This window comes from Dryobates pubescens, chromosome 14 (genome assembly GCF_014839835.1).
Source record: "Dryobates pubescens isolate bDryPub1 chromosome 14, bDryPub1.pri, whole genome shotgun sequence".
Taxonomy (NCBI): domain Eukaryota; kingdom Metazoa; phylum Chordata; class Aves; order Piciformes; family Picidae; genus Dryobates; species Dryobates pubescens.
In genome coordinates, this window is record NC_071625.1 from 23,691,853 (window position 1) to 23,763,941 (window position 72,089).

General features: G+C 41.7%; 1 protein-coding gene across 1 annotated transcript; it reads right to left on the reverse strand.

The window, feature by feature from the left end:
• Window positions 1–9,246: 9,246 nt before the first annotated feature.
• Window positions 9,247–50,403, reverse strand: TRPA1 (transient receptor potential cation channel subfamily A member 1). Its single transcript, XM_054167395.1, has 27 exons — window positions 50,269–50,403; window positions 47,593–47,755; window positions 46,165–46,340; window positions 43,964–44,071; window positions 42,764–42,872; window positions 42,001–42,146; window positions 39,986–40,122; window positions 36,318–36,366; window positions 33,578–33,677; window positions 32,474–32,574; window positions 30,424–30,593; window positions 30,167–30,331; window positions 28,299–28,413; window positions 26,894–27,060; window positions 25,954–26,047; window positions 25,295–25,354; window positions 22,559–22,657; window positions 21,719–21,789; window positions 21,095–21,242; window positions 19,751–19,840; window positions 19,371–19,540; window positions 16,530–16,659; window positions 16,209–16,391; window positions 14,601–14,669; window positions 12,281–12,391; window positions 11,294–11,391; window positions 9,247–9,478 (listed from the first exon to the last, which is right to left on the reverse strand). The coding sequence occupies exons 1-27, from the start codon at window positions 50,386–50,388 to the stop codon at window positions 9,247–9,249; spliced, it is 3,381 nt and encodes a 1,126-aa protein (XP_054023370.1). The 5' UTR covers window positions 50,389–50,403.
• Window positions 50,404–72,089: the final 21,686 nt, after the last annotated feature.

Sequence of the window (72,089 nt, forward strand, 5' to 3'; positions counted from 1 at the left end):
GAAATCAGGATTAGAATCAGCAGCATGTGAGCAATTAACATGCCACAGCTCTGGGTTTGCTACCTGATGGTCCCTATCCATAATCTGCCATGTGGAGAGTCTGCTCTGTGGCGGTGGCAACTAACTCTCCAATTAGACAAAGCTATTTTGATAGGTGTGATGTCCTTTGAATTGCTCTGCACTCATTGCAGAAAGGATCACTTGTAGAAAAATTGAAACTTGTTGCAAATATAGATTAATGTTTATATTAATCTAGGGTAAATGAAACTATTTTCATACCTGAAGGGAGGTTGTAGCCAGGTGGGGGTCGGTCTCCTCTCCCAGGCAACCAGCACCAGAACAAGAGGACACAGTCTCAAGCTGCACCAGGGGAGGTTTAGGCTGGAGGTTAGGAAGAAGTTCTTCATAGAAAGAGTGATTGGCCATTGGAATGTGCTGTCCAGGAAGGTGGTGGAGTCACCATCACTGGAACTGTTTAGGAAGAGACTTGATGGGGTGCTTGGTTGATTAGGTTGATTAGCCGGTGTTGGATGATAGGCTGGATTTGATGATCTCAAAGGTCTCTTCCAACCTGGTTAATTCCATTCCATTCAATTCCATTCCATTCCATTCTAATTTTTGAGGCTGTCACCCTATGCTTCATATCTGCTGGACATCAATGATTTCTTCCCAGGAATGTGCAATTCATCCTAATAAAATTTTCTCTGGAAATGAAACTTAGATTCTAACGAGACTTCATAGATTCCACACATTTCACAACTTGAATGACAGAGTTTTGAGCTGGAATTGAACAAAGGACAAAACCCCTACAGCTCATTTTCTCTTTCACTTTTGCCAAAACAAAACTGCTTTTGAAATGTAATCCCATGAGCTTTGTCTAATGCAATTTATGTGGCACATATGATACCACTTCTGCCATTATTCTTCAGAGAATAGCCCCAAATCTAATAAACCAATTAATATATTTTCCCTGCTATTTGAATGCATTTTTTTCCCTCCTTAAATATTTTCTTTGAACTTCTGTTCATGATTTCTGTGCATTATGGTAACAAAGGAAGAATAATTAAATATTCCTAATAATAGTTGTTGTAGACATAGTTGATTGTAGTAGCTGTGTTCTCTGACCCAAAGAATCCTACCTAAGTTTCAGATGCATTCTGATGGGCAGTGGCACCCTTGCAGCATGGAGGCTGGCAAGGAGAATTGGCATTTTTATCAAAGCCACAGTGCAAGAAGTCTACTGATTGTCTGTGCAAGACCTCTTTATCTTCTAACTCCTTCTAGTTCCCCTCCTCTGCAAGGTCAGGCACTCAGAGGAGCAATTTATAGACTCACAGCTCATATTCTGGTTGCAGTTCCAGAACTGACACAAAATTAAATCAGTCTTGAGTGCAGTAGGATACAAAAATTACCTTCCCAGCTTACCCAGCCCTTCAAGACTTCCAATAAATTTTCCAGTGGCAGCATTCCAGTGCAGGTTGCTTATCCTTCCTGCATTACAAGAAGACCTTGAAATGGAAGCAAGGGTTTTCTTTGAAGTCATATTTCATAGCACAAAAAGACGTGCACAGAAGCAGCTGACTTAAGTGGTTTCCCCCTCTTGTTCAAAGCATTTTCTGAGAAGTTTTAAATGGGACTTTTTCAAAGTTAATCCCCAGAACTCCTAACTGCTGGGGACACACCATGTGTGAAAGCAGGACCTGTGTCAACAAAGGCTCCTCTTAAAAAAAGAGATAAAGGCAGAACTAGTTTAAAATTTGCTCTCAGAGACATTATTAGGCTCCACCTAAATTCATTCCTCTTCTGAGAATTATAGCACTTCTCCCTAAAGAAACAACTAAACTTAAGCAAATATGTTCACTTCAGCTCAGAGTTAGAACTGACTGAAGAGGAAATGCAGCCCTGGGCAAGCCTTAGTTATCACTGGTACATTTCCCTGGGCTTCAGCAGAGACATGCTGAAGCAGAAGTCTTCACTGCTAAAGCAACCTTTCCACTTAGACTTCATGCAGAGGCAGGAACAGCTCCACAGGCTGGCTTGGGTTGCTTACTGGCCCAAGTCCTGGTAAGGGGTCCCCATGCTCCTCTGGGTCTCTGAACTGTGCTTACCTGGGGAAGAAAAGGCTCTGCCAACAGACTTATTCCACTTCCCCAAGACCTTATGGAGGTGGAGGAATGGCAGGGTCAGTAGCCCTCATGGTCCAGAAGATGCCTCCACACTGACTATTGCTTGGGGACAATTCTATCTGGGCAAGGGAGCAGCTCCTAGCAGAAGCAGAGGTGCCTTCCTCTGCTGCCTCCAGTGAAGAGCAGGCAGCTGTCCTTGCCTGGATGACTGTGGTGATGCAGAAGCTTCTTAAAGCCTCTATAGAGGTCACCCTTCACTGCTGTGGTTTCTTTGGTGCCAGGCTCTCTGCTGTATGAACTACCTTAAGTACTGCACAGTGTACATGGGCACCAGCCCTGGCTTCTCCCAATCAGCATTTGGTCCCAATGCTGATCCAATGTTTGGCCCAGGGCCACCTCTGTTTTAGCTGGAGAGCCCTCGGAATTTGTCTGTGTGCAAGCGGGCTCCCATGTGAGTGAGCTGTGAAGACTTCATTTTGGTTTAGGCTGCCCAAAGTATTATTGGAAAACTCTGTAAGGCAGCTCAGGAGAGTGAAAATGATTTGCTTAGGATGAATGTAGCCACCAGTGCATTACTTCACATAATCTAAACAGAGTTTCAGGCACACTTCATACATCATTCCTGAAAGAGAGAGCCTGAGTTAATGCTTTCTGACAAATACTAGGTTTCTCAGGCAGCCCTGGTGCTGTCTTCCACGTTTCCTGACCCACTTTGATTAAATATATAAACAGCACAAGTAAAACACAGGTTGGATTTTGCTGTTGGAAATGCAAGATAAGGATAGGAAGGCTCATCAACGCCCCAGCCCTCACTGTGAGAGACACTAAGCCCTCAGGACGTCGGAGATTCCTTCTCAGTGTTGTAACGTGGCTAATGACTATGATTTATAGCAGCGTTTTAATAGCTGCCCAGGCTCTCTGACAAAGGCAGGAGAGGGGAGGGTGTCACACCTCTGGACGGCTGCCTGCAGGGAGAGGGAGAGGGGAGTGAGGCTGATGTCCAGCAGTGAGTGAGCACCATTAAGAGGGCAGCAAGGAAGGCACTAACAGCAAGGCCACTGATGGGCTCCTGACAGCAGCTTTGCTAGCACTGGCATTCTCCTCTGAATCTTTCATCAGTGTCAGGGGTGGGGTTAGAGCTGGTAATGAAGAGGGAATGCTCCATCTCCTTCATGTTGTCTCTGCTACAACAAGGTGTGTGACAAGAGAGCCTCTCAGTGCGACAGTATCTGTAGTGGATGATCGAGTGGGTTAAATTTGCCTTAAAAACACCCAAAGCCTCAAATGCATTTATTAATCAGCCCTAAGTGGGCCCACAGCCACATCTCTGGGCATGTGCACAAAAAGCTAATCAGAAGAAAACTAGACCACTGCTTTCCAAACCCAAAAAACCTCCCACATCCCTCAGTCTTAGATTCCCCTAAAGTCAGCCCTCACTGCTTGCCTTCCCAGAAAGGAGTATTACAGAACAGCTTGGATGTCAGCAAACAATGCACAAGACACACATCTTCCTCCATTACTAATCCAAAGGGCTGGGAGGTTAGCTGAGAGCTGGCAGGAGGAAGGAACCAGAGTTTTCTCTATCTGGTTCCCTTGATACACTCATGCCAAAACACTGGCTGCAGGAGCAAAAGCTTAGGGTGGCACGTTGGAGAGCTGGGCTCGTGCCCTGTCTTCAAGCCTTCACTCCTTTGTTTGAGCAAGAGAGTACAAACCAGACATTCCACCTTCCACAGGCTGTCTGGAGAGGTGAGCACAGAGGGTCCCTTCCAACCCTAACAATTCTGTGTCTATGACGGTGAGGTTGACTGGTCTGTAGTTTTCTGGGTCCTCCTTCATGTCCTTTTTGAAGATCCCATATTCACAGCCACAGAATCCACTTCAGTTGTTTCGATCCATATGAATTCCTGTGTGTGAATTGAAAACTTCATATGATGACCATTGAAGTAAACATACATGGATGTATCCCACAGGCCTGCTTCTAGAGGTTACTGAAATGGCTCAGTATCTTCACCTCAGCCTACGCAATCCCCTTCAAATATAACTATGACTTTATTCCAACTGATGTCAGTTGCATTAAGTTTCTTAAGCTCTGTATTTCTTGCACTTAGACTCTGTTAGGCGTTTCTATCACATGGCAATTAAGCAATCGTAGTCTGATTATTTCCATGGAAAGTTAAATAACTAATCCAATGTTGTAATATTAGCTAATTATGCAATAGAGTCATAGAATCATAGAATTGTTTTGGTTGGAAAGGACTTTGAAGTCTAACTATTATCCAACTCCACCAAGACTGGTGTTAAACTGTGTCCCTCAGCACCACATCTCTGCCTCTTTCAAACACCTCCAGGGATGAGGATTTGGCCAGCTCCACCTGGGCAGCCTGTGCCAGTGCTTGAGAACTCTTTCAGGAAAGAAATTTCTTCTAATATCCAACCTAAACTTCCCTTGGTGAAACTTGTGGCCACTTTCTCTTGTCCTATCACTTATTACTGCGGAGAAGAGACCAATGTCCACTTCTGTCTGTCTTTCCATATAAAAAGAATCAAAATTGGATTTTCTTTGCATAATATTTAACATACAGATGGTGTAACTGTTTCCTTTCCACTGTATTCCTGTAGCTGCTGAGATCTGCCTCCTCATGAAGCTGAAAGACCAGATTATAACTCTGCATCTTTGCCTTAAACTGCAGGAAACACCTTTATTAAACTTCTGTGTTTTCTCCCTGGAACTGCCCAGGTTTGGTCCTGTGCAGCCTGTTTAGTTTGGACACATGAAAGTCCTGCTCTGCAGGCACCCAAGGGTGGCTGAATTAACAGGTGCTCTCTGTACCCCAGCCTCCATAAACCTTTCTTCTACCCTTCATTTGTGTTGTCCTATTACCGAATCACAGAATCACGCAGGTTGGAAGAGACGTCCAAGATCATCAAGTCCAACCAGTCATCCAACCCTAACAAATAGAATAGAATAGAATAGAATAGAATAGAATAGAATAGAATAGAATAGAATAGAATAGAATAAACCAGGTTGGAAGAGACCTTTGAGATCATTGAGTCCAACCTATCATCCAACACTATCTAATCAACTAAACCCTGGCACCAAATGCCTCATCCAGCCTCTTCTTAAACACCTCCAGGGACGGTGACCCCACCACCTCCCTGGGCAGCCCATTCCAATGGCTGATCTATTTGACCACCTCTTTGTGTGTAAAGTCCCCAACAAATCATGAGTCATTGGCAATTTTTCCTGAAACCATTAGATGAGTTTAGCTTTCCAAGTGTTATTATGACAAACTATGGAGTTTGTCAGCACCATTTGTATTGCCAAAAGGACTTCTGCATGCTGTGATGTGTGCAGTGCCTTCTCAATCCTGAGCCAGTGGTGGATTGAGACCCAACTCTGAAGTTCCAACTGCTTGTTGGTGGAAGAACAGCTGCTAAGAATTTTGTCAGGCTGTGAACCTGCTATGGCTAACTCATATAAAATAAGATAAAATGACCCCAAATTTAAGTTCTTTACAATGAGAGTGGTGAAATACTGCAACAGGTTGTCCATAAAGGTGGTGGAGGCCCCATCCCTGAAGACATTCAAGGTCAGACTTGATGGAGCCCTAAGCAACCTGATCTAATTGGAGATGGCCCTGCTCACTGCAGGGGGAGTTGGACGAGATGACCTCCAAGGGTCCTGTCCAACCTGATACATTCTGTGATGCTGTGAAAATCACACTGCAAACTCTGCAGTGGTGTTAAGGACAGCTTTAGATTTGTACATGGGAAGTGTGGATGGTCATTCATATTTTCCACTGGAACAAAAGCTGAAAAATGAACAAAAGAAGCAAAGCTGGGGGTGTGGGAAGGAAAATGTTTCTCAGATTCTGAGTTAACTGCTCAGAAAAGCTGAGGGACTACAGTGTGTAAATGTCTGAGTCCTGTTTAAAGAGGCTCAAACTTTAAAACAATGACTGTGAACTGTTCTGCTTCTGCTGCAAACGCACTGCTGTTCCTCTTCACTTAAAACAGCTTCCAGAGTTGATGTCTGCTCCAGAGGAACAGCTGCAAGACTTCTGCTTCTGATGAATTAGAAGAGAGGAATGAAGACAGTCACTGTATAGGTGGTCCAAGGCAAATTATTACTAAGCTGGAGAAGCTCCATATTGTGTTTGCCAGCAGCTTTTTCACTCCAGGTACATTTAGGCCCAATTTACCTATGCAAAAATGTTATCCCTCACTGCCACCTAGTGTTAACGGTGCAGATTGTCAGGAATTCAAATTGCTTTTCTAGATTTAAGAATTAAAAAATAAATCTACATTTCCCAAGTTTTGCCTTATCCCAAGAAGCTGGACAAAGGGAGCTGCAAGAGCTCAGGAAATCCAAACAGCTTATCTAGAGGAAAAGATCTGAGTTCAGAGGCCATGCTGCAATGTCAGTGACCACAGATATCTTGAATTTTACTTTCTGGATCCTGACTCTGCTTACTCTGCTTCCCAGGTTTCACTGTGTCACACCAGGCCTGGCTCTGAAACCACAGAAGCCACAGTTGCTCTTCCTTCAACTGGCAGAGTAGATGCAGTGAGATTTGCAGCACACACTCTCCAGCTCCTTGTTGCCAAAAGAAAACTGGAGACACACTCACCCTCCATGCAATGCATTTCTTCCCACCTGGGTATGTACAGACCAGGTCTCCACAGCACAGTGAGAATATCATCCAGAGGTAGAGTTTAGGATGGGGCTTCTCTGAGACAACCAGAAGTATATCTGTGGATGTCATGTTATGGGCAAGATCCCAATGTCTGCCTGTCTCAGAGCCCCTGGGCTATTACTGGATCTATTTGCCTCTTTCCCAGTGCCTCAGTAAGGATTGCTGGTGATAAATGCACTGACTGGAAGTGATGGAGTTTGAGTTCACTAATCCTAGTAATGCCTGACACAGCTGGAGATGCAAATCTTTGCCCCAGCTCTAATGCATGATAGTAACAGCAGTTCAGCTGTGTACAGAATGCACAATTCTTACCAAGAAGTCATCCCTGGTTTAGGTGGCTGAAGAGGAGCACAGCCCCCTGACAGTTTTTGTCTACATTAAACGCAGTCTTTGCCCCACAGAAGGGTTCCCCATGTGTTTTTATTATACCCTAACTCTGGCTGGTTTTAGGTGACATTTAGCATGAGTTGGGTGGAAAGTTGAGTAGCACAGTCACCTCCATTTAGTAGTCCATCTGGCTCTTTATCATATGAGAGATGTAGACTTTAATATTAAAATTGCAGTTAATTAGGCAAAGGTCTTCACTCAAGCTGTGCAGTCTTCCAAATCTGTTTGGCAGCTGCATGTGCCGTGGTTTTAGCCTTGCTTTCACAAGACTCCCTCCTCCGGCCACTTGGCAGCCCAGTTTCATGGATCTGCATTCCCAGAGAGAACAGAAACACCTCTTGGTTGTCAGCATACCAACCTTGCTTCCATAGTGCACTAAATCAACCTGTACTCCTGTCCCACAGTAAGCTAGGCAGTTACCCCTCAGTGCATCCTGTCACACAGTGGTGCCCATGTTCATGCCCCCTAGTTGCTGTTTGAAGGCAGTGGCCACATGCTTATTTCCTGTCCCCAACTAAAGTTTTAACTGAATGATTCTGAATTACTGTAGATTCTGGGAGGCAAACCCAGAACAGAACAGACCTGAACCTCAGTTTCAACACCAAACATCTTCAGTTACAGCTGGCACAGATTTGAAGCTCTCAGTGAGTCTTGCAAGTGAAGAGAAACAAACTCAAAATGCTTCTTGAGCCTCTGCAGCTGCCACCTACCACTTCATAGTAAGCAACTGATCACCTTATTAAGTGCAGTAGAAGAGGCAGTGTTAGTAGGAGGTGACAACCTCCTTCCTTCTCTAATGACCTCCTTCTTTCTCTAAATTACCAGGCAAGGATTTAAAGTCTCAAAGCTGGGAGAAAGCAGGTGGGTGAGAAAGCAGGTGGGTGAGAAAGCAGGTGGGTGAGAAAGCAGGTGGGTGAGAAAGCATCTTCCCTGCTGAACAGCACATCCTCCCTGGCAGTTCTTAGACACAAGCCTCACTAGTTCTCAACACACTTCATGTGTTCTATGGAGACTGGACAAGTACTTTCCCCTGTGAATTACCTTCTGTTGGCCACCTGTGAAATGAACAGGGTTCATAATTGCTCTTTCTGTGAAGAAGTGACTGATGTTAAGCTCTGAAAGAAAACCTCTGGATTCCAGGGTAGACCACAGAGCACTACCACAGCCCAGAGTCATCATTAGTTTACTAGCACTGGTTTTGAAACCAAGGTGTTCAGGTACTTAAACACAATTAAATTCATGTTTATTTCCACATTTGATACATCACTCTATATTACATAATGCACTGAATATCCAGAAAACAAATAATAAAACCAAAGTGCAGATGAAAGCAGCAAGGTCAGTTGTAGGCTATCAGAATCACATTAGCAGTATACAGACAGCAGACTAACATTGAACATGGCAGTCAGTTGTTGCTGGATGCATGGTAGTACAAATGATCCCTCTGAGAGCTGCATAGAGTTAGCTACAAAAAAAACCCCAAACAAACAAACAAAGCCAGGCCCTTCCTTACATTACAATTTCATGATCATTTTATTTCTTCCCTTTAAGGCCTGATCCTGCAGTCCTTACTCAGCAAAACTTCCAACACAATCTGTCAGGTTAGTTTCTCACTTTTTTTCTCTTTAAGTTACATAAGCCCCACTTGCCTTCTCAAAACAGCTGAATACTAAATGATTAGAGTTTGAATTTCTATAACTCCAGAGACTCTAAACCTGTTTGCAACAGAAAAGAATGCCATTAAGTACAGAGCTAAGAGTATGAGGGCCAAATCCAGGAGCAGATCTCGGCAGAACCTCAAGAGAGCAAGGTTGGCATCTGTCGAGTTAGGCACTTTCCTGATCAGGCAGCCACTTTTAGGATCGCAGTTTTAGATCCTTGAATACTGATTTGAGCACTTTCATCCTGTTTTTCAGATCTGGCCATTTTCTATACTTGAGTACACAGTGTATCACATGAACATCATGCACAGACAGTAAGAGAAGTGACCCTCAGATAAACCAAAACGCTACCACAGCACACCGCAGCCATGTCTAGAAGAAGCTATTGTTCTTTTCTGTGCCTGGGTTAGGAACATTTGTTTTAACAGCTTTTAACACTGTATCCCATTTACTATTTTTGTGCTCCAGCTGCCTTTTCCTAAACTTGTGCTGAAATAGATCATTGCTGTCTTCATCCTCGGCCTCTGACACTATCTCCATCTTTTGGATAATCAGTTTAATGAGGTCATGTTGCTTTTCCAATAGGGTTGATATATCTTTGAGCCTGAAAGAAAAAAACAACAAAAACAACCAACAAAAGAAAGAAAAAAATATGCATACAGCAGTCTGTCATTTAATTTCAAATGACGTTTTGGTCATTAAAATTACAGATGCAAAAGCCTGACAGTCCTCAACTTGATCCTTCTGCTAATAAAGAATATTCTCTAGAACACATTCAGCTTTTCAAGCTGTGGTACTTCTCCACATTTCAGGACTCACAGAATCATACAATTTTGGTTGGAAAGGGCCTCTAAGAACATTGAGTCCAACTCTGCCAAGGGTGGTGCTAAACCATGTGCCACAGCACCACATCTCTGCCTCTCTGAAACACCTCCAGGGATGGGTATTCTCCATGGAGAGCCTGTAGCAGTGTTGGAGAACCCTTTCAGTGAAGAAGTTTCTTCTTATATCCAACCTAAACCTCCCCTGGCACAACTTCAGGCCATTTCCTCTCATCTTGTTACTAGAGAGAAGAGACCAACCCCACCTCGCTCCAGTTTCCTTTCAGGGAGCTGTAGAGAGCAATGAGGTCTCCCCTCAGCCTCCTCTTCTCCAGACTAAACAACCTCAGGTCCGTCAGCTGCTCCTCACCAGACCTATTCTCCAGACCCTTCACCAGATTTGCTGTCCTTCTCTGGACCCGCTCCAGCACGTCAGTATTTCTCTTAAGAAGAAACAGGATTAAAACCAGTTCCTGGTTCTTGGGACAAGTAACTCACTGTATACTTAATGTAAGAGCAACTTCTGAACAGTTCTCTCAGAAGTTTTTCCTATTGACTGAAGTAGTCTAGCAAGAAAAAAGGGCCAGATTTGCAAAAGCTAATCAGTATCCACAAATGTTTAGTGAACTTCACAACTACTTTAACAGCGTGGAAGTGATACTGATGAGGCACTTACTGGGGTTTTTTAAAGTGCTATCTGAAATGGAGTTGGTACAAATCAAGAGTTAACAGCACTCTGCTCAGTGATGTCTAAAGATAGCAAAAGGGGCAAGCTGGAGCAGAGGAGGTTCCTTGGGGACATAAGGAGGGTGTGAGGGTGACAAAACACTGGAGCAGGCTGCCCTGAGAGGTTGTGGAGTCTCCTTTTCTGGAGACATTCAAAACCTGCCTGGATGTGTTCCTGTGTGACCTGCCCTAGGTGATCCTGTGCTGGCAGCAGGGGGTGGGACTGGATGATCTCTAGAGGCTCCTTCCAACCCCTAAGGTTCTGTGATTCTGTATGAAAGATGTTAAATTCCATGTTTTGTCTACATATGGAAGGTATAGTCTCATCCCTTCGACTCCTGCCAAGCCCTTCATGCAGAACAATACTTAAACAGAATCTGAGAAGGGAGACAAAAAACTTAGTTGACAAAACTTAGTTTGTTGTTCAGGAAACAGATGATTTGTTCAAAGGAGAACCAGGACACCAATACATTTTTTGGGGGAAACAGTCTGAAGCACCTTTACCAGCAGACCAGTGGAAAGTCAGCTGGATTGCGTACTTCTGCAAAGTGATTGGAATGACATCAGTTGGGAATTAAAAACAATCCTTGAAAATCTTCATACACAAAGCTCTGATTCTGAAATGAAAAGGCATTTCCCCCAATACTTCAGTGTAATGAGCAAACAAGTCCATTCCTTTTCTCTGCCACGGGATAAAAATATTTCTCTACCACCCAAGTATTTTGAAGGTAAATACATTACAGAATACATTAAGTTCCCAGAGTGAGGGAACTTGCTTAAGAACAGTAGATACCTTGAATTTTACTTTTTAGGTACAGCATGGAGCTTTAGAACACTTCTAAAACCAGGAGTATATTTGTAACTAGGAATACCTGTATTTCTGCTTCAGAACTTCCAGTTCTAGCGTTGTGTCAGTGCCCTGTGCATCTGTGGTGGAGTCCTCACACCCAAAGCAGTACTGGAACACACTCTGAACAAAACATGGAACCAAAATGGAATCAGATTTTAAGAGACTGGCAACAGAAGTCCCAAATCTGTGAGTGGGCGCATTCTCCACACAGTGTTGAAGCTGAAAATAGTTTCTGTTACAAGGTTGTATTTTCAGACTCAGAGAATTGTTTCGGTTGGAAAAGGCCTCCACGATCAAACGTCAGCCTAAGGTCACCGTGGCCATTAAACCGTATCTCAAAATGCCATGGCCAGAGGTTTCTCGAACACCTCCAGGGATGCTGACTCCACCACCTCCCTGGGCAGCCTGTTCCAATGCCTGCCCACTCTTGCAGCAAAAAAATTTTTCCTAGTATCTGGTCTGAACCTGAAACTGGCACAATTTCAGGCCATTTCCTCTCATTCTATCACCTGACACTAGGGAGAAGAGACTAACCCCCCCTTGTCACTCCAGCCTTTCTTCAGGAAGTTGCAGAGAGCAATGAGGTCTCCCCTCAGCCTCCTCTCTTCCAGACTAAACAAATCCAGTTCCCCCAGCCACTCCTCACAGACCTGTTTTCCAGACCCTTTGCCAGCTTTGTTACCCTTCTCTGGACGCACTCCAGCACCAATTCATACATTAAATAACTTGGCTTGCAAAATTTGTTTCATCAGGAAATTCAGTCTACCAACAACAGCTTGAAATGAAAAGCAAACAAATAAAAGAAGAAATAGAAAATACACTAAGAAGTCAAACACTGGTTATATCTGAATAAGTTAGGCTGTACTCATACTGATTTATCATCTTTCCTGAAGATGGTCAGGGTAATGATTGAGCCTTATCAATGTGACGTTCCCAGTGGTCTTGGAAGTGCAAAACAAGTCAGTCACATTTTAATAAGAATTCTTTAGTCTAAGAGTCACTCTCTTACCATAAATCCACAGTATCTTGGCCTGTTGGGATACACAGTGATTGATTCCTGGTCCACCCGACTTAAAAACCAAAATGGTAGCTTCTTCTCTAAATTGGTGTGAAGATTAACCTAAACACAGTTTTGCATTTAGAACAGGAAATGCTCTGTTAAGGACACATTATAATGTGAACATAACCAAATAACCATCATGTCATTATATGCAAATCACTGTTGCTAGATGTCAAACCTCAGAGGGTATCTATGCTGTAAGCAATGGTGTAATGTTTGAACAGTCCATCCCAGACACTTTAGTGACATCTAGTCATAGCAGTATTGAGTATCTCAGCAGGATTAATTACTCCACATAGAGATGTACTCTTATAACTAAAATGACTCCAAAAGAGAGCTAGCTCTTGTCTAATGGATTGAATAGCTCCTTAGGATACTATGGGTTGCAGTATAGAATCACAGGGTAGAAATGTTCAAAAGAGAGGATACCTATGATAGCTATGGGGTTTAGGACCAAATAATGATGAGTCATCTTTCTGTCCTCAACTGTGTGATATCCTTTTACTAGATTATGAAGAGTCAGTATAGAATCATAGAATCAACAAGGTTGGAAAAGACCTCAAAGATCACCAGGTCCAAACTTATAGATTAGGATGTGAGTGGAGTCTCTGTGAGAAATGTTTTCCTTTGGGCAGAAAAAGATATCTCATATGAGTGTCTTCAGGGATACCACCTTGCCAGCTGTTTTCAAACTGCTGCAGAAATCCAGAGCATATGCACCTACAATAACCTATTGCAGCCAACCACAATCCTGACCAACACACAGAAGGTTACTGTCTGAAGTTGCAACACATCTTTACTGAGTGTTCTGTTGGCAAACACCCAAACAGGTGAAAAGCACTAACTGCTCCAAGAACTGTCCTTGAATCTCTGCTCTAGTCATTTGTACCTCTAGCAAAAGAAACATCTCTTGGGAGGAAATGTTCCTTCAAGTAAGCTTCTACTAAGCATGTACAACACACAATTTAAAGTTATATGACTACCAGAAAATATTTCTGAGCTATTCTTGTTCTTGGGTATTGTTTGTGCACACCTCTCTTTATGCTCAGCCACTAGGTAGGCTCTGAAACTTACTAGAAAAAGCAGAGCCATCAGGAAACATGGGCAAAGCCACCCCCTGCAGCAGTTTTATGAAGGGCCAGTTCTTCTCACAACACAGACTTTGAGCAGAATATCAAGGAAGCACATGGACAGGCAGTTCCTAAGAACCTATCAGTAAGAAGTAATTTTCATTCTTGGTTTAACAGATGCGTTTTTCCACCTGTGAAAGTCAAGCTTCATATACAGCTCACAACACAAAAACACCTTAGGTAAGCTGTGCGCCCAGCCTCTGCCCACTGCAGCAGGGAGTGGGGAGGAGTGAGAGAGCAGCTGCATGGTACTTAGTCACTGCCTGCAGTTAAACCATAGGCAATTTGCAAAGGCTACTTCGAACATATCTCAGGTGGTTATAGTTTCCTAAACTCCTCTGATTTCAACAGAAATTCTGTTAGAATAGAATAGAATAGAATAGAATAGAATAGAATAGAATAGAACAGAACAAACCAGGTTGGAAAAGACCTTTGAGATCATCGAGTCCAACCTATCATCCAACACCATCTAATCAACTAAACCATGGCACCAATCACTCCATCAAGTCTCTTCCTAAACACCTCCAGTGATGGTGAATCCACCACCTCCCTGGGCAGCACATTCCAATGGCAAATCATTCTTTCTATGAAGAACTTCTTTCTAACATCCAGCCTAAACCTCCCCTGGTGCAGCTTGAGACTGTGTCCTCTTGTTCTGGTATCTTAATACATTTTAAGGTAGCCAAAATCATTTAGAAATGTGATGTTCACTTCCTAAGGTATATCTGATACTGTATTTAGTATGTCCTCAGCACACAGACCAGCAGAAACCTTCACTGAATTTGATGTCCTTTTGGTTTCTGTGTACCTTAGCCTTTTCACTGCATCAATTCTCTCCTTAAAAGGCAGCTCTCCAATTTGAAACAGTGCCCCCACTCATTCTGAGATTCTCTTGCTAGAACAACTCACTGAACTGACTATTCAAAAGTACCTTAAAAGTGCATTTAATACATTTTCTTCACAATGACTCATGTGAGTGGAAATGGGATTCAAAATAGGATGCCCATGCTCACCAATTTGCTTTACAGAGGTGCTAAGATGTTGGTCTGGGATATTGATGAATCAGGTGATCACATAAATAGTGCACTAGCAATGCTATCCACTTCCAGGGGCTGATGCTTCTCTGGTTCGCCACTTACCTGCATCGCAATTCTTTTGAGCGCAGCGTATTTCTGTACTTCAGCTATGTCCCCAACAGCCAAACCAATCTAAGAACACCCAAGAAAGATTTAATTCGCTCATTTTCTGTGATTTCAGTTGTATTTCTTATTCACATTTACATCCAGAATGACTCTAAAATTAGTTCTGCTTTGTTTCACTGGAGCTGGGAAGCACATCCCTTCTGTGCATATTAAGTAAATCCATATCAAAACAATGAAGTTTCCTTAACATCAATAATCTGTCTACCAGTAGGGCACTAATGAGCTGCTTTAAGGGATCTGTCAAGAATAACATCCCTGCTTTTGGATTCTTTATCACTTCTATATTAAAAACTTGTTGACCCCTTGATTGCATAGGTACATGGCAGCAACTTAAACTTTATTGCTCAGTTCATGTAACATTTCAATGGAACAGGACTAAAGATGTATTACATATTTTCCCCCTTTCTCATCAATATCAGGTTTTCTCGTCCTTTTTGTTCAGGTCAGACTCATTAGTCAGTTTTAACACTACTGTTGTCTGCAGTTTTGTGTTCAATAAAGATAGAATCAGATAATAGCTTTGGCTGGAAATGACCTTTAAGATCATCAAGTCCAAGCCTTCTCTAACTCTGGCAAGACTGGTGCTAACCCATGTCCCTCAGCACCACATCTCTGCCTCTGAAACATCTCCAGGGTGGAAATTCAACTACCATCCTGGGGAGTCAATTTCAGTGTTTGCGAACCCTTTCAGTAAAGAAGTTTCTCCTAATGTCCAATCTAAACCTCCCCTTGTGGAAGAAAAAATAGAGGCCATTTCCTCTCATCCTATTACTTGTTACTAGGGGGAGGAGACCAATCTTGCTCCAATTCAGAGAGTTGTAGAGACCCAGAAGGTCTTCCCTCAGCCACTTCTTCTCCAGACTAAACAACCTCAGCTCTCTCCACTGCCCTTCACCAGCCCTGTTCTCCAGACCCTTCACCAGCCTTCTTGCCCTTCTCTGGCCCTGCTGCAGCCCCTCAATGTCCTTATGGCAGTGAAGGGCCCAGAAGTGAACTCAGAACTCAAGGTATGGCCTCACCAGTGCTGAGTACAGGGGGACAATCACTATTGCTGAAGCACTCCAGGATGCCATTGGCCTTCTTAGCCACTTGAGCACACCTCTGGCTCATCCTCAGAGCTGGGGTTTGGCTCTATTATTTTTTTTTAAGACAGCATTGTTATCACTAGGTTATGACACAGCAAGGAGTTGAACAACTAAGTCTATGTCTACTCTAGAAGGCAGGCATTTATCAGAATACTTCTTAAAATCATTGCTTCCCAATTTTCTTCAAGACCTCACAACAGTACACTGTAGCTTCAAACCAAATTCCATCAGAGTTAGCACCTAAGGATAGACAAGAAAACCTTGCAAGAGTCACGTGTGAGAAAATACTCAGAACAGTAAACTGGAGGGAAAAGGAATCCATGGAAATGTCACTTTTGAATGCGTTACTGAAAGCAGCGAATGAATGAACGTCAGGAAATGGCAGAGAAATTCTAGATGGGAAAACTGTGCATAAACCTGTGCTTAACTAGTTCTGTGTGTTGATAAGTAGTTTACTTACTAGCAAGTTCATAAGAAGGATTGGGATAAGCAGGGTAAATACGATGAGAACTGTGTAACTCAGGAATGGATATGGCAATTCATTGCTGAGCAATGGGTCGAGGAATGCGTCGTGGTAATTTATGTCTCCCAGCATCATGGCAAATGTCTTCATCACAGAAAGCAGAGGAGTGCTGTATGTTTGCTGAACAAAGAAATAACAACATCAAGGGAAAAAACCCAAACCAAACCAACCCAAAATTTGTAAATAACTTCCTGAGATTCTTTAGTTAAACATAATTATTTATAATGATAACAAAACCAAGTGTGGCATTTAACCCACCTGTGAACCCAAAAGGACAAAGAAACTAAGTCCAAAAGCCAGGATCAGGAAAAAAAACACAACAGCAATCCGAATCAAAGTCCTCAAAATTTCCCAGAACATCACAACGTAGATGCCATAGTTTTCAAATCTAGACAACAAGAGAAAGCAATAGGCAAAATTAAACACTGAAGTTAGAGTCCCTTAGAGTTGTTTATGCAAGGCCCTAAGTAATCTTGATTGTCATGTGTTGTATGAGACATTTTGCCGGAGACATGGTGGGATGGCACAAACTTGCAGTTCCACATGCAGAAGAATGCAGGTGGCCATATTCACAGAAAGCTTAAACTACATAATTACAGAATAGTCCAACCCCCCTGCCAGAGCAGGATCAACCCAGGGCAGGTCACACAGGAACACATCCAGGTGGGTTTGGAATGACTCCAGAGAAGGAGACTCCACAACCTCTCTGGGCAGCCTGCTCCAGGGCTCTGCCACCCTCACAGGGAAAAAGTTTCCATGGAACCACCTTTGCTTCAGCTTGCCCCCCTTGCCATCCCTGAGCAGAGACTGTTTCTGTCCTCCCCACACTGCTCTGTGCATGTTTATCAATAGGAATGAGGGGATAATCTTTTGTTTTAATGCACCAGAGCAGCACTACTTCAAGACACCAGTTTTTATGGACAGCTTCTACTCTCTCCATAGCCACAGACAATGATTCTAACAATAACATTAGGAAATTATCTGATTTTTGCCAATTTTCAATGCAAATTAGCAATTGGAACAGAGCACAACTGCCACCATGACCCATCTAGCAGCCTGATCTTTAAAGTTTGCTTTATATGGCACTGCAAAATATGGAAAAGAAGAAAACAAAAAGAAACACTTTGCTCAGGAAGAGAAGCAGAGTAACTTCAAGACACCTGTGTTTCCAGCAATGGTCTCTGTTATCTGGCAAGCCTCTCCAATTCTTGGCTTACACAAAAACTGGGTCTCAGAACATGAGTTGCCATAAAGCAGATTAAGTAACTTTTTTATCCAAACCTGAATGTGGGAATTTATATCCCCTATCAGATTCAGGAACCAGATTTACTGTTCGTTCTACAACAGCAGCAACTGAGAAAATCCCTCCACAGGACTTTCCACCTGAAATATTGATTGAAAAGATCAAGCTGGAACAGAAGCAAACCTAATTCTCTCCTATTTATTAGGAATTTGTCAGGCAAAACTCCATTTGAAGACAAAGGAGCTACAGGTTGCTTGAGAGGACATGCCCCAAATGAGTTAGAAAAATGACCTGTAGAATTCTATTGCTGCACAAAAAGTCACAGGCCTGGGAAACATTTAATCTATCAGGAGAAAGAAGGTTGGGCAATCATGAACTCACTTTTTAGTGTTTAGGTTCAGCCCCCCACTTTGCTCACAGCACACTGCAGAGGAGAGGGGACACAGGCATTCATCAGTCATCTAAAGGTCAGAGACACGTAGGATAAGGTTTGCCAGCACAAGCAGTACCACAAAGATACTCTCTCTTTTAACTCTGTTTATAAACCTTGTTCTTAACATCCCAGCTACAGTAAATGATCCTGAAATTAATCAGCAACTGCTGTGTTTGTCTGCCTGCCAGACCACATGGAGGTAATTAGCGCATGTACACAGCAAGAATGAGAAGAGCCAAAGGCAGTACGATTGCATGCTCTCATCCTCCTTTTCTGCACAGCTCCACATCACCACAGTTTTGCTGTCAACCACACCTCATCTTTGTGCAAGGCAGTCCTGCTTAGGCACACAGTTGTTTTATTCATTAGTCCTAAGCACTACATCCAGACTATTTTTCTTCCAGCCAGCTCTCCTGTGGTCCATGATTCTTTGACATTGTTGTACCAATGACAGCATCACAGAATCACACAGAATCACCAAATCACTAAGCTTGGAAGAGACCTTTGAGATCACCCAGCCCAACCTGTCACCACAGACCTCATGACTATACCATGGCACCAAGTGCCACGTCCAATCCCCTCTTGAACACCTCCAGGGACAGTGACTCCACCACCTCCCTGGGCAGCACATTCTAATGGCTAACAGCTCTCTCAGTGAAGAACTTCCTCCTCACCTCGAGTCTAAACTTCCCCTGGTGCAGCTTGTCTGTGTCCTCTTATTCTGGTGCTGGTTGCCTGGAAGAAGAGACCGACCCCCTCCTGGCTACAGCCTCCCTTCAGGGAGTTGTAGACAGCAATAAGGTCTCCTCTGAGCCTCCTCTTACCTAGGCTAAACAATCTCAGCTCCCTCAGCCTCTCCTCATAGGGCTTGTGCATCAAGATCATTAGTAGCAATAAACAGACCTATTGTCAACTAAAGAAATTATTCCATCCATTATAATTCCCCATTATGATTCCTTACAGGATGCTATGGTGTCAAAAAGTGAGGTGTACCATTTAATCTGCAAAAGGATAAAAGAATTTACCTTTTCCCAGGTATTACTTGTAAAAAACCAACTTCCTTTTGCCTCTTGTAATGCATATCCTTCTTTTTTTGCACGTTTGTTAGTTTTTTAAAGTGAAAATCTCCACAGTATAATGAAACACACTTTTAAAAAGACATATGCAGTGGCTTTGCTTTGGTAGTGTTAAAATACATCTTGTTCTTTCTTTAGGTGCCATAACATATCCGGTGATCCTCTACATCAAATCCACCTTAGAGTCCATTGGCTTAAAAAATTCCTATGGTCTTAATCTGGAAACTTGTACAGCTTGGAAAAAAATAAAACAACTAAAAAATAAAGCTATCACACTTGATCAGTCATGTAAAATACCTGAACATATTGTAAGCATTGTATTGTAAAGCATTGGAGCTAACTGTTACCGTTGGAGGTAAAGCAAGAAGTTCATCCAGGACAAGTACACAGCAATTGCTCCACATTCCCACTGTAAATGAGCTGGTGTATTAATAAACAAAGAAGACACAAAAATTATGCTTGTAGTATAAATTGTCCAGTCCAGAAGATTGGAGTAATCCAACAAATACTTCAATTTCTAGGATTTAAGAGAGAGAGATACATATTTACAAGTCATGCATCATTAAAGGGCTGGATTCAATACATCATTTAAATCCTCTTCTTGCTTTTAATCTTGTATGAATTGGTATTTCCCTCTGAATTAGGGAAAACCCAGTTTTATTTCAGTGTCACATAAACTGCAATGTGAGCACACTGTCTGCTCAGTGTTATTGCTCAGTGTATTTACCTGCTGAAACAGCTGAAATATCTCTTTGCAGATTCCCAGTAAACTCATAATTAAAACTAAACACATACACACCCTTGTGAAGTATGAGTTCTGAAAGAAGAATCAGAGCAGAACACAAATTAGAAATGATGAAATGAACATTTATTTCAGATCTGCCCACTACATGTACACTGTACTGCTGAATTAAGAAATTCCCACTGCTTGTTTCACAAACTAATTGCTATCTACATTCTGGTTTACTGCTCTTTATGGTGAAATCCATGCCATATAGATTGTGTTTGTGCAATTCAAGTGTGAATTGCAGTGATAAATTGTTGCTGTGCAGCTTCCTTATTGCTACTGTTTGAGTTTGGGAACTAAATTGCAGCATCTATGCCAATTTTTCAGTCTGTTTTACCACTGGATGAACATGAAGACAAATTCTGTTGCCCATAACTTTGCTATCACATTGCAGTATCCAGAACAGCAACAGAAGTCTTTGGACAAATTGGAAGTCTTGGCACCCTGGCTGCTCCTGTGTTTCCCTTTAGAAACACAGAATCATTTCTGTTGGAATAGACCTTTAAGATCATCAAATCAAACCCCCCTCTAACTCTACCAAGGCTGGTGCTAAACCATGTCCATCAGCACCACATCTCTGCCCCTTTGAAAAATCTCCAGATGTGGCTCCACCTCCCTGGGGAGCCTGTTCCAGTGCTTGAGAACCCTTTCTTCTAAAGTCCAACCTAAACCTCCCCCAGCGGAAGAGGGGAGACAAGTCATTTCCACTCATCCTATCACTTCTTGATTTCACCACCTCCTTGGGCAGCCTGTTCCAATGTCTGACCACTCCAACAGGAAAGAAATCTTTCCTAACACCCCACCAAGGGTCATCTAGTCCAAGCCACTCTGCAGTGAGCAGAGACATCCTCAGCTAGATAGGCTGTCCAGAGCCCTCTCGAGCCTCACTCTGAGTATGTCCAAGAGTGGGGCCCCAACCACCTCCCTGGGCAACCTGTTCCAGTGTTCCACCACCCTCATGGTAAAGAACTTGTTCCTAACACACAATCTAAATCTACTCTTCTCTGGTTCCAGAACACTGCCCCTTGTCCTATCACTACAGGCCTTTGTAAACATACTTCAGAGAAGAAATTGAAGTAACCATGCACTGGATGTAAAATTTTCATAGAGGATTAAAAATAATAAATGAGAGCTGAAAATCATCTGCAGAAGTTGCTGTTGAATGTTTCATTCTCTTCCTCAGAGCTGCTAAATCTGAAATAGTTCTAGAAATTATTTAAATGATCCTACCTTTGTTACTATAAAAATCTTACTCATATTGTAACTAGTAAGAAAACTCAGTACCTCATATTCTAATGGCCTTGCTTCATAGAGCTCTGTTCCATTCAGAGGTCTTCCTGGCTGTATGTGAGTGACCAGAAGAGTCAGTGGGATGAGACCGAGAGAATATATGCCTAAATTCATTAGATGTGCTCGAAACCCATAGGCCATCCTTGAAAGTGAGAATGTTAAAGTTACAACACTTCACAAATTGAGAAAGGAATGCATTCAAACCTAACAGCCAAGAAATATTTTCAAGAGGAGGAAACATGCTTTTCTTTAACCATTCTTTTGTGATGAAGGTGTTCATCAAGTTCATAATGTGGACAGAATTGTAGTGGCCATTCTGAAATACTGTTCCTTCTCTTTTTAACTCAGCAATCCTATTCTATACTTTTGCAATAAAGAAGAAACAAAGTGAGTGGCTGTCTTTCCTGTGACTGTCAAAGAATTGTTACTGAATGTCAAGCTAGATTTTATATCAGAATCGCCAGCATATTCTAGATATGCTTACAAGAGGCTGTATGTAAAAAAAATTTGCTTCATTCAACAATACGACCATGTGCATCTTAGTAAACTAACCCAAGGCACAACAGCTTTCACCCTGACATGAAATAGTCTATTTTATGTACATGAAAACACACCTACCATTTCATAAGCAAATATTCTTTGCACACAGGATGACTGAGTAGCTCCATGCGGTTGTGGCGTACCATGGCCTACCAAACAAAAAAGCAGAAGGGTCAAACATCTCATCCAGCTAAATGCTTACATAACTGGCTAGGCTACCTTCTTTGCCTGAGTATTACAGAATACAGAATTAACCATGTTAGAAAAGACCTTTGAGATCATCGAGTCCAACCTATCATTCAACACCATCTAACCAACTAAACCATGCAACCAAGCACCCCATCCAGTCTCTTCCTAAACACCTCCAGTGATGGTGACTCCACCACCTCCCTGGGCAGCCCATTCCAACGGCCAATCATTTTTTCTGTAAAGAATTTCTTCCTAACATCCAGCCTAAACCTCCCCTGGCACAGCTTGAGACTGTGTCCTCTCCCTCTGTCACAGGTTGCCTGGGAGAAGGGACCAACCGCCACCTGTCTAGAACCTCCCTTCAGGTAGTTGTAGACAGTAGCAGATGAAAACCAAACCAAACCATTTTCCCAGGTTTTTCAGTGCCTTCCATTACAGTGCATGATCACTGCAATGACTGTATTATGGTTTTCTTTGATGCACACACAGCCTGTTCTCCTCAAACGCTCACAGTTGCTTGAATTAACTAAGATTTTTTTGTCTGCACTTAAAAGAAATATTATTTATTTAGGCAAATAGAACTTTGGTCCATACTTCAGTCCAATATACTTTAAACATACAGAGTTATGGGCTTTGGAGAAGAAATATTCTGATGACAAGTCCAAGCGTGTCAATTGCATCTAAATTCACACAGCACGGAATGATGCCAGAATGAAACTGAGAACTTACATTCAAGGTGGTAAGTGGCTCATAGAAAATTTCTTCACCATCCTTTAGCTTCTTGTTAAGTGTCAGGGGACACTGAAGATATCTGAAGTTGTATTCAATCTGAATAACAAACATATACCACCATTTAAATGTGCAACTGATAATCTAATGTTATATGTGCTGAGTTTAAAAAAAAGGTTCTCCTTTAGGGGGCAAAAAAAAGGGTATTTCGTGTCAAAGTAATTAAAACACTGATGTGTATTGATTGCTAGTGAAACTGCCAGTGAACACTTGCCATTAAGAGATGCACACGACTCTTAGATGATGTGGTGGGTTGAAATCACTCCCCAACTCATTTGAGAGAATTACCCCCCAAAATAAAATTGCCAGACTAGCTCAGTGGGATGAAAGCAAATGAAGCTGGATTTACAAGCAAAACTGCCATCTAGAAATATGAAAGGCAATGAGCATGTACAAAATCTACAATATTTACGTGTATTTACAATTTATAAACAACACAGGAGCCCCCCTGGACAAAACCAGGGGGGTACCAACAGTTTCCCCCTCTTCCCCCCACCCCAGACAAGAGAGAAAGAGAAGAAAAGCAGAGAGTAGCTTGTTAGTACTTAGCCACAACAAAGAAACGCAGCAAGGTCAGCAAGCCAGCAGAAGCAACCAGCTAGTGTCTGCTAGAGCGAAGAGCCAAGAAAAAGTCAGTTTATACAACTAACTTTATGTTAGTTATCAGACCAATGGGATTAATTAGTCCTTATGATTATTTTCCTTTTACATCCAACAGTAATTTATTTACATTTGACCACTCTACTCAAGATCTGTGGAAAATTTCCTAGGCACCAGCCTAAAACTGCCACAGATGATCAAAGACATCTTCAATTGTACATTAAAAAGTACACATTTGTTCCTAAAATATAACAGCTTAAAAAGGCTGTTCTCATAGCTGTAATTTGTTTTAATGTTGACTTTGAAGACAAGCTTCTCTTTAGAAGTTATATGGCTTTGATAACACCATAAAAAAAAAGAACAGTAGCAGAACAAGTGCCAGTTTTCTGTTCATGATGTAGGCACAATCCAGTGTAATGATGAATAAGGTGGTTTGCATTATGGTTTCACAGATAACTGTAGAGCATTCATACCTCCTTAGCACTGTGAAAGCAGCCTACTGATTAAAATCTTGGACAAGAATTTATGGAAGAGAAACACACTGGACTGAATTATTGATGACAGTTATACTATTTATCCCTTGGCTTTTGATATGCATAAATAGATATTATGTCTTCTGCCACTGTTATTTGGAAATGTCCATACTCTCTGATATCCAGCATGACTGCAGGAATTAATACAGCAGAGATAATATGCAGACTCCTCAGGTTTAATCATAGAGTCACACAATAGTTTGTGTTGGAAGGGACCTCTAAAGGTCATCTAGTCCAACCTCCCTGCAGCAAGCAGGGACATCCTCAACTAGATCAGGTTGCCCAGAGCCCTGTTGAGTCTCACCTTGAATATCTCCAGGGAAGGGGCCTCAACCATTTCAGTGGGCAACCTGTTCCAGTGCTTCGCCATTAGGAACTTGTTCCTAATATCCAACCTAAATCTGTTCTTCTCTAGTTTGAAGCCATTGCCCCTTAGGTCTCCCTAGAGCTTCCTCTTCTCCAGGCTTAACACCCCCAGCTCCCTCAGCCTGTCCTCATAGCAGAGGTGCTCCAACCTCCTGATCATTTTTGTGGTCCTCCTGTGGACCTGCTCCATCAGATCCATGTCCTTCCTGAATTGAGGGCTCCAGAGCCGGATGCAGTACTTCAGATGAGGTCTCACCAGAGCAAAGTGGCAGAATCACCTCTCTGTGTCTGCTAGCCACACTTCTTTTGATGCAGCCAAAGGTGTGATTGGCCTTCTAGGCTACAATCTCACACTGCCTACTCATGTCCAATTCTGCCCCCATCAGCACCCCCAAGTCCTTTCCTGCAGGGCTGCTTTCTACCTCCTCATCCTCCTGTCTGTATTGATAGTGAAGATCCTTCCAACCCAGCTGCAGGACCCTGCACTTGCTCTTATTGAAGCTCATGAGGTACATGGCATACTTGCATAAATGCGATAAAATGCATAAGCATGAAGGTTACAGAAACTGAACTTCAAAGCTGCTTACAACCCAAATGATAAACTAAGGTGCCACCTATACTTTCTGTTAAGATCTGACATACACCTGCATGTGCATTTTATCTGTGTGAATTTGACAGACACATATTGTGTACTTCCCAAACCTTCTAGTAAAATATATGCTCATTTCAGTTTCACAGAGGCAATACAGAGAATTAAATCAGTGGCTTTGGTGATAAAAGAAGGAGACTCATAGCTGAAGATTTCTTGTTATCTGATTAAATGATTTTTAAAAGTCATCCTAATACTGAAGATTTTTTTGGACAAATATATTTGAAAAGCACAGATTCAAACACATTTCCCCCCCCCTGAGTAGCTACTGAATCATTTATAAATGAAGTTTAAATATTGTCTGATTTCAATTTACCAACTACAGAACTGTAATTGCACCTATACAAAATACTGAAGAGATCCTAGAATTCAGTCCAGTATCAGCAGCTAAAAGCAAAGCTGAAGATTTGTTTAATTTAGTTATTACCCAAACAACATACCCCTGCTAACCTACAGCCAGGCATATTGTGACACATCCCACCCTGACTGGAAAATGTACTGTCTTCAGAAATGTTTTCATTCACTTACATAGAAGTCTCGACTTGTCTTTTCCTCTGAAGATTCAATTATGCAGTTGTCCAAAACCAGCTGCTCAGATGAAAAGAAAAGTGGATTAAGATCACAGGGATACAGAAATGATATGTTTGCACCTGACAAAAATGACCCCCCAAATTGAGCAGCCAATAGAAGTGAGTGAATGGAGTAAGGTTTTATGGAGTGTGTTTTGGACACATGAAACTTCAGAGCCTATATGTAGGGGTTAAATAATGAAACTATGATGTTTACAAGGCTAGTTGTACAAAACCTGAAGTGCTTATAAATATATACATAGCAAGTTACTAGCTTAATAAAAAGCATTTCTGTAGCGTCATTGAACAGCTTAGAAAGTGAAAATATCCCAGATGGGTTTTGCTCTTATTCTGACTTCCATCACTTTTAAACTGCTTTTCATACTACTTTTACACTGGTAACTCAACTGACCTCAGGAATCCAACAGCTTTGTATAATACTAAAAAAAATTAAGCAGGCTAAACTAGAACTACCACTAAAATCTAATGTATTTGAGAATTTATATTGTTTATGCTTTAATATTAGCAAGGACAGCACTTGAAAAACTATGGCAAATGATACAGCATAACTAAGGGGGTTTGGTGCAGTCACCTCTTTAACATATGCAGAGAACTTACTTTAAATGAATCAGGAAGATACTCAACCATTTCCAGCAAAGGACACTTGTTGGCACTAGAAGAGTGAGAAAATGCCACAACAGCTTCTTCCCATCTGCAAAAATGAGTTAAGGTAATGGATTATTAGTTGCCTCTGTTAAATTAACTGCTTTTAATTTATTTTAGATTCCTTTAAGATACTATCCTGCAAATCACAATAGGTAACAAGTTTACATTCCATCAATTGGACAATCATTTTTTTTTGGGGAATAACTGAATATCATCGTGGATGATTCTCTAAGATTAATCCATGTTTCAATTATGCAAAGACCTGCTTGCCATAAAAAAAAAAGAAGAAATGAAACATGAACTGAAGCTGCAATCTCGGGTCACAAGATTAGGTGAGTAATAACAAATACAGTAAAGCACTGTGTTCCTGCAACTTTGCCTAATGTGATCATTAGGCAATGGTTCAACACTTTAATTCACTTTTATTGGCAATATTGTAAGACAAAATATTCTGAGCTGCAGTTGAACAGCCACATTTTTAAATATTTAAACCACCAATTTCATCTCAATCTCATGACTGCTGTCAGTTGTACTCAGATGTCGATTAAAATTCTCTAAGCATTGAAGGGTTATGTGGAAGGCCAAAATGATCTGTGTTAGAAGAGGGAAGATGTGGGAAGGGTAACTTATTTCTAAAGGCTTCTATGTGCTTGTTTTTTAACAGAATCTGAGTGCTCAATCTCATATGGAAAACAACATGCCACATGTGTGAAGTCCATTACAATTCTGCCATTTTTTATTTGCTGTCACTAGAACACAATGGAACACAATTTGGACTTTAAAAATAGGTATTCTGTCTTAACTATAGGTTTTCACAGCTTCATCTCAGTTAAAAAGCAAACCAAAACACAATGGAAAACAAACTCAAGAAAGCATTATCTGTGTACCTCACCTTTTATGCAAGATGACAGTAGATACAACATCTTTTCTCCTATTGTGTATTGCTTCATGGAAGAAAGAAGCTACCGCTTTGTTGAACAGAATTTTTGCACCATAGTCAAGAAGTAACCTTACAGCTTTTGCATGTCCTTCTCTTGCAGCCAGGTGCAAAGCTGTGTTCTGCACAGGAGAGTAGCACAGCCATGAATACATGAGAATCATTTGTGAAAAAATGGGACTACAGTATATCATAGAATTGTTAGGGTTGGAAGGGATCTCAAGGATCACCTAGTTCCAACCCCCCTGCCATGGGCAGGGACACCTCACACTACATCAGCTTGCTCAGAGCCACATCCAGCCTGACCTTAAAAATGTCCAGGGATGGGGCTTCTACCACTTCCCTGGGCAACCTGTGCCAGTGTCTCACCACCCTCACGGCGATGAATTTCTTCAGAACATCTTACAGTCCTTTTCCACACTGAAAAACCACATGCTAAACTCACCTGCAAGTCCTGAATGCTTCTACTAGCAACATTAAAAGGTGGACTATTGTCACAGAAATTACAAACATTTTATTCTATGTCTACTGTTCCAGTAGTGCTAAATCTGAAGTGGAAACTCAGCTGCAGGTAGAGAAGCCAATTCATTAATGTATTTTCATTTTGTAACTCACAAACTGCAAGAACAAATAGGTAAAAGCGGTGGTATCTGAAGATATGGAACACCTACATTAGACAATCAGGAAGAGAAGCATCCAAAAGCGATCCAGGTTTTGATGAGGGAAACTAAGAACAAAGCATTGCCTTTTCCTTAATTTCTAGGCAAGGTATGTCCCTATCTTACAATTCTAAATGATTTCAATACCAGTTTTCAGAAAAATCAGCAACATCTTCTGTGCTGGAAACTGAATAGTTCTTTAAAATGACCACCCTGTGTTTTCTGATGGGGAACTGTCGGGCAGGAGCATACAAGATGTTTCCAACCCAGGAAATGTGTTGTATCTTGACTTGATAGATACTGCATTTGTCCAAACTTCAGAGCAAGATAGGAGCTGTATCTGTTGGACACTGCTGTGCAGAACAGATAGACTTCAAACAGCATGTTAATGATCCATAATTGATACCCTGTATAAGGTCTTTAAATGTACGTTACCAGTGTTTGTACTACACTGTTCAAATACTCTTGGCATTGTAAAGGGGGCAAGAGGGACATGCCTAACCATAGTCAGTAGTTTAAGTCTCCCACACAAGACACTGGGTAATACTTTCAGCAATCACATGTTAACCTAAGCATTAAAATGTACCACAAAATTCACTATTGCACGTGAAAGACACAGGGGAAAACTAGTAGCTTACTACCAATCACTGGTCTAGACATACCAGCAGACAAGAAAGAATTAATGCTGTGTGAATACATACCCCTTCTTCATCCACTCTGTCAGTACACTTCACATTGGTGTCCAAAATGATCTGCATTGTGCGAGTGTATCCTCCGAAGGCAGCGTGGTGCAGGGCTGTCCAACCTTTATAATCACTTACATGGAGCAGTAGAGAGTTAGTAATTATAAACTGAATACTGGTTATAAATTTCAAGTTAATGTAAATGCCTTCTCCTTTGACTCAAACCTCTTTTCCTTGGCATGACTACTGCAGAGACACCCATGCCTTCTGTCAACTATTCTGTGATTAACAATGCATCATTTGGAAGTCAAAGATTCAACTCAGTAACAATATTTGAGCCTTCTTCTTTCATTTCTTCTATTTCTGTATATATCTGGATTGCTCCCACTTCTTTGTACGTCCCTTGACAATGGCACCAATGCTTGCAACATTCTGTTACTAATACATGGCAACAGAATCGTGGCCATATTCCAGAATTGTGTATTTAATGATAGTGAAAATACAAGATATTGTAATTCCTATTAATGTAACTTCATCTTAGTATAACAAACTCAGCAAGCCTTTAACGAGGCTAGTGAGAGGCCTTGAGCACAAGCCCTGTGAGGAGAGGCTGAGGGAGCTGGGATTGTTTAGCCTGGAGAAGAGGAGGCTCAGGAGAGACCTTATTGCTGTCTACAACTACCTGAAGGGAGGTTGTAGCCAGGAGGGGGTTAGTCTCTTTTCCCAGGCAACCAGCCCCAGAACAAGAGGACACAGTCTCAAGCTGTGCCAGGGGAAGTTTAGGCTGGAGGTGAGGAGAAAGTTCTCCACAGAGGGAGTTGTTAGCCATTGGAATGTGCTGCCCAGGGAGGTGGCAGAGTCACCCTCTCTGGAGGTGTTCAAGAGAGGATTGGAAGTGGCACTTGGTGCTATGTTTTAGTAGTCATGAGGTCTTGGGTGACAGGTTGGACTTGATGATCTTTGAGGTCTTTTCCAACCTTATTGATTCTATTATTCTATGATTTTATCACATAGAACCTACCAGGACATTTCTTTTAAAAATGCCACACTTAAGTCTAAATTAAGCCTAAATATATACACATATCCATGTGCACACTGTAGATGTACACACATACATCTATATATGCTGATACATAAGTGTGTATTATCATCGCTATCCTTGTTTGCTAGGTATACTAGTCCAGCTAAGGAAAGTGGAAATAAAAGACTTGATGGTAGTCCATTTAGTGGGTCCTCAGCAGTCACAAATAATGAATATGTGACAGGTCCTCCTCAGAATGCTAAGCATTCAAGGTGTGGCATTGGACTTGGAAACACAAGACTTGAAAATCAAAGCTCCAGAGCGTGCCTTGGAAACAGGACTCTGAACTTTTGGTATCTGGCTGCTGGCTTTACAGGTGTGTGCCTAGAAGCTTTTGTAGAGCTTCCTACGATCTGAGAATCTCTGACTTAAAAGCAGGACTTAAGAGAGCAAGGCAAGTTGCTTGTGAACCACCAATCCTAAGCACCCCTACTGAAGCCTGTAAATGAAGCTGACATGATTGAAATATTTCCAGACCATTTTATTTTCCATCAAAAGGTGCCATGTTCTGTCAGTTGTACTGGAGAAACATCAGTTTCCCCAGGATTAAAATCCTTGCTATACAGCTAGCCGTGATTCTGTGTGTCAGGTTGAAGCAAGGCACAATCAGCTTAGTTTTACTAGTATTTTATAAACATGCTTTGATTTTGTATGTATTAATATATTAAATATGGTTACATTTCCATATGAATATTAATAGATTAAATATTTTCATAATTATTTTTTATGAACCCAGCAGATGGTAACAAAATGGAGAATGATGGCTCCTTTCTTTGCCTTAATGCATAGAATCTGGTTTACTTACCAGAGAAAAAGGGCCCCTCTCTTCAGAAGGAACTGCACTACCTTCTCATGACCATTCTGAGCTGCCAGATGAAGGGGAGTCATTCCCTTTTTATCCCCTTCATTCAGAAGTCTTGTGTCTTTCATATCTCTTATGAGTCGTTGACAGGTATTGATGCGCCCATAGCTTTGGAAGGAAAATGTGCAAATAAATGTCAAAGAAATAGAGATGAGAAAGCAAAGGGCCCTTGGCTCCAGGGCCTAGACTGTACTACTAACCTGGCAGCAAAGTGTAATGGTGACTTCTTGTCCCTGCTCTTAGAGTAGATGGACACGTTGAGGCTGAGTAAATTATTTACAGAGAGGGCCACACCTTGTCTGCATGCATAATGCAGTGGGGTGCATCCTTCATTATCTTCATCCACTACAAGGTTTTTGATATGTTCCATCTGTTAGCCCATCATAAAAAAATCCCAACACAGAGAATTATGGTTTAATCACTAATACTCTGCAGATTCTAATAGCTTGTAACAAAAGCACTAATAATTTAAAGCAGTATCTAAAAGTAAGAAACAAACTTCAGGAAAAATAAATGTAGTAACAAGGAGCATTTAACATCTGCTTCTCTTCCAACCTGGTTTATTCTATGTATTCTATGTATTTGTGGGTCACCTTTATTTCAGACAACTACTCTTTGAACAGAGCAGTTTGCCACTTACTGCAAGCCACCCACATTATAAGTATAATACTAGAGATTCTTCTTTGTTGCCATTCAACCACAGAACTCATTACTGTCAGCAGAAGGCTTGTAAAGAACATCATGATAGGTTATAGTCTGTATTCAGTAACAAAGCTGCTGGCTATCAGGAACCATCAATTCACTGGTTGGCAGGGTAATTTTATTTCCTCTGTTTCTCTTTCTTCATTTCCCTCTTTTCAGTCTATACTTTCTAACACTATCATAGAATCATAGAATCAGCAAGGTTGGAAAAGACCTCAAAGATCATCAAGTCCAACCTGTCACCCAAGACCTCATGCCTACTAGACCATGGCAGGATGCCATTGGCCTTCTTGGCCACCTGGGCACACTGCTTGCTCATGTTCAACCAGCTGCCAATCAGTACCCCCAGGTCCCTTTCTGTTTGGCAGCTCTCCAGCCACTCTAACCCCAGCCTATAGCTCTCCATGGGGTTGTTGTGGCCAAAGTGTAGCACCTGTCACTTGGACTTGTTGAATGCCATCATGTTGGACTCTGCCCATCTGTCCAGCCGGTCAAGATCCCTCTGGAGAGCCCTTCTACCCTCTAACTGACCAACACCTGCTCCCAGCTTAGTATCATCCACAAATTTACTGATGACTGACTCAATCCCCTCATCCAGATCATCAATGAAGATATTAAACAGGATGGGGCCCAGCACTGATCCCTGGGGGATACCACTAGTGACTGGCCTCCAGCTGTACTATCTTACGTACAACCTTTCTTAAAGCAATAAAAAACTTCTTCCCCCAATCTGCTCCACTCCTTTGTTTGAATTAGGAGTATGATCAATAATGAGAAAGTCAATACAAACAATGGAGAATTATCACTCTGGTTTAAAACTGCTTCTCTACAACTGCTGAAATGGGAGGTAAAATCCATTCTGCGTTACTAATCAAAGTTGCTTACAGATTATAGAATCAACAAGGTTGGAAAAGACTTCAAAGATCATCAAGTCCAACACCTGATTTCTTCAGGTGTTGCAAGATCAGTTACACCTGATTCATTTTTAAAATGTTGGGTTTTTTTCTGGAACCCTAGAGACTAGCAAAGTTAATTCCTGCAAGCAAGCTTGGACACTAGAAGTATGAGTGCTTTATGTCAGTACAGCCAAATGCAAATTCATGTTTGAAATGCTTTTTAATACTATCTCCAAGACCTCACTACAGCCCAGTTCACAGAAAGTTCCTACAGAATATGCTGTAAACTATTTAAGTCCTAGACTTTGACTTAATAAGAGCACATTCCCTAGCTTTTCTGCATGCAAGCTGGGAAAATGGAAGTGAAAAGTTCTGCATATTATTGCCTACCTCTTGAGCTATTCAATCCCCCAACAGCAAAATAATTTATGGGATTATGTATTCCTTTGCCTGGCAATAAGAAAACTGCATTATTGGCTTTGAAATGTTTTTGGAAGAGATATGTACCTCTTCAAACAGCATTCTGTGGCACTGGGCAACTCAAAACATGCCACAAAGGATTAAAGCCAATCCCAACCAAAATGGTAGTTGCTTTTTTCTTTGCATTTTCTAGTATGGGTAACACAAAGACATAAATTGATGCTTACTGTACCTGCAGAAATTTCTCATTCAGATGCTGCAATCCTCCAGGCTGCAATACTGTCAAATGCAAGAAATTCCGACCGAGATGATCCTTTAATGATACATTTGCTCCTAGATAAATATGGAAATAAATACCAGTCACTTCAAAACTGCTGACCCCTGGTGCTAACTGATGATCATAGAATAGTCTGGGTTGGAAGGGACCTCCAAAAGTCAACTAGACCAACCCCCTCTGAATCAAGTTGCCCAGAGCCCTGTGAAGCCCCACTATGAGTATCTCCAGGGATGGGGCCTCAACCACCCCCATGGGCAACGTGTTCCAGTGTTCCATCACCCTCATAGTCAAGAGCCTGTTCCTAAATGATATTTAAGAAAAAAGAGCAAATGTTGAACAAATGTGTTTAAAAATCTATAAAACAAACATTATTTCAAGTCAACATTGTAGCATATGGTTTCACTTACAAAACTCCTCCTGGCACTCAGAGTTTTGTCATTATCTCAGGTGTGTGTGCAGTTTGTATTTCACTACAGCACTAAGGTTTAGGTGGAGCCCTTAATATTCAGAGACACTGAGCACCCACAAATCAAGTTGCAGTTTAAAGATGCAGATAATCACCTCTTCCAGCCTTTCAGAGTTGTGGTCTTGTTACAGCTTCAAAACTTGTTACAGGGCTTATTATAAAATCAGTTACATTACTATTAACAAGGGAAGGTACACTAACAATAATTAGCTTGCAGCAGAAGTGTAGCAATTGAAAGACACAGCTCAAATATTTTCAAGGTGGCTGTGATTATACCAAATTACACCTTGAAATATGGGAAAGACTGATCATTGACATAAAACATGACACTGTGTAAATGGTGTATTTATTCCATAGTTCTGCTTACTTTGTGAACTGCTAAGGAATGCAGCCCATTCACTCTGTATTACAAAGGGATGTAATCATCACACTAATTGTTCCTTTATCTCAGGCAATACCAGCATGCTGCAGCTGTTTACCTCACCTGACTGTACACTATACTTGAATTCAGTCCTGTAAAGTGAGATGAAAGGTTTTAAGGTGTATGAACTCTGCTCAAATGAAGTACATCATCTCTGAATATCTCTTTTTACCTTTTGAGAGCAGTAAATTCACAATTTTCCATGATGCACAGGAAGTGGCCAACAGAAGTGGGGATCGACCTTCTATGTCAACACTATCAATATTAGCTCCCTGCAATAAAAGAATTTTAATTGTATCATGAGTAATAAATAACCAAACTTTTAAAGTGCAGCTGCTGTTTATAAGCATAGCAGAATTAGAGGCATTCTTACTAACTCCAGGTAAATAAATTCCAAACCCACATTATACCTCTATATAGAACTACTATCCACAGCCTAGTCATCTATAGGTATAAGTTCAGATGTATAAATAATGGTGTTCTACTTCTAGGTATGCTGTACTCACAGCTCATGATCTTTTGTTAGATCATGCATTTAAATACTCAAAATATATAATCCTAACTTTAAAACATTGGGATCGAAGCTCTGGAAAAATGCAAGCCATTTTGAATTATGTGGTCTTAACTAGCAAACAATTACAACAACAAGACCCTCAATGAACCTCTGTGCTGTATGAATACTGTTCAAGAAGTAATGCATGAAGAGATTAGTGTACATCTTCATTTTCTATTCATCATTACTGGATGTGTCTGAGGAGGGACTGGATAAGGCACTTGGTGCCATGGTTCAGTTGATTAGGTGGTGTTGGGTGATGGCTTGGACTTGATGATCTCACAGGTCTTTTCCAACCTGGTTAATTCTATTCTATTAAGAGATATGTCATATGTATATCTGTACATATATAATATGTATATATAATATACATTCTATGTAAGCCAGACCTAGGAGTTTTTGACACACTCTTTCTCTTCAAGAGAAGCACAAAAAACTAGAACAAGATATTCTGGCAAGAACCTATTTTTGCACAGGATTCGTATTGCCAGGACAGTATGGTCACTATGGTCACAACATGACTATGATCATATGGCAAAATACTATGAGCATAAAAATATTTATCTAAATAATCCCACCAAAGGAGTAGGAGGAGACAAGAAAATTAACCAATCAGTTGCAAGTCTATTTTATGACCTTTTAGATATCATTCTTCTAGCTACTGAGTTGCAAGCCAAATTGGATGAGTACACAGAAAATCAATTTTGTTTCAGATAATATCCAAAGACCATTGAAAGAATAAAAATCAAAAAAATTATTAAAGAAAAAAAAATCAATGTGAGTTTTTCCATTAACTTGGATCATCTTTGATCCAGCCCTAATTTGAGGGAGAATTAAACATAATCATGAGCAATATTTACTTTCCAGGATGGTAAAACCTGTAATGCAGCAACAGGAAACATTTAATAAATGTATAATGATTACCACAGACAACAGGAAGCTTCCAGTATATGCTGATGAAATGTTTGAGAGTAATACATGCAGGACCCTTTCCCCAGTTACCTTTCCACAAGGTCAGGCAACCTCTTTAAAATGTTCTTATTCACCAAAGAAACAGAGACCATTTCTACCCACGTGGCTCTTTCATTTCAGTAAACACAGGGTAGCAATTTCCAATTAATTATGCAATCTTTAATCACTTTTCCTCCAGCTGACATCATTGCCCAGCCTTCAGCAAAACGTATTCAGCAGCATTCATCATCATTTTTAACAATAAGGAGCAATTTACATCTTGCCACACAGGTTTACCATACAGTTAAGGGTTTATAAAATGCAGTTTCTGAACTCCTTTTACTTTTGCATTTAGACATTAATATATACAAATCAGAGATGAATATAAATTATTTGTAAACATCACTTTCTATGGAAAGCCAAATCAATCCCCAGCAGGAATGCTTGTGAAGGAGTCCAAAATGGCACTAAAGGCATAAAAGTTTCTTCTTAGCAAATGTAGTGTTAAAGATATTCCCCCTGAACACTTGGTGCATGCAAGCCTCAGAAAGCAAAATCTGGAGCCTGTATTTATTGGGTAATAACCTCTGTTAAATAGATTGTTTTGTCAGAAACAATTAAGCAGTCAGAATTCACCATTAAGCAGTCAGACTTCACCATTTCACATTTGAATTAAAAATAAGCACAACATCAAGTTCTGACTAAATCAAACATCCACAACAGAGTTTCTGAGAAAAGCAGAGCTGTAACTAGAAGAGATTTTTTTTCTTAACATAATTGGCATGAAATGAAGTAAAAAACCTTAATCCTGTATAAAATGGCACAGAAGTCTGCTGACTTCTGAACATTTCCTCATCAGAGTGGGGCATGTAATGGTTTGTTCAATGGGGATAAATGGATACTTGAAGCATAGCCAACAGCATCCCTGTTTATGTTTCTTCTCTGTCTTCCTCATAATTATTCAGTGAATAAAGATAATTGGACCACACAAAGCTAAAGATGCTTCTAGATGAGGCACAGACTTGAGTATGCGGCTGTGTGATCCTAGAACAATCATAGGTGCATGCTTCAAAGAAATTATTTCTTTCTGGACAGAGCAGGTGGAATTCAATGCATGTCAAGCATTTGTTTCATATTTTATATCCTAAAAAGAGATGACTGATCCAGTTTGTCATCTTGGGTGAAAGATGTTCATGAAACCTTTCTGAGTAAGAAAAATGTAAACAAAACTGCAAGTTTTGATCCTCTGCAACTGTGGGTATTGTGGAGTCATAACTGCCATTGTAGTGTAATTGTCAGTTATGCATTATGAAATCTCTCTAGATTTTCCTTTATGAATTTCTTTATGCAGACCTCTAGTAATAGATGCAATAATCTCTATAAACATGTTGCTTGATTAAATAGTTACCATTGAAATCAAATACTCTGCCAGTTCATAATGATCAAACAATGCTGTCCTGTGGAGAAAACAAAAATACAGTAACATTAGAAAGACAATGAAGCTTCAAGCCACAGAGAAGCATTTTTCTCCATTTGCTGGATTTTCACAGAATCACAGAATCACCAAGGTTGGAAGAGACCTCAAAGATCATCAAGTCCAACCTGTCAGCACAGACCTCATGACTACTAAACCATGGCACCAAGTGCCACGTCCAATCCCCTCTTGAACACCTCCAGGGATGGGGACTCCACCACCTCCCTGGGCAGCACATTCCAATGGCAAATCACTCTCTCAGTGAAGAACTTTTTCCTCACCTGGAGCCCAAACTTCCCCTGGTGCAGCTTGAGACTGTGCCCTCTTGTTCTGGTACTGGTTGCCTGGGAGAAGAGACCAACCCCCTCCTGGCTACAACCACCCTTCAGGTAGTTGTAGACAGCAATAAGGTCTCCCCTGAGCCTCCTCTTCTCCAGGCTAATGTTTTCAAATAAATGCATTTTAAAAGAAAGAGACAGAAAGGTACCTTTACTACATAATTCATTGGATTAGATGACCTTTGAAGGTCCCTTCAAACCCAAACCATTCTATGATTTTGATTTTTTTGTCATGGACTATTGTTTTTAAACTAAGTCCAGTCCAATTTACACAGTGAAACATCACCATGGGAAACAAAGACCTCATGGGTAGGTCAACAGGCATTTAACACAGAATCAGCCTGTCAGATCTTTTGCTGTACCACACATGGTCAAGATAGAATTCCAAAAGCTTCAGACTTAGCTTGTTTCAGGCAGACCTAGAGGCTCAAATTCATTTCATTGATCTGACCTTCAGAAGCAACTTGCCATATATTTTTATTCCAAAGTAAGATGCTGAATTCTAATATTAGAGGAAGAAAATGGTCCAAGCAGGAAGCATAGCACAGTTAATTCAGACTCTTGAAATGTTTTCGGAAGTCAGAGCCCTGTTAAATACTTTATGCAGTGAGCAATATAGAAGGACCTCTGCTACAAAGACAGGCTGAGGGAGCTGGGGATGTTCAGCCTGGAGAGGAGAGGGCTCTGGGCAGACCTAATAGCAACATTCCAATACCTGAAGGGTACCTACAAGAAGGATGGAGAGAGTCTGTTTACAAAGGCCTGCAGTGATGGGATGAGGGGCAATGGTTTCAAGCCAAAGAAGAGTAGATTTGGACTGGATGTTAGGAACAAGTTCTGCACCATGAGGGTGGTAGAACACTGGAACAGGTTGCCCAGGGAGGTGGTTGAGACCCCATCCCCGGAGATATTCAAGGCAAGGCTCAACAGGGCCCTGGGCAACCTGATCTAGTTGAGGGTGCCCCTGCTTACTGCAGAGGGGGTTGGACTAGGTGACCTTTGGAGATCCCCAGACCATTCTGTGATTCTATGATTCTACTGCATCTCAAAGACAACAAACAGTTCTCCTAGTTGTAATAACACTGGCTGTGCCATTGTTAGAATTGGTTACTCAAAAGATACGTGTTAGAAATCATGGCATGGTTCCAAAGAAATAGAGATGCCTCCACTGCCCGTAGCAGACCCCCTCCAGACAGACATAAATACTGAATGCTTAACATACACACACTCAAAAGAAATTCCAAGGTGACTGGACAGAAAGCAAACTCATTTTATAAAATATTTACATGGACACATGATAGTAGGGATGAGGAATGGTCAGGTCCTACCTATGATTCCCTGATCCTTCACTTCTCAACAAGTTACTGCTCCTACTCAATTCATCTATATTCTGAGAGATTTAGGTGACTTTCTGTCTTTCTGATGATTCTTGATAATACTTTTTTCTTGTTTATTTGTAGGCATAGTGGGGAAAACTCTGTCACTTTTTTCCATGGACCATCTCAGGGATGACAGAGAGTTTGCTAGCATACTCACAGATTCATAGAATACCAGGTTCTTTGGAGGTTGGAACTGACCTCAAGGATCATCTAGTGCAACCTTTCAGGGTAAGAATATCGTTTAAACAGGATGGCCCAGCACCCAGTCACCCTGGGCCCTAAAACAATCTAATGTAGGGCCATCCACCACCTCCCTTGGGAGTTTATTCCAATGCTCAAATGGTGATTTTCTTTTTCTGGCATCCAGTTGTAATCTCCCCAGTAGTAACATGTACTCATTGCCCCTTGTCTTTACTGTGTGACTCTGTAAAAAATGAGTCTCCCTCCTCATGATAGCTGCCCTTCATGTACTGGCACATGGTTATGAGGTGTCCCCTAAGCCTTGTGTGCACACAGTTTTCTTTGGCATACTATCGTCGCTTTGTCTTCAATTGTGTTCTGTCATGGTAACATTTCCAAGTATACTGAAACCTTATCTTAACTTTACAAGACTGTCTCCTTATAATCTCTTCAATTATCTTTGAATCATTCCACTTTATACTGTGTCCAAAGCACAATCATCTGCACTACCACTGACTTTCTACCAATTATTTCACATTGTAGAAGTCTTTGTGGAATAACACTGTAAAATTATGGCACTTAAGTGCACTGAGATGGGTCTTTGTTGCAAAAAATATATAGCTGGGCTATATATAGTTCTGGGGCCCTCAGTACAGGAAGGATGTTGAGTTGCTGGAATGTGTGCAGAGAAGGGCAACAAAGTTGGTGAGGGGTTTGGAGCACAAGCCCTATGAGGAGAGGCTGAGGGAGCTTGGGGTGTTTAGCCTGGAGAAGAGGAGGCTCAGGGGAGACCTTATTGCTCTCCACAACTACCCGAAGGGTGGTTGTAGCCAGGAGGGGGTTGATCTCTTCTCCCAGGCAACCAGCATCAGAACAAGAGGACATAGTCTTAAGCTGCACCAGGGGAGGTTCAGACTGGGTGTTAGGAAGAAATTCTACACAGAGAGAGTGATTGGCCATTGGAATGTGCTGCCCGGGGAGGTGGTGGAGTCACCATCACTGGAAGTATTCAGGAGGAGAGTGGATGGGGTGCTTGGTGCCATGGTTTAGTTGATCAGGTGGTGTTGGATGACAGGTTGGACGCGATGATTTTGAAGGTCTCCTCCAACTTGGTCTACTCTATTCTACTCTACCCTACTCTACTCTACTCTACTCTACTCTACTCTACTCTACTCTACTCCATTCTATTCTATTCTATTTAGGACTGTAGAACTGGTAGTCAGTATGTTTAACAGTGTCTCCCTGCTACAGAAGGCTAAGGGAACTTCTCTGCAGTCTAGTGCTCTGGTTTCCAAAGGCTTGTGATAGACTAGAAGTCTAGCAGATCACTTCATACACAAATGTCATCTGCAACTTTGTAGTAATAATTTGTTTATCCTATTTTTCATTAAATTTCTGTAGGATATAATCCTATTAGATGGCAGCATTTGTTCCACAACATCAGAATTCTCAATACAAGACCACTCTTACACAATTTCAAGGCAACTGGAATTGTTTGGATTTTGATATTGGCATCAAAATCTTTAACATTCTGACCAATTACTGACTTCTTCATATTGCACTAAACTAACCCCCATGGAGGAGCTTCAACCCATGCAAAAAATGTTCCACAATGTACTATAGAAAATACATCTGAATAATGAGAACAACTGAGAATGTCATGGCTCATAACTTAAGAGTGAAGTCTGGCAGAGCAACCTCCTACCTGTGAAGCAATGTTTCCTTATTCCCATCAACAGCATCAATAATGGATTCCTCACCAGCATAGGATGACATCATTAACTTTACAATCTCAGTTGCTCCTTGAGTGGCAGCAAAATGAAGTGCTGTGCATTTTTCATTCTGTAAAGGGGAAAATCAAACAGCATTTAAATACTTAAAGCCCAACAACCTAACCCTCAGCTTTCCACACTACCCACTACTGATCTAACCAGGATTTCTAATTCTTAAATTTCTGTGGAGGTAATGAAACTTCAGTCTTCAACTAAATTAGTGAATTCTAAAGAGGCCTTAAAGACTAGATAAAAATTTAAGAGAGATTGTTTTGAAGGATTACTACAAAGCTTCTTATTATCCTACGCCAAGTCTGTAACATAATACACTCTCAACAATCTTTTTTAGTTGAATTAGTAAAAACATAGACAGAGTGTAGAAGAGATGAAGCAAAGAAAAAAACACTGAAACCTATAGGCAGACCAGTATCAATTAAACAAGCAAATGAGCCCACACAATGTAGAAAATGCATCATTTTAGAATGGTTTTGACTTCCTTAAATGGAATCTTCTTTAGAAGCTGTCCTTAAATGAAATTTTCTGCAGGTTAAAAATAACTTGGCCTAATATATTGTTAAACTATTTTAAGCTAGACAGTCATAAAGTTACTAATCAATAAATAATTAGAATAATATGTGCCAACAGGGTTTCATTCAACCAGATGTGACAAATGAGCTTTGAAACATGCCTGGGGCTTCTCACTTTCTCCTTCTTAGAACCTTTCAGGGAATACATTGGAATAGGCTTTTCCACAAATCTTGTAAGCATTCTCAAAAACCCATCACAAAACTAGCAGCTGTGTGTTTGAAGAACCAAACCAATAAAAGAAGGCTAAGCCATGTTTCTCTTTGCTCTTGTGAGCTGATTTCAGCCTTGCAAATGATTAATAGAAGGCATTTTCAGAACTGTTTATTCATCATGAAGCCAGGCACAGTCCCTGACACCAAGAGCATGACAGCAGCAGCTGCAGTATCAACAATTTGTGTCCTGCTTGAAAGAAGGCACTGAAAATGTCAGGGTAAGGCGGAGGATAAATAAGAATGTAGAAAGAGTCACAATGAAGATCTCACTCCTGGAGAGGGATGAGAGCATGTTGCATAGTAAAGAGTGTGTAAAGAAGGCAGTAGCATCCTCCAGAGTTCTCTCCCAGACACCACCTTTTTATGATGCAGAGACTTCCTGACCCAGAGGGGATGTTTCATTTAGTAGCTGAGGACTGATTTTTCTTCTGTGGATCTTCCCAAATGAATTTGAATCCATTAAAATTTTTCATCCTCCAAACCTGCCATGTAACTTGTGGAAAGAAACCTGCCATTTTGCCTGATGTGAACTAGAGGCTTGTTTCTATTCTTGGAGCACAAGCCCTATGAGGAGAGACTGGGGGAGCTGGGGTTGCTTAGCCTGGAGAGGAGGAGACTCAGGGGTGACCTCATTGCTCTCTACAACTACCTGAAGTGGGGTTGTAGTCAGGCAGAGGTTGGTCTCTTCTTCCAGGCAACCAGTACCAGAACAAGAGGACACAGTCTCAGGCTGTATCAGGGGAGGTTCAGGCTGGAGGTTAGGAGGAAGTTTTACACAGAGAGAGTGATTGCCCATTGGAATGGGCTGCCTGAGGAGGTGGTGGGGTCGCTGTCACTGGGGGTGTTCAGGGCGAAGCTTGACAGGATGCTTGGTTCCATGGTTTAGTTGATTAGGTGGTGTAGGATGATAGGTTGGACACGATGATCTTGAAGGTCTCTTCCAACCTGGTCTATTCTATTCTATTCTATTCTATTCTATTCTATTCTATTCTATTCTATTCTAATTTGCTGCTCCCCAGGCTTCTATTGGAAGAGACAACGAGCAATGAATATCTGCTCATCTTTGGTGTTTGGTTTTTTTTCATACCAGGTATTTAGAGATACTTAGGTTTCATGAAAATTTTATTTCACTCCACTCCGTGTTTTACCTGTTTTAGATCGATCTGCGCTCCAAATTCAATGCACATTTTAATCATTTCAAGGTCCCCACTCTGAACCGCCAAATGAAGTGGACTGCACTTGCCATTATTGGTAAAATTGATGTGAGTTTTAGCAGAGTGACCCAGTTCTTCACCTGAGAGATGAAATGAAATCGAAATTTTTAAGTAATGGTGAGATAACAGAAGGCATAAGGGTGTTCAAAACAAGTATATTAACTGCAGATGAATGTTCTCCCCCATCAAAATACAAACCTTTCACCTCTATCACTAAACAACAGAGTGATGCACATTTAGGGCAGCAGTCCAGATGCTGCTGCAATTCAACAGAAGTTACAAGCATGGATTGCCCACAGGAATAATTACATTAACTTAGCATTAATTGCATCAGCTTAGGCTTGAGAAGAGGAGAAAGTTCTTCATAGAAAGAGTAACTGGCCATTGGAATGTGCTGCCCAGGGAGGTGGTGGAGTCACCATCCCTGGAGGTGCTCAATAAAGGACTGGACACGGCACTTAGAGCCATGGTTTAGTTCACAGTTATCATCAGTTCATAGTTGTTATGAGCTGTTAGGTAATAGGTTGGACTTGATGACCTCTGAGGTCTTTTCCAACCTGGTTGGTTCTATGAAAAAACTTCTTCAATCACAGTTACAAGTGCCTGTTTTCACAGCTCTTGGGGAACTAAAGCAGCAAACTGGTAACACTACTAGAAATAATCAACCCTAGTGACTGTGTAAGAACAGCATATTTACCTTTTTTTAAAAGAATTTCCATACATGTTTTCGCACCTGAAAATGCAGCTGCATGGATAGGCATACATCCTGTTTTGTTTGGTTTACAGATTTTCCCTCCATTTTCTATCTGAAAAAGAATGCCTGGGTATAGCTTAGTGGCATACATAACATTGTGACTAATGAACAAACGATTACAGACAGAGTCTCCAGGTAACTGCGAAGTTTGTATTCACACACGTTTTATCCATCCAGACTTTGAGGTGCTGGAGTGTGTCCAGAGAAGGGGCCTACAAGAAGGCTGGGGAGGGACTTCTCAGGATATCAGGTAGTGATAGGACTAAGGGGAATGGAATGAAGGTGGAGGTGGGGAGATACAGGCTGGACGTGAGGAGGAAGTTCTTTGCCATGAGAGTGGTGAAGCCCTGGAATGGGTTGTCCAGGGAGGTGGTTGGGGTGCCATCTTTGGAGGTGTTTAAGATCAGGCTGGATGAGGCTCTGGACAGCCAGGTCTAGTGTGGGGTGTCCCTGCCCATGGCAGGGGGGTTGGAAGAAGATGATCCTTGTGGTCCCTTCCAACCCTGACTGATACTATGATACTATGAAGGGTAACAAGGCTGGTGAAGGGTCTCAAGAACAGGTCTGGTGAGAAGCAGCTGAGGAAACTGGGGTTGTTTAACCCAGAAAAGAGGAGGCTGAGGGGAGACTTCATTGCTCTCTACAAGTCCCTGAAAGGAGGCTGCAGTGAAGCAGGAGTTAGTCTCTTCTCCCAAGTATCAGGTAAGAGAACAAGAGGAAATGGCCAGAGGGGGCTTAGGTTGGATATTAAATAAAATTTCTTTGCTGCAAGAGTGGTCAGGCACTGAAACAGCCTGGTAGAGTCACCACCCCTGGAGGTGCTCAAGAAACGTGTGAGCATTGGCACTTTGGGACATGGTTTAATGGCCTCAATCTCAGAGGTCTTTTCCAGATGAAACAATTCTATGATGTTATGATATATGTGCTTCATTTTGAGTTCTCTCCACCTTCAAAATCAGTAAAATTTGTTTAGAAGTTTGCCACTCAGGTACATTTATAAATGCTCTTGAAAGTTTCTGTGCAAAGTAACTTGAGTACTCGGTGCATGATTAACCTTTCTGCATTCAACACAGGAAAAGAATAACACTGCGTCACGGTAAATCAAACCACGTCAAAAGATGATAGATAAATAATTATACCTACCAGTAGTGTCAGAGCTTCAGGATTATCCTTGTAACATGCTACAATTATAGGTGTGTTCCCTGCTTCACCTTCCAAATTAACATCTGTACTGCTGTGCTGGACTAAAATCTAAATGTAAAAGAAACCATTTGGTCAGCCATAAGCCAAACTTAACAACAAAGGCCTATTCCATTCCTTTTCTTGGTTATCACCTATACACCTCTTGTGACCTGCTCTTCCTGCATGCCCCAGCTCACAACCCACAGGCAGAGGGGGAACAAAATGCAGGAGAATGTAAAAAGCAGCAGGGGAAAAGTGAGGGAGCAGGGAGAAAGTAAAACTCTTGGCAGTGGACAGTGGGGTAATGCCAGGGTGAACACTGCACACAGCTGCAGAGCATCTTAAAGTTTTATTTAGGAGTCTCCTCAATCCTATGAAAAATAATTCCTGGGGATTTGTTCTGCTGAGAAGTGGCAATGTTGCAAATCCTGCTTCAATTGAAAATCTATTGGACAGCTAGGTAAGATCAGGGGAGATGGGACTTGATGAAAACAGGGACTCCTCCAGTCCCAAATTCCTCCTTCAGATCCTATGTTTAGAGCTAACACTACTAGCAGGACAACAGTGTCACCCTCTATGACCATCATAGTCAACTCTATGACTGCTTCCAGCTCTTTTTTGAGAAGCAAAGGATGTGGAAATGATAATGATCACACTGCACTGCATATTTATTCCCCTGTCTCCACATATATTTAATTGTCTGTCAGTAATTCCATTAATTTTTTCCACACTGGCACATTTTAGTCACTCTCAGGCAATTTGACAATAGAAACCAAAGCAGAATGAGCTTGAATAAACAACAGAGTGGGGAATAAACGAGAGCACATAATTAGGCAAGAGCAGAGCTCTAAAATAACCCAGACCCAGAACTAAAAAGGAAACCCATCTAGAAAAATGTCACTGTATCTCAGATTTTTTTGTTCTTAATTCATAGGAACCACAGATTTTGTAAAATTCTGAAAGACCCTGAAGGATTTTAAGACTTGAATGTAAGAATATATTTGTCTTCCTTTTGCTTGGATGAACTGCACAAAGAGACAACTCAAAGGTGAAAATGCAACTGATGTAGTATTAAGGTTGTATTTACCTAATAAATTCAAGAAAACATTTAGGCTGAGGGAGCTGGGGTTGCTTAGCCTGGAGAAGAGGAGGCTCAGGGGAGACCTTATTGCACTCTACAACTACCTGAAGGGAGGTTGTAGCCAGGAGGGGGTTGATCTCTTCTCCCAGGCAACCGGCACCAGAACAAGAGGACACAGTCTCAAGCTGTGCCAGGGAAGGTTTAGACTGGATGTTAGGAAGAAGTTCTTCACAGAGAGAGTGATTGCCCGTTGGAATGGGCTGCCTGGGGAGGTGGTGGAGTCACAGTCATTGGAGGTGTTTAGGAGGAGACTTGATGAGGTGCTTGGTTGCATGGTTTAGTTGTTTAGATGGTGTTGGATGATGGGTTGGACGCGATGATCTTGGAGGTCTCTTCCAACCTGCTTCATTCCATTCTGTTCTGTTCTGTTCTATTCTATTCTATTCTATTCTATTCTATTCTATTCTATTCTATTCTATTCCAGCTGCACTTGGACAAATGATGAGAATGAGTTATGCTGCTGTTGCTCTTTTAACAGGCTCAAACCCAAATACCTTAGTAATTTCTTTATGATATATCTCTGTGACTTAATCACAGCTTTAGTTCTGCTATTATTCAAATTATTGTTGAATTGTTTGGTTTAGGAACTGTGTTTTCTGACTGGTTTTAATCTAGTTTTTCTCAAAATCCCTGCTAATTTCAAGAAAGCTTTGATACTTGCATAAAATTGGAGGACAAAAAAATATCATGCCCATTTGAAACACCACATGCCTACATGAAGTTAAAAATAACCTTATAAAATACAATCCCTTGTGTTTGTAAAGACTAAAAGAATTCTCTGTGAAACATAACAACCACAACAGCACAACTAGCAGTATTTCTCTAAATCAGTAAGTTACTTTGTACTCACTCTGCTGAGAAGACACAAACAACTTTTTTAAGCATGGTATGCTCCACATCCTGCTCACTAAACAGAAGCATGAGGAGATGCAGCATACATAAACAAGGTCTCGGTGTTCTGCAGGCAGCTGCAGCTGAGCTACTTATCAAGGGTGTGTATTTATGTGGACTTTAGACTTACCTTAACGATTTCATTATGCAGGGACTGCACAGCCATATGCAAAGGTGCCATCATATTGGAGTTGAGAATGTTTGGGTTGGCTCCTCTGCTGAGAAGCAGACTGACACTTTCAACCTGGTTTTTCTTTGTGGCCCAGTGCAGTGGGGTATTTCCAGAAGAATCCATCACATTCAACACTAGGTCATAGGAGAGAAAACAAACCAAAACAAAACCAGAAGCAAAGCTAAACCATCAAACGTTCTGATTGTACTGAAGGGAAAAACAAAGGGCAGAAAAGTGTCTTCAGGGGAGGTTTAGGTCTGTGCTGCATTTCTTTGAAGAGAAAAAGGGAAAGACTGCATGTCATGTAGTGTGCCATGTTAAATTGAATAGATGTCATGCTGGATGCATGGGATCAGTTTAGAAAGACATCAGCCATCTGACATCAGTCTGCTTCTTGTCCCTCATTATATACCTTTTGCCTCCCCTAAGAGTTATTTGATACTTCTCTCTTCACTATTTTATTGGACTTTCCAGGTATTGTTCTACAGGCCATGCAGAACAAGTGTGATTAACTAAAATAAGAGCTGATAATAAGTGTTTGCAAATATAAGAAGATTAAAGGCCATATCTATTCTATTTAAGAACAGAGAGGTAAATCAATTTACACCAGTTATAAAACTGATCTGTTCTACACATACATTTCAAGCTTTAACGTGGCAAATAAACCTCACAGAAGAGCCTAAAAAAATTAAGACAAAAATTGCACACTGAAAAGAAAATAGTATATTTCAGACAGGATAATCTGAAATTAGATTAGCCACCATTAGGTAGAAAAAAAATGAGCTTTTCAGGGCTGTTGTGTGCTTGCTCACTACCCTTCAGTCTGTCAACAGAGTCCTAAGTAGTTCACCATGCTCATTAGTAACTACTAAACAACAACTCTTACACGGAGTGTTTTCCATCACTCTGGGCCCCATTTTCTCCTAGTGACCATTTCTTCCCCAGTGTTTCTTTAGACAGCCTGTCTCATCACACACTTCTGCTCCCCCACTATTAAGAAAATGTGGTGACAACTTGAATACCAAGTGTAAGAAACCAAATTAATTCCCTTTTACACTTCAACCCTGTGTTATAAATATAACACAGAAGGCAAAAAGTCAGGCCTGCTGTACTTCACAGCAGTTTTCTTTTTCATATCAGAAGACTGAGTCCCCAACAAAATAAAGTATGTTGACATGCCACATTTGAGAGAAAACAGCCTTAACATCCCAAGAGTGACCCAAGCCACAACCACAACGCTGCAAACTGTGGCTGACAGTTTGAACTACATTTCAATCTACAAACACAGATAACAGATTTCAGTTTGTCTTCAGCTGGCTAACAGACACTTTGATTATCGAATTGTTTTATTCTGTTAAGTAAAATAGTTCATAAAAGGTGTGTTACCTTCACAGGAAGAATCATCTATGATCAACTGCATTAATTCTATTTGACCTCCTTCTGCAGCATGATGCAGGGGGGTGGCATTTAATTCATCCACTTTGGTAAGCCCAGAACGATTCTTCTTAATGAAGCTCCGTAGCCTACAGGCACTTCCATCTGAAATCACCTATTTTGGATACAAATATGCTCATTCCTTCCTTGTCCTTATAGGCCAGATGCTTGCAAAGCTACAACATGATATTGTGGGTGTGTTACCACTAAAAAATTCCCCCTGACTCTTTAGTTTAAAACAGAAGTACCCAAATCCTGCTCAGGTTGAGTCAACAGTGAAACACAGATTGATTTAACTGATTGCAAAATCAGACCCATATGAGTAACAGTGCAAAACTGACAAACCCAGAAATTATCTGGAATACATTATTCTAGCTTCTGTTGTGAGCTCAAGATCCTCCCTCCATCATGGAAAATCTCAAACAAGCAAATCATCACTTACTGTTTTGTACTCTTTCCAGCTGTGTCAAACGAATTCAACAGAGAGGAACAATTAATAATCTCCATAAATCCATCTTCTAGACCTTTCTGCAGAAACTGATTATTATGTCCTGAGCTTTCAAGTTCAGCTGCTGGGCTTTTGTGGTGTTCTTTACATCAGAGCAACAAATAAACTCTTCAAATGCAGCAGCATCCTAAGAGCATCCCATGGGCTACTGGAAAACCCCAGCATCTTCACAGTGTAGTACAATAAAACACCCTCCAACAGCTCAACCCACTGACACCTTCATACTTGCTCGGCACTGTTCTTTGCAACCTTGCTGATTCTTACTTTGTGATGTTCTCCAAACAGTTGTGTTAAGAGAGTTTCAAAACCCATACTGTCATACAACGAAAAATATTAGGGGGAAAAAAAATGACTGCAGTCAGAATGGGGAGAATTTAAAACCAAACTTCAGAGGGAATAACACAGCTGATCAAAATTGTCAGGGGAGAAAATAAAAGAGAGAGAGAAAAAATGCATATCAAAAATTAATGTAAACCTTCCTAAAGATGTTTAAGCAAGTGAAGGGTAAAAAAGGGAAATACTCCTAAAATCATTGTTCCCTCCTCAGCTGCAAGAGAAAAGGAAAACTGCTCATCCAGACACCCTGTGACACAAAGACTCAACAAAAATTTTGCTCTCCTTAAGCAAATACAAATAACAAGACAGCCCGTTCATACGTTTTAAGCACATGTTTAACCTCCTTCCCACTGACCTCAGACAGGTTACTCATATGAATGATGTCACAAATGCGCCTGCAGATTGCTAAGACTGTGGGCAAACACAAACATCTGGTACACAAATGCAAACAGAAAAACCTATCTGGATGGTTTCATTCAGGTATTTAAGACTATAGTGCCATCCTAATAGACCAATTACATATATAAGTAGCTATACATTTTACAGACATCAAAAAGCTATTTAAGAAAAACTTTGTGTAGAGCCCAATATCTTCTGTTCTTTCTAGCATTCTAACTTAATTTTAATTATAATGAATTTCAAGCATTTCCATTGATTTAGATCATATTTTGCCACCCTCTACACTGGAAGTTTTTTTAAGGCAAAATGTGGCTGAAATGTGGCGTGATGGTAGTTTCTGTCTACAAAAGTAAGGCTTTACAGCCAGTACTAGTGTTTAATCAACAAAATAGGAAAGGAAGGTATCAGTTAGGTGTTCCCTGTATTTCTGTTGGTTCAAACCAGCCAAGTAAACTATTAAACAACAGCTGCTTCTTTGCCCCTCGTTTTAACAGCTTGGTAGTGGCAGATCACCTACCAGATTGACAAGAGGTGTTGCTCAGAACTACAGCTAGCACACAGCAAAATAAGGCTGGAGTTGACCTCAGGAGGTCTTTAAACCCCTCCACACTCTGTCACATTTGTTTAGCCTGTGCTTAAAAATCTCCAGTTACCCAAGTCAGTCTTTCACAAGCCACCTCCTTCCTTGCTTAATTCTTACCCTTAAAGAAGGCTTTGCTAATGTTTGGTCTATATCTTCCCGGGTGCAATATAAATGCATCACTTCTCATCCTACTCTTTATGCAAGGAGGACAGGTTACATCCTTCCTGGCAGAAATTTTCACATTTGTAGGCTGCACCTTTCCCTTGTTTTCCCCTTTCCTTTCATAAGAGCTCCTGTGCTTGTAAATTTCCCTTTCGGGACATTTTTGCTGGAGGAACCTCTCATCCCCATCATGATCTCGGAGCCTCTCCCAAAGAGGTGGACTCTTTCTGGTGAGCCGTGCCCGGGGGACGGAGGGGTAAGCCTCACGGCAGACATCTGTCACCCGTCCCGGTCCTGCCACCCGCCCCGGTCCTGCCACCCCTCACCGCGGCGCCCTCACGCCCCGCGGCCAGACCTCCTTCCCCTCGAGGCTCTGCTGACTAACAAGGGGAAGGGATCTCCCCGAGGAAACGGTCTCTGGTACATAACCGCCGTCAAGCCCGCACAGCTGCCCCCAGAGCTCCACTGCACGCTCGCCCACCTCACCCTCCGTCTTCATATCCTCTCATCCCAGCGCCCTCGCAAGAGCCCCGGTCTGGTCCCACGCCTGCCGCGGTTTCTCAGGCAGCCGGAGTGCCCCGGGTTGTCCCCCCTCCCAGCCCCCGGGACCGCCACTCCCCCCGCGTCCCCTTGCACGCACCTTGAAGACATCTTGAGAGGCGACGGAGGCGGCATCCGCCTCGCAGACGACGCCCTGGTAGGAGCTGGATGCAGCCGCCTTCTCCCGCGACTGGCAAAACCGCAGCAACGAGCGCTTCATGGCTCCTGCCCGCCCGGCCCCGAGCGGCGTCCCCCCCGCCCGCTCCGGAGACCTGCGAGGCGAGAGAGCGAGTGACCGCGGGTGACAGCTAGTGACCGCGGGTGACAGCTAGTGACCGCGGCTGCCGAGCCGCGCCGCGTCCCTCCGCCGGAGCGGGGCGGAGAGAGCAGCGGGGGCGCCCGCGAGGCCGAGCCGCGCCCCGCCGGGCTGAGGGTAGGTTCTGGTCGGCCCCCGGGGAGCGAAGTCTCTATCGCTCCGGGGCCGCTGCTCAGGCAGTGCTGGGCAGGCTCTGGGCAGGTGGCTGTGCCCTGAGCTGCGGGACGGGGCTCAGCGGACGCCTGGGCTGCGGGGCGAGAGGCTTTTAATTCCCTGATTATCTGGCAGCGCAGAGGCCCGTGAAGGTGTGCACCTGTGCGCGGAGATGCGATGTGCCAAAGTTGGAATGAACGAACGAATAAATAAAGGCGGTGTGAAGAGAGCCGCGGCCAGCGCAAGCCACTGGGGCAGCCCCAGGAGGAGTGCGATGCGGGGCCAGAGCGATGCGCAGCAACCTCACAGCTTTGAGCTGCGGAGCCTTCTGAGAGCAGCTTCCCAGCATCCGATTTGTGTTCGTAGTTTTTCCCTGTAGAATTTGTTTTACCGGCAACTTTGGAGCAGGAAGAATACAGAAAGAAGCAGCATGAAGCGTTTCACAACGTTAATTGCTGAAAACTTTGAGTCATTCATACTGGGTCTTTAACGGAAGCGTTTGTACCTCCCAGAACTAACAGTTTACTCCATATCATAAGCACAGCCTTACCAAAGGTCAGCTAGCAGCTGGGGCAAAAGCTTGGGACAGCAATGAGAAGCACACAGGACGCCTTTCTGCATATGTGCTCAATGGTTTATGGCAGCAGGCAGCTTAAGGACTGCCAGAATCAGGCGTCCCATCTAGTCCAGCCCCTTCAACAGCTGTAAACCTGCAGTTATACTACCCGTGCCACAACATCCTGTGGTACTAAGTGCCCTAATTTCATTATGTGTTTGTGAAAATCGAGGTTTTACCACTAGCTTCACTTAGTGCTTCCTAGTGTTTTTATTTTGGAAAATGGAGAGTCGTTTCCTATTTTTCAATCTCTGTTAGAGCTCATTTCACAGAGTTCTTCCAGCTCTTTGCTCTCTGAAGGGGCTTGGTTCATACAGTTTTCCTTCTAAAGCGTGACATTTTATATCTCTGAACATCCTCATCCTGCAACTCAGTATCTTTTTCATTTTCCTTTTGAAACGTGATAGCAAAACCTATTTTCCTCTTTCAAACCTGTCCTAAATGCTTACAAAGGTATTTGGTTGGTTGGTTGGTTGGTTTTTACTGCCTCTGGGCTAAGTTTGTTGTGAATGTTTGTTGCTCCACCACACTTGCCTTTCTGAATGGAGACAGTGTAAATAAACAGCACTTGTGCTATACTCACTCATGTGAGTAGGGTTATGTTTCCTCTGTGCACCTGGCATTTATTGAATTTCATCTGACATTTCATTATTGTATCATTGGATCTTACAGGATTTATCATAATCATCTGCATTTTCAGTCATTCTGAGAAGTTCAACAGAGCCTTTCGGATCACTAGAGGATCTTTGCACCACTCATCCCAACACTGTCCTTAAGGATTCCTAATCCCCTGCTTATCAGATATGTATTCCTAAGCTGTATTTTTTTACCTTAGCCAAATTCAGGAAGTCCTTCCTGTCTGTCCTGTGACACTTGCATTCATTAAAAGATTATGAAGGGGGATCTTATCGAAGAACTTTTCCAAATACACTTATCACTGGCATTTTTGTACCTCTGAGCTTCTCTCTACAAATGCCATGTCAGTTGTTCTGATCCTAGAGCACGCAACTGCATATCTCCGGCTCTGGACCCCTCAATTTAAGAAGGACATTGAGACTTGACATGTCCAGAGAAAGGCAACGAGGCAGGGGAGAGGCCTGAGGAGAGGCTGAGGGAGCTGGGATTGTTTAGCCTTGAGAAGAGGAGGCTCAGGGGAGACCTTATTGCTGTCTACAACTACCTGAAGGGAGGTTGTAGCCAGGAGGGGGTTGGTCTCTTCTCCCAGGCAACCGGCACCAGAATAAGAGGACACAGTCTCAAGCTGTGCCAGAGGAAGTTTAGGCTTGAAGTGAGGAGAAAGTTCTTCACTGAGAGAGTTGTTAGCCATTGGAATGTGCTGCCCAGGGAGGTGGTGGAGTCCCCATCCCTGGAGGTGTTCAAGAGGGGATTGGATGTGGCACTTGGTGCCATGGTTTAGTAGTCATGAGGTGTTGAGTGACAGGCTGGAATTGATGATCTTTGAGGTCTCTTCCAATCTTACTGATTCTATGATTCTATGATGCTATGAACTAGAAGAACTAGAACTTGTATTTACAGCAAGTTGCTTAAGTTACACAAGCTTAACTTGGTAGTCTTAAGATCATAAGTCTACCTGTGAGATAGGGCCTTAGGATTAACTGTGAGTTTAAGTTCTTGCAGGTAGAGCTTGAATTCCGTTAATTATCAGGCAATATTAACATATGGAACAAATGGAATTTCTTCAGCCCACATTCTGCTGTATCCATAGGTACTGCATATGTTCAACAGCAGTGCATTAAAGTATGTTTTCAGTATTATGTCATCATTAATTTTGACCAAAAAAGCCACAGGGTCATTTATGCTGTTACAAGAAAGCTACACTCAAGAAAGCTACCCATTAGTGTCTGCAGAGATTTTAGTTATGCAACTTCACTGGAGAAGCCCCCTGTATTTCTGAAACTTTTTTTCAGGTGCTTCCATTAGAAGCAGCCCCAGCTGGTGAGATGCTTCACCTTCTCATGTCAAAGTCCCTTGGAATTCCCTGTCTGGCCTTGGCTTTTCTGTTGCACATAGTCCTCTTTATGAGAAATGAAACTCCAAAATTAACAGTCTAGATACTGTTAAAACAACCCCTAAAACTCAAAAAATGTGCTTTTCTGCAGGAATTGTTGCTGGAAGCAGAGTTGTCTTACTGAAATATTGTTAAGAATTAATAAGTCTATTCCATTTTTTTCCTTAATGTCCTCTAAATTGCAGTCAGAGTAACATGAAAGAACAAAAGTCACAATCCCTGTACAACCATAGTTTAACTTATTGTCTCGACTCTGGTAATATTGCCCCCTTCATTTAAAATGAATGTTAGATTTCAGTCTTCTAGTAAATGTTCAGGAGACTATTCAGAGCATGAAGAATAATACAAAAGTTTTCCATTCCCAGGAGGAATCAAATGGAATTTTAAGTGGGCTGACCATAGCTTTTATTTCTGCGTAATGATTTGACATGAGGAACTAATTTAGATACGCAGTCAAAGAGAAACCTTTCTTACAGCTGTTTTCCCAGGAGTGGATTAAAATGCTTTTATACCATTTTATGTCAAATATGGTCTTACTAATGGTAGAGTAGTGGATCCATTAGTTCAAGTGAAAATCACTAAAGGCAATCATAGAGCAGCATTTCATTAAAAGCTGCGATTGTTTAATAATCGAATTGTATGTACAGTAAATATGCACCGTTCTCATCCTGTAGCCTTAGTAATCCAGTGCTGCAATTTTGTTAATTTTACAGGCCTAGGAACAGTCAATTCAAGTGAGTATTAGTGATGGAAAGGATGTGCCCCATGATTTTTTTTTTTTCCTTTGGAAGTGATTAATTTGGCAGCAGTGTTACGGAAGTTACGATGCCTAAAATGATATTTAGGCTTTTGTCCTGTCAGCCAAATTAATTCAGAATGCTACCTCAGGTATTTATTGAAGTCATTCAGAAATTAATCCAAGTTGCTGCCTGCAGAAGAATGAACACCTAGTCTCCTGCAAGTTTTCAACAAACCTGCTTGTCCTTGCCATGGAGAGAAACTCTGCTGTCTTTTTAAAGCAGCAAGGTGAAATTCAGTCATATTTAACACTTCTGTTTTATAGATTTTTCATTGCTTTTTTTTTTTTTTCATGCTGCTATGCTCAGGAGAAGGATTTCAGTTATCCACAGGTTTATTACATGGCTCATTTTAAAAAAGGGAGGATTTATAAAACAATGAGTCATTCCACTACACCACAGAGTCTTCTATATGAAATCATATCCTACAGATTTTGAATCCTGATCTTAGTGCTTTGGAAAAGAAGGCATTTAAATAGAGGCCTACAGAGTGCAATCTCTGCTTTGAAAGAAAGTATAAATTGATCTTATGATGAATACCAGTTGTAGTAAGCAAGGAAGGTGAGACTCCATTGGTGAGGACACTTCCCAAGGTGTCCACTGCAGCCCAGCAATTAATTGCAGTGACTGCTGACTTCTAGATAACGTCTAGACAAAAGCTTTCAAGTATATAAGATGAATTTTAGGTGTATGGCAGAAAAATTGCATGCAATCCCTGTCCCTGTTGGATGCTTGAAAGTGAAGTGTGAGGAGGTGAGAAGTGTCTTAGGTATCCTTTTCAGACAGTAAGCTCCTGCAGAAATGGGAGCTATGCCATCTCTTGCAAACTACTTTTGAACAAGCAGAGGGCCTCTTCTATGCCAGGCATCATACTCAAACTCAAACTAAAGAGTATAAAACATACCCTGGCTACATCTTAATAAAAACAATCATGGCCACCAAGTGGCAGCTTGCTTTCTGGTAGGGATGCTCTCTCTTCTTGAAGCTGTGCCACCATACAGCCACAGATGGTCAGGGTCAATGTGCTGAAGTTTGGTTCCCTACCACAGTGGAAACTTACCTTCTTGTTTCTGCCTCAAAGATTGGTTTCATGGTTTTACATTCAGCTACCACTGACCAAACCCAGCAACTATCTGTGAAGCAGGGACCTCAATCCTGAACTTCCCCTAACTATGGAATTTAGGAAAAGCTGAATTATCAGGCTTCAGAAACTTTTGGGTCCATAAAGTCCAGTCGAACTGAGACATGGTAGTTATATATTATGCTGCTTATTATAGAATCATAGAATACATGGATTGGAAAAGACCTTTAAGATCATCCAGTCCAAGCATTCTCTAACTCTGCCAAGGCTGGTTCTAAACCACATCCCTCTGCACCATATCTCTGCCTGTTTTAAACACCTTCAGGAATAGGGATTCAACTACCTCTCTGCAAAGACTGTTGCAGTGGCTGATAACTTTCAATTGTGGACAAGTTTATTTCATTTATGAAGGTTGTGAAGATATACCTCCAGTTGTACCAACTCTAAAATACTGGCAAATCTTAGTAGTGAAATATATAGACTCATAAAATGGTTTTGGTTGGAAGGGATCTTTTCAGGTCATCTCGTCCAACCAGCCCTGCAATGAGCAGGGACATCTTCAGCTAGATCAGGCTGAAGATACAGGTGCCTCAGCATGTTTATATATGTAAGGGTTAGGCAAGGGTTTGTTGTAGGCAAGACACACCTAGATTTTAGAAGCCTAAATCCTACCCTGCAATCTAATTTATGCACTCTCTTGCTGACCAATAATGCATTCATAAAGCATTCTTTCTTAGTGAAAATAAGCGGTTTAAACAAATGCAATTTAAGAAAGAAGAAAAAGGCCAAAGTGTCTTACTGAAATGTCTTTAAGCACACTATTGTATACTATGGTGAGTCTTTAAGATTTTGTGGGGGGTTAAAAATTCCACACACCCCCCCCCCCCAACATAAGATTTTCCAGCCCAGCCCTATTGGAAGCAAATGAAAGCTGTATTTACAAGCAGAACTACAATCTACAATGCAATGAATATGTCCAAATGTGCAATATTTACAGATATTTACAACTGATAAACAGCACAAGGATCCCCCTAGTCAATGACCAGGGGAAGCTACTAGCTTGTCCCTCTCTGTTACCCCCCACCCCACTGTACAAAAGCAGAAAAGTTAATACCAAAACAATGTAGCCAAGGTCAAGCAGAAGCAAGTTAGTTTCTCCAGAGCAAGAGAAAAGAGAAGAGAAGAGAAGAGAAGAGAAGAGAAGAGAAGAGAAGAGAAGAGAAGAGAAGAGAAGAGAAGAGAAGAGAAGAGAAGAGAAGAGAAGAGAAGAGAAGAGAAGAGAAGAGAAGGGAAGAGAAGGGAAGAGAAGGGAAGAGAAGGGAAGAGAAGGGAAGGGAAGGGAAGGGAAGGGAAGGGAAGGGAAGGGAAGGGAAGAGAAGAGAAGAGAGAAGGAGATTGTTTTGATACAACTAGTTCCTCCTCTCTCCAATGGAGTTGTTTAGAATTATATTTATTTTCCTTTTTACACCCAATAGTGATTTATTTACATTTTACTACTTTTCTGTTCAAGATCTGTGAAAAAAAATTTAAAGGCATAGCCTTAAACTGCTACAGACTTGCCAGCTCTTGACTTGTGCTGGGCATTCCTGTCCTAGCTGAAGGATGGCAGTCATGCCAAAGTCATCCAGACACTAAGAATTAGTTCTGTATGCTTTTTAGATGGAATTGGTATAAATACTTGCTTGAAATATGTATTCTATTTTGTAATTAGTAGATATGAAACTATGACCAGACCCTCAGCATGAGCAGTCAATGGTAGTCTATGCAACATAATCACATTTTTCATTTTTGCAAACATTCCTTAGAGCCAACATCTACCAGTAAGACAGGCACAGTACTTGGAGCTCATTTCCATATGGATTATGGATCTGCTAGGAAACATAAGCAATGTCTGGTGGACAAAGGAAAAACTAGGTTGTGAAAAGAGCTTTGCCAATTAAAGAGAAATGTAAAGTCATCCTGAATGTGCAAGGACGTCATATTATCTGTATGTTACATTTTTTCATGCTTGGAAAAGCTATGTTTTATTTAAATTCACTAAGACATGTGCCATGCAGCTCTTCAGTTAGCTGAAATGATGTAAAATTTGCATGGATTCTAAATATTCACAGAATCACAGAATTTCAGGGGCTGGAAAGGACCTTGAAAGCTCATCCAGTCCAACCCCCCTGCCAGAGCAGGATCACCTACACCAGATTACACAGGAAAGCATCCAGGTGAGTTTGGAATATCTCCAGAGGAGGAGACTCCACAACCGCCCTGGGCAGCCTGTTCCAGGGCTCTGTCACCCTCACAGTGACAAAATTTTCCTTCATATTTATGCAAAACTTCCTATGCCTCAACTTCCACCGTTGCCCCTTGTCTTGTCATTGGGTACCACAGAGCAGAGCCTGGCTCCATCCTCTTGGGACTCATCCTTTACATGTTTATAAACATTGATGAGGTCACCTCTCAATCTCCTACACTGCTCTTTTAACACAGAAATCTTGCTAAAAGAAAACCAAAAATAGGCCCCAAAAAACCCCCCAAAGCCCCCAATGGAGCAACAGAAACTAAGCTACAGGTAAACTATATTATGCTTACCAATCAAGGAGTTTGCAGCTGATTTCTCTCTGAAGCAACACATAGACAAAGAACGCAAAGATATGACTACTGGAGTCCTTATCTGGGGCTTATATCAGTAAGTTCTTGTGACGTGTGGAGCCACCAGTTGTGTCATCTGCTGGCTCACTCAGCCATAGACAAGTGCTTATTTAAAAGAGGCAGGTATGCGTTGCTCAGCACGGGAGGAACATCCATACTCATCAGGTCACACTTGAAGCATTCATTCTGGTTTTTTGTTTGTTTAATATGTCTGCTCCAGCCCCATCCATTTTCATTTCTGGCTGTAAATGTACCTGCCATACCAGAAGCTTTTTTTTTTTCTCCCCCCCTAATGCAATATCTTAGAGCAGTTTCACTTTTGTTAGGTAGTCACTGGAGGGTACTTGTTTACCTATTTGTAGCCAACTAATTGCTTTTAATGGAAAATCTAAACATCAGCAAAGAGGAATGCTGTCCACTAAGGTTCACTTTACTAATAAATGTTTCAAAAATTAGAATTGCCCTATCAAAAGTGGAGGTCTCTGATCAATGCCTAATGCAGTATGGGGCAGCGTAGGAGTTGCATGGGTTTTCTTTTGAAATATAAATCAGGCTTTGTTTTCGGCACTTCACTTTCAAAGTGCCACAAAATTGCTCAGTTCATTTGAACCAATTCTCAAATGACTTTTGGCCCCATCTGCATTAGGCTGCAAGTTGAGCTACATGATTCTCTGACGCTGGGATAGATTCTGCGGCCAGCATTTTGGTACAGAACATTTTTTCCCTTGTGCTAGCACATATCAATCAAATTGTCTTACCACGTATGCTAGAATACATCATTGTGCAGTCTGGGGAAAGGAGCTCATATACTCCAAGGACTATCACAAATACAAGTTTTGCGTGATTTCATCTTCTTGCTTTAGAAATGGTGAGCCTTACTGATTTTCCAACAAGGGAGATGAGTTTTGCTTCTGAGAGGCATGTTTTCATGTTGGTTTTTTTTCCTTTCTGTTGATTTGATCATATAAAACTTGGATATAAACCCAAAATACTTAGGGGAAAAAAAAAAACAAAAAACTTATTGGAAATTTAAATAGTTTTATCTAAATTTAATTCTAGATGAAGAAATCTTGATAAAGTCTCCTAAATTGATGTTTGCCATCAGACAAGCTTTTGATTCTGCATCTCATTTTTTTCCCCAGCCTGCTGAAACACACCAAACATCGTAATTCAGCCATGCCGGCTCTGTGTACGACCTGATAACTTAGTGACTCAAGGAGGCAGATGAAGAACAGCTTTCTAACCTCACAACAGTCAAGCAATGCTAGACACTTCTCCCCACAGAAGTTGTCTAGCACTGCTACAACCCCACCTTGCAGCGCATGGGGACATCTTCAACTAGATCAGGTTGCTCAGAGCCTCATCCAACCTGATGTTGAACATTTCTATCAAGGAACAAAGCAAGCTGTGGGTAGAAGGAGTCTCGTGCATATCTTTGCTGTTGCAGGAACTGAGCCAACCACTTTATCCTGTCAACAGGACAGCCTGAAGTAGCCTCCCCTGAGCAATCCCTGCTAGACAATATGGCTGCCAGGCAGTGATTTCCTTGAGCTGGGACACCTCTCTAGATTGTTCCTTGGGGCTGAGAGACCTTCTACCAGAAACAGACCTTTGAATGAGCCTAGTTTGAGATCTCTGAACTGCAACTGGCCTGCACACCAGGTGATCAAGGACACCTCTCATGGGTTGAGAGACATCTCCCTGATGGTTATTGAATTTTTTTCCTCATGTACCTTCTGGGTTAGGGAAAAACAGATCAAGCATGAGGTCTGAGATCTACTGGAACCCATGCTTCAAGGATATTTAAGTCCCTAATGCCTAGATACACTTCTTAAGGAACATGTGAGGCAGAAACAGCATAAGATGATGAAGACCTCCAGGATGCAGCTGTGTCAGCCAGAGGAGTGCCTAGCCTGCGTCCAGTGTGGAAATCAACTTTGCAGCATCTTTTACAGTATTGGAAGTATTCTTTAACATTTAAATGTCATTAAATGCTATACCAAAAGTGGTCTCTGATCAAATGAATGAAAATTAGGTGCTTAAATACCTGAATCATTTATCCATACTTAAATAATCTAAATAAATTGGTTTAAATATAAATAATAAATGTAAATATCTGAATTTATCCTTATTTAAGAATTCAATAGAAATGGGTAGATTCAGATTGGATGTTAGGAAGAAGTTCTTCCCCATGAGGGTGGTGAGACACTGGAACAGGTTACCCAGGAAGGTGGTAGAAGCCTTGTCCCTGAAGGTTTTTAAGGCCAGGCTGGATGTGGCTCTGAGCAACCTGACCTAGTGTGAGGTGTCCCTTCCCAAGGCAGGGGTGTTGGAACTAGATGATCCTTGAGGTCCCTTGGAACCCTAACAATTCTATGATTGTATGATTCTATGACTGACATTAAAAGAATTAGGAAGGGTACTTGGGAAAAATTTATTTTCCCATCGCAGCAGTGATACATCTCAGAGCTAGGGGAGGAACCAGTAGCACTCTAGAAGTCATGTGGCAGTTGATGATAATATATATATTATACGTGAGGAAGAAGATCTTCACCATGAGAGTGAGGAAACCCTGGAATGGGTTGTCCAGTGGAGTGGTTTGAGCCTTAACTGAGAGTTAAAAGCCCAGATGGGGGAAAGGCTGAGAATCTCTCCCCCACTCCCTCCTCCTCCCCCCAAACAGAGAGGGAAAAAAAAAGGGGTAAGGAGCAAATCCACTAAACAATAATCTGGAGTCAGCTTGGAAGTAGGGAGGTGAAGAATTTTCTTTAAACTATATATATATAACAATAACAGGAAAGGTTCACAAGGGCAAGGAACAAGGATGGATGGGAGGGGGACAAGAAAGAATAATATAAAACCAGTCTTTCTCTGAGGAGGTGCAGAGGCAGCAGGGAGAAGGATCAGGTCCGGCCACGTGGCTGAGGAGCAGGAGGGCAGCTGCAGTGGCTCTCATCCAGCAGAGGCAGGAGCCAAAAGGAGAGTCAACAGCTATGATGTCCTGCTTTTTATACCCTAGCTGGGCAGGGAGGGGGGAGTGGAACAGACTCAGCTTCCCAGGGGAAAACGCCCTGCAGGGAGGGTAAAGTACCCGCAAGCCCTCCACCCTGCTTTGGTTTTTTGTTTTCAGAAAAGGGCGTTAACCCACCACATCCAGGGAGGTGGTTGAGGTCACATCCCTGGAGGTGTTTAAGACCAGGCTGGATGAGGCTCTGGCCAGCCTGATCTAGTGTGAGGTGTCCCTGCCCATGGCAGGGGGCTTGGAACTAGATGATCCTTGTGGTCCCTGACTGATTCTATGTAAAAGCAGAAAACCAAAGCAAAGTACACTGCATCAGAGGAATACATGGGATGGTACAACAGAATCAGAAGCAGCAGAGGAAACAAAGAGAAAGAAAGTTAAAGAAAGAAAAAAAAGCAAAGATATTTTAGTAAAAATGTCCATGAAGTGAAGAAAGCATAAAGGAGTAGCAGTGGTAAAGTCAAAGTGAAGATTTTAGATACCACATCTAGGAAGTCCAGACCTGAGATAATAAAATACAACCAACCAACCAACCAAACTTACTCCCCACCCCCCAACCTAAAAAGGAGATCAATGGAGAAGTAGGAGAAGCAGTTTTAGCATATGATGGTGCTATGAGGAAGGGAGAGAAACTAAGGTTTCAAATGTTTTCTTTCTGGAAGGCAAGTTGTGTTTTAATGGGACTCATTATAAACTGAAAATGGAAAAATGTGCATAGTTTATGCATAATGTCAAAACACAGCAGGTAGTCACCTGTAAAAGGTGAAACCATTTGGCAGAATCACAATTAGAAGATTTTAATTAAAAGTGTTATCAAAATATATCCACTTGAATATACCCTGGATAATGTGTTGATTTTTCTTCAGTGTTTTCTTTACATAATGACTCCATTTCTGTTCTCTGGAGCAGAGATATTGCACTAGATTTCAAAGCAAGAAGCAATATAATGCTGTTAAAATAATGTAGACTATCTAGCTGAAGATAAAACCTGTATTAAGTTGAAGGTTAGTGTTTGCACTTTGCTATCTTCTCAATGCACATGGTTTTCATGAAAAGACAAATTTCTCCCAGGCATCCAGCACTAGAACAAGAGGACACAGTCTCAAGCTGCACCAGGGGAAATTTAGGTTGGATGTTAAGAAAAAATGCCTCATAGAAAGGGTGATTTGCCATTGGAATGGACTGCCCAGGGAGGCATCACTGGAGGTGTTTAGGAAGAGACTTGATGGGGTGCTTGGTGCCATGGTTTAGTTGATTAGATGGTGTTGGATGATAGGTTGGACTCAATGACCTCCAAGGTATTTTCCAACCTGGTTAATTCTATTCTATTCTATTCTAGTCTATTCTAGTCTAGTCTAGTCTAGTCTAATTCTATCCTATCCTATCCTATCCTATCCTATCCTATCCTATCCTATCCTATCCTATCCTATCCTATCCTATCCTATTCTATCACTTCATTTAATTCAAGTGTAAAAGTTAGTGTCATACTGCAATCAATGCATTACACTCTTGCTTTTTGGGCAGATATTTACTTGGTGAACTTTTTGGTAACTGTAGATACAGCTGACTTCAGTGGGATGTCAGTGTGAAGTAGATTATCCAGGGTACTTATAAAGAATTTTAAGGCTCTGACAAGGCTGCTTAGGTGCAAATCATTGTGAACCACCTCATATGTGCTTGCAAAATGTTTTTCAAACACATTCTTGATTTCTTCTTGACTGTGATTTCTGGTATACATTAGAATAATGTCAAAATTGTGCCAGTAATACTATGGCTGTACCAATCTTATGAGCTACTGGTTCAGCATCAAGGATGTTAACAGGCTTTGCAACTGCTTTGGGAAAGAGGGGTGGCATTGAGCCACTCCTTTCCTAGCAGAGGATACTCAAATACTGGGTATATAAAGGCTACATCTGCTGTATTTTTGCAGTTTCACCAACCCAGAAAGGTGTAATCACAAAATCACAGATTTGTAATGGTTGGAAAGGACCTCTGGAGATCATCTAGTCCAAACCTCCTGCCAAGGCAGGTTCACAGAGAGAAGGTCACACAGGAACACGTTCAGACAGCTTTTGAATGTCTCCAGAGATGGAGACTCCACCACCTCTCTGGGCAGCCTGCTCCACTGCTCTGTCACCCTGAGATTCAAGAATTTCCTCCTCAAATTTAGATAGAACTTCTTATGTTCAGGTTTGTGCCTGTTACCCCTTGTCCTGTCACTGGGCACCACTGAAAAAATGACCCATCCTCCTGACACCCAATCCTTAAGTATTTATAAGCATTTATGAGGTCCATTCTCAGTCTTCTCTTTTCTAGACTAAAAAGTCCCAATTCTTTCAGTCTTTTTTCTTGAGAAAGATGCTCCAGTCCCCTCAGCATCTTTGTAGCCCTTTGTTGTAACCTCTCCAGCAGGTCCCTGTCCTTCTTGATCAGAGGAGCCCAGAACTGGACACAGTATTCCAGATGTGGCTTCACCAGGGCAGAGTAGAGAGGGAGAAGAACCTCCCTCGACCTGCTTGCCACATTCTTCTTCAATATTATTAGCCACTATGTTTGCTGTTCTCAAACCCTGTAATCTTGATGGGAATGCTTATAATGGAGAAAATGCATTAAGAGTAAATAATGATTTAATAAATATTTATTAAAACTCTTCAGTTTTGCCAACAGTCACTGCTAAGTTACTGGAAAAACTGCTGGTCCTGCTATAGTGCATCCTAGCAGTCATTGTCACTGAAATGACACCGGATTTTTAGAGAAAACAGATAACCATGAATAATAATTTTCATTTCATCAGAAATTCCATGCAATAATAGGTGAATTACACCAAACTAGTAAGGCACTTAGATTTCTGTCTTTCACAGCTTCATAGAGAACTTGAGCTGATGTCTATAATTCCAGATAGTTCTACAATGACAATTAAAATTAGCCCAAACCTTATGTCAGGGAAGAAGGGGAAGGAAGGAAGTGGGGATGAAGGGCTGGGAGGTGAAGGGAGAGAAAGGCAGGCAAGGGAGAAGGAAAGAGAATTCTTGGCCATTACTGCTTTTATTCCTCTTTGGCAATAAACAAATTGATTTGTATGTGCATATCACTTTTTAGATTTAGTCCAACTGGATTTAGTTTGTTTGTGGCATTTCTGATCCATGATGACATCCAATTTATTTCCTCTTGGGACATTTCAAAGATCCCCATGGCAGTTAGATGCTTTATTAAACTGTGGCTCATGACTCTCTCAGACTCTCTGAAATGATTTAGCCTTTTACAACATTTGCCAGCTTTGCCCACTGTATTAAACTTCTAAGTGTATGTTTGGAGTGGCCATAGTGATTGCAAAACTTGAGCAGAGCAGCAAATAGGCTAACATACTCCAGTCAAGTCTAACAGGAGGTCACAAGGTAGCATTGTGCTTACAACTGGTAAGAGGCAATACCACAGCCACAATGTGACTCATCCCATCTGTCATAGGTCATAAGCCATTTGAATCAGCAGCTCCAGCTGAAAATATCTTGCCATGAGCAGTGAGGATACAGCTGAGAACTGCTGAAAAGCCAGAATGTGTTAGATTTGTGAGATGGTTGTGTCTAAAAGTATCTTGACTATACAAGCTGAAAGTCTGAAAAGGCTGTGAGCCTTTTTGCTGACTCACAGAAACAGAGACATCAGCTGGTGGAAACAGAGTTCTCCATCAGAGCAAGGCCAGGCTGGTTAAAAGACTGGAAATGCTGTCTGCAGCTGTCACCTCCATATATCCTAGCTTAGGCTGGACAAGGATCTCTGTGGTTTAAATATTTATACTAGATCCTTTCTTTTGTGTGTGTTTATAATGTCAGTAGAAACTTGATTACGTGGATTGTGTTAGGACTGTAAATATTAGCTCGGATATGAATAACGTTGTTGCAAACACAGTAAACTGTGCCTTTGTTTACTTCCCTAGCAGTCTAAATTAAAATCTATATTGTTAGAAACAACAGATGAAGAGGCAGCTCGCATCTGATGAAGCATCATTCAGTATATACACACAGCTAGTTTCTGCACTTCTTTCATGACTGAAGAGGAAACCTGGCATGCAATTGCACAAAGCCATCAGGCCACTCATGCCATTTCCACTGAACTCATCTAAACCAATATCAACTTTGGGGCAATGCAATGCTGAACCTGAGATCAGTGGAATGTTTTATTAGGTGTCAGCATAGTCATTAGAAATGATGCTTATGGGTTTGACAAACCGAAGGAAAAGGGGGAAGTAGAGCAAGGGAATGGAATGGAATGGAATGGAATGGAATGGAATAGATCAGGTTGGAAGAGACCTTCAAGATCATTGTGTCCAACCTATCATCCAACACCACCTAATCAACTAAATCATGCAACCAAGCATCCTGTCAAGTCTCCTCCTAAACACCTCCAATGATGGTGACTCCACCACCTCCCTGGGCAGCACATTCCAATGGGCAATCACTCTCTCTGTGTAGAATTTCTTCCTAACCTCCAGCCTAAACCTCCCCTGGAGCAGCTTGAGACTGTGTCCTCTTGTTCTGCTGCTAATTAGAGAGTAATGGGAGAAGTAATAGATCAAAATAGGCTCTATTATGCAGTTCAGTTTCAATAGTAAAACCTTACCTGTAGTGAAATAATTGCTGTCTACAACTACCTGAAGGGTGGTTGTAGCCAGGTGTGGTTTGGTCTCCTCTCCCAGGCAACCAGTGCCAGAACAAGAGGACACAGTATCAAGCTGCAGCAGGGGAGGTTTAGGCTGGATGTAAGGAAGAAGTTCTTCATAGAAAGAGTGATTGGCCACTGGAATGTGCTGCCTGGGGAGGCATCACTGGAGGTGTTTAGGAAGAGACTGGATGGGGTGCTTGGTGCCATGGTTTAGTTGATTAGACAGTGTTGGATGATAGGTTGGACTCGATGATCTCAAAGGCCTCTTCCAACCAGGTTAATTCTATTCTATTCTATTCTATTCTATTCTATTCTATTCTATTCTATTCTATTCTATTCTATTGACTTTGAAAGAGCAATACAACCTGATAGTCTTCTCAGAATTCCTTTAAAACAGGCCCAGGCAGCTCCCCTACCAAGTCAATCTAATAAATTCTCTTTCAGTACCTAGCAAACAGGTGCAGTCTTTCCCTTTTAAAGCTATTTTAAACCTCTTGATTTTGTACAATATGTTGTCAATAAAAACATTCTGTGGCTGTTACTTGTTCAGAAGAGGACCAAGTCAGATCTGTCAGAATCAGTGGTCGAAATTCTCACGAGATAATGAGAACCCTTTTGACTACAGCTGGTTACAAAAAAATCACCGACATTCATGTCTCTGATTAATCCTGCAGTGTGACACTGGCCTGTTACAAATCCCCCAGGACACCTGGACCTGAAATACACTCCCCAGGGGAATTTTAAACATCTCTCATATTTCTGAATACTTCTTCAGCATGCATGATGTGACTCCTGAATGCACATTTATTGTGGTTGGTAGCTTTCAAGGTAAGGAATATTATCTCCCTCAGGTACATGTGTCCATCAGATAGCTCATTTTGCCAAAAATAGCTGGCTTCAGAAGATTCTGCAAATATTCCTTTCATGCCCCACTCTTTTAACTGTGCCATGCCAATCTGAGAGTCAACTACCACTGCCTGCATGAGGAACTTGGAGGGATCTATTAACCACCATGAGAGTGACTTCACAACCCCAATAACTGATTCTCTCAGGACTTTGGGGTGTTTCTCACTGGGTGCCATGGACTTGGGAAAGTTCATGTTCATCAGGTGGGCTCAAACATGGTCTTTACCTGCAACAGGAGGAATTCAATTGCCCCCATCCTTATTGCTGTCTACAACTACCTGAAGGGAGGTTGTAGCCAGGAGGGGCTTGGTCCCTTCTTCCAGGCAATCAGCACCAGAACAAGAGGACACAGTCTCAAGCTGTGCCAGAGGAAGTTTAGGCTGGAGGTGAGGAGAAAGTTCTTCACAAAGAGAGTTGTTAGCCATTGGAATGTGCTGCCCAGGGAGGTGGTGGAGTCCCCATCCCTGGAGGTGTTCCAGAGGGGATTGGACGTGGCACTTGGTGCTATGGTTTAGTAGTCATGAGGTCTTGCGTGACAGGTTGGACTTGATGATTCTGGAGGTCTTTTCCAACCTTATTGATTCTATGATTCTATGATTCCTGCCTTGAAGCTGAGGGGCTTGAAAGATGCAAGAATAGACAAGCAAAAAAAATAGTTGTTGAGCTCCTCAGTCATGTTGGTTGTCACCAGTTGTATCTTATTTATCATTTTCTTTAATCTTCAATTTCTGGGCAGTGTAGAAGCCCTTAATATTCTTTGCATCCCTAGCCAAATTCAGCACGAGACTCACAAATGGCAACAAAGTTTGAAGTTCAGAATCCACGAAGACACTTTGCACCTAACAGCACACTGACTTCAAAGTGAGGTCACTGGAGTTAGGAATGGACTGAAGTTCCTAACATTTGGTAGAGACAGGTCTTTGTCTCATACATTATTCAGTCAACACAATAAAAAATAAACCACAGAAGTTTAGCTATTAACTTTTAAAATTCCTTTTACGTATTGTCTGGAAAAACATTAGTAGATTCAACATTAGTAGATTCAAAGCACATTCTTACTGCTTTTTCTTCCAGGTTTTGCTTTCTGCATTTCAAAGTGGTTGAGAATTTAGTTTAATGTTACCATTTTTTTTCCCCCCACTAGGTAGTCTAAGTAATGTCAGCCATTTGAATGCTGATTATGAGGCACTGATGTGAGAAAATGTAACATTCATTATACTTTCTGCAGTAACTTGAAAGTAGCTCTGGCCATTAAATGTTGTTTTATTGAAAATCTAAATGCAACCTAGGACACCATCATTTGTCATCTTCTGTGCATGTTCTGCGATTTGGAAGGGAATGTCCTCTTCCAGCATCATAAAGCCTGGCATTAAGGAGACCAAGCTCATGCAAATTTGGGGTGGAAAAACTACCACACAGGATTGGCAACTAGGATGAGCAGATACTGCTTCAAGCCGCAAGTGTGTTTAGATAATGATCACGAGCAACTGATTATTAATGCAGCTGCAGTGACTATGCAGTGACTATGGAAACATAAAGGTCCCCACTATCATGAACTGTCCACTTAATCACCATCTGGTTTGGGTAGAAAATACTTACATGTGATGGAGGCATTGGAATGGATCTGTGTGTTAGGGAGTGTTTTGATTGTGTGCAGCTCAGTGGATATCCAGGCAAAGATAGGTGCTTATTGGTAAGGATGAGGAGAAGGACCAACAAGGCAGATATCCTGCTGGGAGTCTGTTATAGACAACCCAACCAGGATGAAGAGACAAATGAAATCATCTGCAAGTGGCTAGCAGAAGTCTCACAATCTCCAACTCTTGTACTGGTGGGGGACTTCAACTTACCAGACACATGCTGGAAATACAGCACAGCAGAGAGGAAACAGGAGGTTCTTAGAGTATGTGGAAGAGAACTTCCTAACAGAGATAAGTGAGACAGCCAGGGGAGGTACCTAACATGACCTGCTGTTTACAAACAGAAAAAGACTGGTGAGTGATAGAGTAGAGTGGAGTAGAGTAGAGTAGAGTGGAGTAGAGTAGAGTAGAGTGGAGTAGAGTAGAGTGGAGTAGAGTAGAATAGAATAGAATAGAATAGAAATAGAGCAGGTTGGATGTGGTGGTTAAGTCCATCTCGGGCTCAGTGACCACTAAATGACAGAATGCTCAGTTCTTGGGGACGTAAGGAGAGGAGTCAGGAAGACCACTGCCATGGACTTCTGGAGGGCAGACTTTGGCCCTTCAGGACACTGGTTGAGGAAGCCCCTTGGGGGACAGTCCTGAAGGGCAAAAGAGTCCAGGAAGGCTGGGGATTCTTCAAGGAGGAAGTGTTAGAAGTACAGGAGCAGGTTGTCCCCATGTGATGTAAGATGAATGAGTGGGGAAGGTGCCAAGCCTAGCTGAACAGGGACCTTCTGCTGGGACTTAAGGAAAAAAAAAGGATATTTGACCACTTTTGGAAGAAGGGGTAGGCGACTCAAGAGTACAGGGATCTAGTTAGGTCATGCAGAGAGAATGGCAGAAAGGCAAAAGCCCAGCTAGAAATCAACCTGCCCACTCTTGCAAGAGATAACAAAAACTATTTTTACATTTAAACACAGGGTTAGGTAACTTGCAGGGCTGGGGTAAAAGGAACAATTAAAATTAATGATAAATCTGTATGGGCCTAGCAATATGTACTCAATACATGACACTGCTAATATGTAAGTGTTTTCATAATGTTGTCAAAACAGAACAGGCTCCCACTGGTATATTCTTTTATCAGCTTAATTTACTGTTTTTTAAACAGATCTATAAAAACCAAGCCAGAGAACACACCTGTTGTTTGAGAGTTAGCCTCTAACTGAGCAAAACAAATCATGGCTCTTACACAGCTGGTGGCATATTTTCTCTCTTCTCATATTTATACTTCAAAATGTGTCAGTTTCTATACTGTGAAACTGTCATATTTACATTAGTGCCAGGTGTGAGGTTATGGTGGAGTGAAAAAAAACACATACTAAGTGCTCCTCTGCTGCTTTTGCTAGATGTTGTTTTGACATTGTCCATTTGCAGGAGACTGACTAACCTCTTAGTACATGTTTCATAGAATCATAGAATTGTTAGGGTTGGAAGGGACCTCAAGGGTCATCCAGTGCAGATACACCTTCTAGCAGAAAGACTTGCTCTGTGCTTCCTTAGAGACTGGGAAGAATATCTACATCTTACCAACTTCTACTTCCATCTTTGACGGCAACATTTTGTGAGGAACCCAAGGCAGCATGGACTGAGAATAGCTCAAGCTCACTTGTTGAGTTGCTGGAATGTGTCCAGAGAAGGGCAATGAAGCTGGGAAGGGGTTTGGAGCACAGCCCTATGAGGAGAGGCTGAGGGATCTGGGGGTGCTTAGCCTGGAGAAGAAGAGGCTCAGAGGAGACCTTATTGCTGTCTACAACTCCCTGAAGGGTGGTTGTAGCCAGGTAGGGATTGGTCTCTTCTCCCAGACAACCTGTGACAAAAGGAGAGGACAGAGTCTCAGGCTGTGCCAGGGGAGGTTGAGGCTGGATGTCATGGAGAAATTCTTCACATAAAGAGAGTTTGGCCGTTGGAATGGGCTGGCCAGGGAGGTGGTGGAGTCACCATCACTGGAAGTGTTTAAAAAGAGGCTGGATGAGGCACTTGGTGCCATGGTTTAGTTGATTAGATGGTGTTGGGTGATAGATTGAACTTGATGATCTCGAAGATCTTTTCCAACCCGGTTGATTCTGTATTCTGTAAAATGTGACCATGGGACAGTTGTTCTGGGCAGGTGTATGAACAGAAGTTCTGTCAGACATCTACTTATGAGACAAAAATCTGGAGAATCATTCTCTTGGACACAGGGTGCATTTAAGTGCCCCAAACCTTTTGGTTTATCAACCCTATTCCATTTTGCCAGTAGACAATATGTTGTGGATTCTGCAGTGTATTTATTTCTCAACATTTTTCTTCCCCCACTCAAAAAGGAACCATTTCCTCAAGTAGTTTACAATTGTCATGAAAGTCAGGAAGACTCTTCTAATTGTGGCTGAAACCATCAACCTAAGCTATTAAACAAAACCTCAGCCCTCTAAGGCAGAACTGGGATTAGCTGCTTTTAGTGTGCAATTTTGAAATGTCTTTCTCAAAGCTTTTATTGCCAGTGAGCTCCTTACAAAAAGCAGAATCCTTGCTGTGCTGCAAAACTCTGCTTCAGTTCTAAAATGCTTTAAACTGAAATATACTGAACCTGTCTAGCCTGCTACACAACAAAAAGAAACAACATTATTGACCACTTAGAAATGTAATTCTTACCGTAAGCAACAACAACATTTTTATGGCAAAACCCAGGAGTTTAAGAGACAGTTATAAGCTGAATGGGCTTTTTATCCCCCACTCTACAAGGACTAAACAATGTCTGAACTGCTGAGTACAGAAGAGAAAAACCAGACACTTAGTAGGTATAATCCTTGCTTTGCTCAATGGCCAAACACAATTACTCTGCAAATAATCAAGATAATGGCAAGGGCTGATTTTTTGTGTCATGAATACAATTTGTTTATGCTTCAGCTAGCCTCAGTGAAAGATGGCAATATATCCATTTATGACTTTTAAATACACCTCTGATTCTGGGACAGGGACAGCCTGTATTTAATTTTCTATTGCACTTCATTACTGAACAATGTTTTATGACAACTATCACTATAGTGAAGATGTGACATAAAAAGATCTAGTTTTAATACAAAAGTCTCAAAAGATATTGTGTTTTAGTGAACAGTTGCTGTCCCTGGAGGTGTTCAAGAAATGGGTGGATGTGGCACTTGGGGACATAGTTTAATGGCCACGGTGGTCTTAGGTTGAAGGTTGGACTCAATGATCTTTTCCAACCAAAACAATTCTATGATTCTATGCTTCAGTGACTGCTATTTGTATGTGATTGGCTTTCTTTCAGTTCTCATGGTGTGACTCAGTAGTGTTAGTCTGGGTCATGCTGAGCAAAGTATCTGCCTAATGATCCTTTCATTGACACTATCTCAGTAGCTTTAAATGTCCTACTAACATATTCAGTCTGTTGTCCATGGGTCAATGTCATAAGGATACCACTTTAAATTATTCATGGAAAACATTCAGGGAGAGTAAACTCACAAATACTTCAATTCTGATATTTATTTGTGCAAAAGCTAAAGTAACTCAAAAATGCAAGTTTCTCTGTTCTCTCCCATAGTGCCTTCAAAGTCCTCCAAGATACCTCCACATACATTCACTATTTTGCCTTGGTGTCAAATTTGCTTCCAACTCAATTTCTTTTCATAGTAGTTTGTAAACACAGCTGTCCATAAGAAAGAGGAAAGGTCCAGCAGTTAATTTCACATATTTCTAACACATGCTCAGGAAAATGTGACTTACATTCACTATTGATCTAGCCTGGACTCGGATGAAACTCATTTAGGCAGCGAGGAACATCCGGACTTTTCGCTGAGGAGCTTTAGAGGGGTAAGGACAAAATAACCAGAGACCTGTCTGTCAGAAGGGCAAGAAAACCGGTGGAGGCTATAATGCACAAGTCTTATGATAAGTGGCTGAGAGAACTGGGATTCTTTAGTCTGGAGAAGAGGAGACTGAGGGAAGGGCTCATTGTTCTCTACATCTCTCTGGAAGGAGGTTGGAGTGAGGTGGGGCTTGGTCTCTTCTTCCTAATAT

What these genes read in the sequence shown, in the direction of transcription:
- TRPA1 (XM_054167395.1), bottom strand. Translation starts at nt 50,388, where the DNA reads ATGAAGCGCTCGTTGCTGCGGTTTTGCCAGTCGCGGGAGAAGGCGGCT. An exon ending in CCATTACACTTTGCTGCCAG is followed by an intron (nt 30,332 to 30,423) that starts GTTAGTAGTACA and finishes TTCCTTCCAAAG; the next exon opens with CTATGGGCGCATCAATACCT. An exon ending in TTCTTGCTTTACCTCCAACG is followed by an intron (nt 16,660 to 19,370) that starts GTAACAGTTAGC and finishes CTTGTTGTCTAG; the next exon opens with ATTTGAAAACTATGGCATCT.